This window comes from Amborella trichopoda, chromosome 4 (assembly GCF_054954075.1).
Source record: "Amborella trichopoda isolate Santa Cruz 75 chromosome 4, AtrichopodaSantaCruz75HAP2 v2.0, whole genome shotgun sequence".
In the NCBI taxonomy this organism is placed as follows: Eukaryota; Viridiplantae; Streptophyta; class Magnoliopsida; order Amborellales; family Amborellaceae; genus Amborella; species Amborella trichopoda.
The window spans coordinates 50,638,016-50,710,104 of record NC_142339.1 but is presented as its reverse complement, the minus strand read 5'-3'; the positions used below and the strand labels follow the sequence as shown (position 1 = coordinate 50,710,104).

Genomic DNA, 72,089 nt, shown 5'->3' with positions numbered 1-72,089 from the left:
CTTATAGAGTAAGTAAGTTCCCTCTAGAATTTCCTTACTCCCTTGTGCTTAAGAAAAAAAGTTCCATCTAAAATGATGGAAGTTAAAATAGGAACTTGGTTCCTCAAACCCTATTATGCCTCCCTCCTTATATTTCTATTGTTAATTTATATGTATTTGGATTATATTATATTAGCTTATACTATATTACATTATATTGAGTAATGATCCTCCCACACCCAGGTGTGTGGGACCCCAAAGGATCAGCATTAAATTTAACATATATCTCAATAAAAGTAAGTCCCACACCCATATGATAACTTTTCTAGAGATCTGCGCCAAATTAATGGTGAACTTTTGGGGCCCTACACAGATGGGTGTGGGAGGGTAACATAGGATCATTACTTTATTATATTATATTATATAATACAAAAAAATATTAAAAAATAATTTATTATATTATATACAATACAAACATATATTAATAAAAATATAAAATACACTATATTATATATTATATTATGCAATATATAATATATTAATGGAAATTAGTATTATACATTTGCATTATATATATATATATATATATATATATATATATATATATATACGAATATCAACAGTGATTTCGTCTACCCTCATCACCGTCCAAAGTTCATCTCACGGTCACAATTTTCTGGTAGTATTTTATTTTTCATTTTTTTTCTACAAATCGGAATCATCTAAAATTTAAAGTGTGTACTTAGAAAAAATAGGCGAATCTATGAAAAATATAAAAAAAATATTTTACATGAAATAAAGTAATCAAAATACCCCCGAAAAGTTTTAGAGGTATTTTGGTCATTGTATTTTTCATCAAATTATTATGTTTTATATTTTTATTAGGTGTGCCTCACTGAGATGTACACACTCTCCAAATTTCAAATCATTCCTATTTGTAAAAAAATATAAAAAAAAATAAAATACTACTGGACAATTGTGACAGTATAATAAATTTTAGACGGTGATGAGGGTAGGCGAAAAGTCTTCCCAACACCTATAGGCAAAAATGAACAGTGATTTCTCCTACCATCATCACTGTCCAAAATTCATCGCACTGTCACGATTGTCCGGTGGGATTTATTTTTCATTTTTTTTTGTACAAATCGGAATTGTCTGAAATTTGAATCGTGTGTACATCTTTGTGAGACACACCTAATAAAAATATAAAACAAATAATTCACAAAAAATAAGACCAAAATACCCTCAAAACTTTTCAGGGGTATTTTGGTTAGGTTTTTCATGTAAAATAATTTTTTGATATTTTTCTTAGATTCATCTATTTTTGATGAACACATGCTCCATATGTCAGGCCATTTTGATTTGTAGAAAAAAAATAAAAAATAAAACACTATCGAAAAATCGTTACCATATGATGAACTTTGGACGGTAATGAGGGTAGGCGAAATCACTGTTCATTTTCGCCTATAGGCATTTTGTAGTATTTTCATATATATATATATATATATATATATATACATATGAGCAATGATATCATGCAACCGTTGTATAGTAATATGATGCAACAACGTTAAAAAACCATCTTATGACCATTTGTTTGATCCAAATTTTGAAATATACACTCTTTTAATTCTAATGAAAAATCATAAAAAAAGAAAAAATTGAAAACACAATTTAAAAAGTATTTTTTTAGCCCAATTAACATAGACCATTCATTTTGGGGATATGCTTAGATCTAGGCCTTAGAAGGGTTATTTCATTTCCAATTTTTTTGGATGGCTTTAGTATCATTAGATGAATAATATTAAAAAATAAAAAAATGATTTTGAGTTTATAAAGGCTAAGATCTTAAAATTCAAAAAATGCATGGTCTAGATTCATTTTTGGATATGACTCATTTTGACTATATCTAGGGTTCAAATTGAACTTTGTTTTTTTGGAGATTGATTATTGAGATGAAGAGGGTGTGTGTGCAAAATTTGGGGTCATACAAATACTGCAAACATGGTTTTCTAGACGTGTCGTTGCATTATACTATGATACAGTCGTTACATTGGATCATTAATATATATATATATATATATATATATATATATATATATATATATATATATAAAAAATTTAAATAATAGATAATTATAATATTATATATAATAGAATAAATATAGAATAATTATTAATATAATTGTATTATAGTATATATATTTATGTAATATAATTTATTTTAAGGTGTGGTTTCTATAAGGTTGCAACCTTATACAATCCAATTAAGGTGTACCCCCAAAGTTTATCATAACATGTAATTTTGATGTAATAAACTTTTAGGATTAACTGAAAATCTATTTTTATATCTAATTATAAAAATTTAAACTCCAAAAATAGCTAAAACCAAACAGATCTATAAATATATGAAAGTCTTGAAAATAGACGGTCTAGAAAATGTTTTGCAAGATGCACTATTTTTGGGACTCAATCTTTTTTTCTTTTTTTTTTTTTTCATATTCATACATCTCGATATCGAGATGATCAATTAGAGAGTTTTTCAACATTAAAATAATATTTTTCGATGGAGTTTTGAGGTGCATCTATAATTCTACATTTTATGGTTGCATCCTCATATAAACTTTTTTCTTTATTTTATATATAATCATTTAAATACAAATAATATATATATATATATATATATTATTTGTATTTAAATGATTATATATAATATATATTATGTTATATATATAATATATAAGATGTATTTATATATATTGTATATTCATGTAATATAATATATATTATATAGTAAAATAAATATAAAATACACTATTTATATATTATATAATGATATATATATATATATATATTTATATATGCATGCATGCATGCATGCATGCATGCATGTATGTATGTATGTATATATGTATGTATGGAAAAGATGTTGTACGCCAAGATGCGTACTGCTACGGTAAACGCCCACTGCCCAGATTGAATCTGGGCCGATTTTTTTTTTCTACTTATGGAAAAGATGTATGCCCAGATGCGTATTGCTATGGTAAACGTCCACTACCCAGATTGAATCTGGGCCGATCTTTTTTTTCGACAAATCCAAATCACTTGAAAATTTAAGTATGTGTTCCTTTCATCAAGGTGCACCTAATAAAAATATATATAAAAAAATTCACAAAAAAATTGATCAAAATATCCTTCTATATATTTATTTGTTTATGTAATATAATATTTTATATTTTATTTATAAATAAAATAAATATAAAATACATAATGTTATATATTATAGTATGTTATAGATATCATATATTTATATTTAAATTATTACTTTATATTTGTTCTATATTATATATATATATATATATATATATATATATATATATATATATATATATATATATATATATATATATATATATTGTTATATAATACATTTTATATATGTAATAGATATTTACAATACAATATGTATTATATTTTTTGTCTAATATAAAAATAAAAATATTTAATATTTAAATAATATTTATATAAGGGTGCGGTTTGTATAGAGCTAAGGTTCTAGCCAATCAAAGTAAAGCGCACCTTCAAGTAGTATCGAGAAATATGATTTCAATACTGAAAATCTTTGTGATAGCTTTAAAATTTATTTCATCTTTAATTATAACATTTAAAGCTTAAAAATAGTGTAGATCAAGTAAATCTATGAAAACTTGAAAATTAACGGTTCAAAAATGCATTATAAGATGCACTATTTCTAATGTCCATGCATCTTGATGTCGAAAGCTTGTGATACCCAATTTGTTCTTACGTCCATGTATCTTGATATCGAGATGATCAATTTGAAGATATTTGGACATCTAAACAACCCTTTTTAATGAACTTTTTGAAGTGGGACTAATGTCATTGTTTTTAGCCTCAACTCTATATAAATTTTTCCTTGAAATAAACATGACTTTATATTCCAACATATCGTCAAACATAGGCATCTAGAATTTCTTTAACATTCTAGCAAGTTGTTAAACATATACACTCAGAATTTCCTTGAATAGCTTTTTTCTTCCTAACAAAGAAGAACTTATAATTTCTAAGGTACATTTATCTTCTCGCTATCAAACAGACATCAATGTGTAGTTTTGAGCTTATTAATTCTATTTCTCTCTAAAGAAAGGCCACTGCAGTATTAGAGATATCATTACACTTGCACAGTTTTACAAGCAAGATAAGTATTAAGCCTTTTGAATCTATTATCCCAAAGACAAATTTACCCAGAACTTAATTGTAGGCTAATTTAGCGAGGAGCAAATATTACGTTGAAAAAACATTTCTGCCTGCTTCGAAATAGAAAGATCCAGAAATCTTGAAAGTATTTATATAGTGTCTCTTGATTTGATTTCTTATTACCCCGTTTCACTTTCTAATTTCCAACAAATCAATTTTCAGGTAGTGAATCGATGACTAGAACGAGAGAATTCGATGCTCAAGTGAGGAATGGCGTTTTAAAATGAATGGAAGCATTAGTAAGGCAGAAAAATGTAAGAAATGGAGAGCGACAAGGTGAACTTTGATATGGCCAAATAAATTGAATCGGTCACCACATAAGCTGCTACAAAAAAGGGCTTCCATCTTGTTTGTTTTTTCTCTTCCCCTCACTTTCTCTTATATCCCTTTCTTTTTCCGGTTTTGTTGGTGTATTTCTATGAAGTATTTACTTAATGTACTCAACGTTTTGTTTTATACTTAGATATCTTTACTCTACTATGTAATAACTTTTTTGTCTTAGGGCATTTTAGCTAATTAATCAAAGATAGAATAGAAATCCTTAATAGAAAGAGAAGCATTTATTGAAGGGTGTGGTTTGTATAAGATTGCAACTTTAAACAATCCAATTAATGCGAACGTCTAAATTTTATCATAACTGTTAATTTGATATAAAAATTGTTAGGATGGCTTGAGAATCTATTCTCATCTTTAATTATGAAATTTTAAACTTTAAAAATGATTTAAATCAAGTAGATTTTTAAACACAAATAGATTGTCTAGATAATGTGTTGCATGATACACTATTTCGTCGAATCGAAATCTTTTATTTTTTTTATTTTCATACATCTTGATATCAAGATGATCAACTAAAGGTTTTCCAATATGTAAACAACTTTTTACGACGGATTTTTTAGGTACATCTTTATTTCTATATTTTAAGGTTGCAAACTTATATAAACTTTTTTTTTTATTAAATATAATTGATAATGATATGATCCACATGAAATATGACATTGCTCATAAAAAAACATTAATTGTGTTTAACTGCAAAAAGAATGCCTCTAGTTTTTATAGAAATATCTATTCAACCTCTTTTAATTACAAAAAATTATTTTATAAAAAAATTTAGTATTACAGAAGAAGGGTAATGAGTGTCAAAGAACATTGCGTACATTAAAAAATACTCCATGTATAGGAGTACCATAACAAAACTCTTTTCTAAAATGCTTTTGCATTATAAGTTGTAGGGAAATTTAAAAGTATATCTCACATAATATTGTAATTATAAATTTTTTCTCTTTTTGGTATATTACACATACCTCTGTTATCTGCTATTTTTTATTCCAAGTTTACGCTCGCTTTGAGCATTGAAGATCCAAAGTTGTCGTCACACCAATTGATGACTTCAAATTTTGAATATCGGTATTTATTCTTTTTTAATCGTTTTACTCTAAAAAATGGAAGCCACTATTGAGGTTGAAAATACGAAGTAACCCTTAGACTTTGAATTTCATGACCTAGAAATCTTCGATTTCATGCCACCTTGGATATTAAAAATCTAAAGTTATGAGTGACTTTGGATTTTTAAAATCTGAATTGAGCTGTTTTTTCTTCTTAAAAATGTATTCAATCTTTGTCGTGAGGGTACAACTGAAAGAAAAAAGAATAGAGAAAAAAAGGTATACACATAATATTAAAAAATTAGGGTATTTTTTTCATAAGTACAACATTTATATGGGATATACTCATAAATTTCTCTAAGTTTTAAAAACAACATAATTATTTAAAACATAAAATTAAATTAAGTGTTTTAACAACATCGATCTAGATATGAATTACCCAATTTAGATTGAAAATCAATTCAGATCGAAAATCAAGAAGAACTGACCTAGTTTCCTATTGAAATCGAGAACCGTGTTTGTTCCCATGGAATAAGTTCGTTCCTGTAAGAAACTCACTAATTTTGTCAACGAATCGGGCGATTTGAATCATTAGGTTTCCACAATTAATATTTTGTTATTTTTTTATTTTTATTTTTTTTATATATATATTTTTTATAGATTGTTTGAATCATTAGGTTTCCACAATTAATATTTTGTTATTTTTTTATTTTTATTTTTTATATATATATTTTTTTATAAATTGATTTTAACTAGGAGAGTGGATAGGAGCATCGATCCAAATCTACGACTATCCAAATTCATATTCGTTTCCCAGATAGCCAATTCACCCGTAAATCTAGGATTTAAAATCACTCCATAAAACAATTGTGTATGAATTTAACACTCAACAAAAGTAGAGTTGGCATGGGACCAGGCCAGCCATGGACCTAGCCCGATTATGTTCCCTGAGGGCCGCCGGAGCCCTTCCCGAACCTGGCCAAAGAGGCCGAGGCCGAGGCCCAGCCCTAGCCCTAGCCCTGGCTCTAGAAGGAATAAGGGGCAGGCCGAACGAGGTAAGTCCTATCTTGGCCTTGGTCCGGCCTTCGTGCTATGGATATAAAAAAGAATAATTTTTTAAAACTAGTCCATCTTAGAATACATGGAAATGTTTCTATGCTTCTTCTACAACACAGAAGTTCTATCCTCCTCTACTATCCAGCCGTCCAATTTTGATCAAGAGAGCCACTCACCGTTTCATCGTAGATTTGATGTGTCAAAGTATTTTATTTTTAGTTTTTTTTGTACAATTTGTATGAATATGAAATTTAGTGCGTACCATCTTCTCATTAGGGCGGTGCACCTATAAAAAATATTTAAAATAATTTTTTGAGAAATATAATAACCAAAATACCCCTTAAAACTTTTTAGGGGTATTTTGGTCATTTTATTTATTGAAAATATTTTTTTATATTTTTCGCTAGTGTGAGTTTAATAGAGGAATGAATGTGCAAAATTTCGTATCAAAATAGTTTATAGACAAAATATTAAAAATAAAATAGTGTAGAGACGTGACATTGTGATTGGAGCAATCTGAACTCTCCATTCAAAATGAACGGTTGGATAAGGGGAAGATAGAACTTTTATACTATAAGGAAACATAGAAATCTTGCCCATAAGAAACAATTGAGTTTTTTGAGGATATGAATTTCTTTATCTAGATTTCCGAGATGCTCTGAAGTCTTGGAAGTTTCACATTGCTGCACACTTCACTGCAAACAAGGGTTGCCATAATTCAGTTTTTTTTAGAAGCCTTTTTATATGGGATTTTGGTTTTTGAAAAACCAAAAGATATAGGTAGAATAAAGAAAATTTATAAATATTTTCGTAATAACGGTAAATATAATGGATATATATATAATTTTTCTAATTTTCTTGCAATATGAACGTAGTTAGCATTTTCATATGTGAATTTTTGTATTAGTTATTGCACTATTAACGTAGTATTTCATGTATTAGTATTTTCAGATGTGAATTTTTATATGATGAAAATTAATTTTTAAGTGATGAAGTAGAGATAGTTATGAAGCCTCATTCACTATGGAAAAGAACAAAGATGGATTTAACTTGTATGATAAAGAATATCAGAGAGAATATCGGCATTGTTATCGGGTGAATTTAAATATACTTACCATTGGTCTCCTCCAATGTTTCAATTTAAAGTTAAAATTAATAGTAAGCTCTGAATCCTTAACTATATTATAATTAACTCTCATCCAAGTTCAAATAGATCTTGAACTCTATTTTTTTTAGGATGATCTTCAACTTTAAATTTTGAAAATTGAAGTTAAAATGGTTTTTGGAATAAAACATTTACACAGGCATATTCACATTCTAAGCATGATCCTAATCACACAAGTAAGTAATAAAAAAGAAGTAATAAAAAAGACATCTTCTATAAAAAAAAATGCTAAATGTATGTTATTTTTTAATATTTATTTCAAAATATACAAATTTTATTACCATGCTTTCAAAAACTTAAAATCTTTAAAACTATAGGTCATATTAAATATAGTTATATATTAAAATTTACAATTAAAAAAAAATCAATAGACCAATTTAATTTGAGGATGTTTTTAGTAGTTATAACATATTACTAATAAAGTAATAGCAAAGTAAATATGTTTTGTTTTTCACGAATATCATAATTATATATTTCTAGTTATAAATATTCCAATATATGTTTATTTTTATTACAGTTTCATTGATATTATTATAGTAATTCATGTATTATGATAATAATATGTATAGTTTCATTAATTATAATTATGAAAATTATATAGAATTATTAAAATTAGGATCAAATATTATTAATATATTCAAATAATAAAATAAATTATATAATTTATTATAATCAATTTAAATTTAAGATAACAATTTAAATGATTATCGTTAATTGTTTTATAGTAATATTAGAATCAACATTAATAATGTGGTTGTAATATTACAATGAATATTAAAACAATTATATAAATATAGTTAGAATCATAAATAAATATTATGAATACATTTTACATGTAATGGACTTTCCCATTGGAAAATCGTGTAATTATCTAGGTGATCGCTCAACGATATATTATTCCATCACTATATGGTCGCAACCTTATACAATCCAATTAAAACACACCTCCAAATTTTATCATAACAAGTAATTTTAGTGTTAAAAAATTCATAGGATTATCTAAAAATCTATTTTTAGATCTAATTACAAATTTTTGAATTAAAAAAATAATTAAAATCAAGTAGATCTATAAATATATGAAAAACTTGAAAATGGACGATTTAGATAATGTGTTGTAAGATGCACTATTTATGTGACTCAACTTTCTTTTTTGTCATATCCATACATATTGATATGCAGATGATCAATTAGAGGATTTTTCAACATTAAAACAACCTTTTCTGATGGATTTTTGAGGCGCATATGTAATTCTACATTTTAAAGTTGCAACCTCATATAAACTTTAGGAAATTATTTACATAAATGCTTGACATATTTTATGTAATTATTTATGTGGACGCTTATTTCATTTCTAAGTGCAATACATATTATCCCACTAAGTATAATAAGGGTGCGGTTTCTATAAGGTTGCAACCTCAAACAATCCAATTTAGGCGCACCTCAAAAATTTATCATAGCAAGTAATTTTGTTGTAAAATTTTTTTAGGATTATCTTAAAATCTATTTTCATATCTAATTAGAAAATTTTAAACTCCAAAAATAGTTGAAATCAAGGAGATCTATAAACATATGAAAATCTTGAAAATAGACGGCCTAGATAATATGTTGCAAGAAGCTCTATTTCTGAGACTCAATTTTTTATTTATTTATATTCATACATCTCGATGTCGAGATGATCAAATAGAGGGTTTTTCAACATTAAAACAACCTTTCCGATATATTTTTGAGGTGCATATGTAATTCTAGATTTTAAGGTTGCGACCTTATATAAATTTTTTCTTTAGAAATAATATTATATCTATCTACTATATGTTAAGTGAAAAGATGACCTTACCAGTTTTTATTGCACCTTAAAATGTAGAATTACATATGCACCTCAAACATCCATCGGAAAAGGTTATTTTAATGTTGAAAGACCCTCTAATTGATCATCTCGACATCGAGATGTATGAATATTAAAAAAAAGAAAGATTTTGAGTCCCAAATATAGTGCATCTTGCAACACATTATCTAGACCGTCCATTTTAAATATGTTCACATGTTTATAGATCTACATGATTTTAGCTATTTTTGGAGTTTACAATTTTATAACTAGATATGAAATATATTTTGAAAAATCTTAAGAATTTTTTACACCAAAATTACATGCTATAATAAAATTTGGAGCTGCATCTTAATTGGATTGTTTAAGGTTGCAACCTTATTGAAACCACATCCAAATTTGAAAAAGGGTGTTCCTCCTTAAAACTCTCCCATCTCACATACGTCTCCCATCTCTTTTCTTATTTTATTTTTTTTTAGGACCTCCTTTATTTTTATGAGGTCGAGTCTCTCAAAAGGCGCCTTCCTCTTTAAAACTCTGCCCCCACATCCCTCTCCCATCTTTTCCTTCATTATTATTTCATCATTGGACGGTGGATGGAGGGTCTAACGTGATAGTTTTGGACGTATTTGAGAAAGCCTGAGATGACCATGCAAGTCATCTAGCCCCAGGCCAGTAAGTGAACAAGAAAAACTCAACTGTCCTATTCAAATTTTATTATTATTATTATTATTATTATTTATTTTTTATTTTTGGCAATGGGAATAATTTCAATGTTACCTAACAACCTAAGCCGTTGGCCACGTGGCTGAATCCGTATGCATAAACATCGTGAGTGCCTTCAATTCTTTCTAAAATCCGTGCGGTGCTGTGCCGGGTCTTGTGTCGCGCGGCCCAACAGACCCAAGCACGACCCGATAATGCACTAAAAACGTGTTTTAAATTGGATAAATTCAGAAAAATCTGAAAAATTATAAAAAAAAATAAAGAAATTACCCTAAATTAACCATAATTGAGCTAGAGATTAGTTCAACCTATAAATATCCCTCTCAAAACTCACAAAAACAATGCAGCTGAAAATAGCAAAAAATAAGAAAAAACTTCAAAATTTAAAAAAATACCCCAAAATATTAATAAAATACCCAAAGTTAGGGGAAAAAAAGAGCCTTAAGAAATTCTTAAAAAATTAAAAAAATTAAAAAAATCTAAAAAAGTCACCAAAAATCCAAAAATTCATATTTTACCTTAGGAGATCCCAAAAACTATGGAAAACTAAAGAAATATCCTCCAAACCCAAAAAATAGTATAGGTAGACCCTACCTAAAAATCCCAAGTTTTTTTCCGCTTTAGGAACCCTAGGTCTAGGCAAAAGAACCTCAAATCTACCAATTCCAACAAGCTAAGGCATCCAAAAAGGATATGATGATGCAAATAAGAAGAGCTGCCTAATCCAACCCCGAAACTACGATTTTCGGATCCAAAAAAGGTAAGTATTTCTTTATTTATTTAATTTAGTTTCTTTTCCATTAATTAGTTTACTATTTCTTGTAATTTTTTGTTATTTCTTAGTTAGTAAAATTTCAAAGTGTTTCTGAAGCAATTTAAACATATCTGAACTCCGACGCTGCTAGTGGACTCAAAAAAGAATCGCATTTGAATAGATCCATGCCATTTCTGAGCACATAATTTAAGTGACCCCACTTTCTCTACTCTTTCACATTTTAACTCAATTTTACAAAGATTTGAGTTGATCTCATCTTATAGATCGGTTCATATCAAAGTGTAAACACATGAGATAGAAGAAAACTGCATATAATTATTAGAAGAAACTAGCTCTCTTTGGATTGACAACTGATAAAACCCCTCGGTTATGATGGTTTTCCATTAGCTTTTTTCCTATACTTCTGGAATTTAGTTAAGCATGACCTCAAGAAGATATTTGACGAAGTTTACCTAGGGAGAGTCAATAAGGCAAATGAATTACTTCTTGGTTGCGCTGGAACCCGGAAAAAGAAAAAAAACATTGAAACATTGGATGACGCCTGTCTGATAAACTTTATGTTGAACTTGTACAAAATGGTGGCAAAGGTCCTACTCATATTAGTCTGGACAAAATAATCTCCCAGTTCCAATTGTACAAAATGGTGGCAAAGGTCCTACTCATATTAGTTTGGACAAAATAATCTCCCAGTCCCAATTATCATTGGTCAAAGATTGAAAGATACATATATTTTAGGCAGAAAATTAATCAACCAGACAATGTGTTAATTGGATCTTGAAAAGGCTTTTGACAGGGTTAATTAGTTATTCCTCATGAAAATAACATCGCTTATGGGTTTCAGGTTTTGGAGGTAGTGGATATTGAATTGCTATCCTCCACAAATTTCTCAATCCTTATGAATGGAAGTGTGAAATGCTTTTCTCAAAGCGTCCAGGGGCAAAAGACGATAGGCACCCTCTCTCCCTTCCTCTGTTCTGTCATAGCTGAGTAGATAAGCGTCCAGGGCCAAAAGACGATAGGCACCCTCTCTCCCTTCCTTTGGTCTGTCATAGCTGAGTAGTTTATCTAGTAGGTAAACTCTAAAAGATTGTTCAGAGGATTTAAAGCGGCCACAAGGGGACTAAGTTATTTCATTTGCAATATGCAAATGACACCCAATACTTAGAAAGACAAGTTCAAAATTTAAGTTACTCCTTCAATGCTTTGTGGTGATCGTAGTGTTGGATATCAATTTGGGGAATACAAAACTGACATGATAAATGACTGTGTATATGTAGGATGTAGTGATCGAGAGAATTAAACGAAACTTGTTGGAAGACCAAGTTGTTATCGCTCAAGGGTAGAATCACATTGATAAGATCCACATTGGCTAATCTTCATGTGTATTTCACCCCCTTGTGCGCTCAGAAAGAGAGAACTAGGCATTTGAAGGGTGGGGCAAATAAGTGAATCACTTTTGACATAATAGTAGTCATGTGTGATTCAATTGACATATCATTGGCAGGAGATTGTGACAAAGATATATGGGGAAGACTGAAATTGTCAATTGATAAGGAATGTGGGTTCCAATCAAGCATCTTAGCCATTTGGAGGGGTATTACTATATACACTTCCCGACCACTAATTTGTAGATCCAGCTGCAAGATCATACTTGAGTACATATCTAGGAGGACGAGTGGATATAGAATTAAGTCCTTGGTCTTGTCTGGTCGAACGACGCAACCATATGCTATGATAAAAAATGTGGTAGGACCATTGATTGAGACAAAAGGTGTTGAATGAAGCAAGAAATCAGGTCTATGCAGACCTCTTAAGTAGATTGCATCAACTGTACACTGTCTCCTCCAAAGGGGACCCGTCATCTAGAAATCTTGACCCATGAGTAAATTCACTCTATATTCATCCTATAAATCACTTTATAGTGACGAACCCCTGCAACCATTGATGATTTCTTTATTGACTCCACACAAAACCTAAACTTTTGGATTGTTAACCATACTCTTACAGTGGGTCATCTCAGACAAAACCAAGGGGCCTACCAATTCCAATATATGCTTCTTGTGTAAGTCAGAGGAAGAGTGAGTTAGCCAACTATTCCTTCGTTGCCCTTTTACTATGAAGATTTATACCGACTTTTAGCTACAACCATAAAATGGGTCAAATCACGAAATAATTCTCATAAATTAGCTCAATTGACCTACTACCTAGTAGCCTAGAAATGTATAAGGAAGAAGATTTATGATGTTGTGACTCCATTCACATGGAAGGAACCAGAACTAACACATCTGGGGAAAATTTAACCCTCATATTTCATATATTGAAATTAAAAGGGTTTTTAACATAGAATTACAGTTCTTGTGTAATTCCAGAAACTCTCAATTCTTGTTATAATTTATATCAATCCTCTATTCAGAATCAATACCCTTGATTTGGGCCTTGAAGCTAAAAAAAAAAATATATGGGGAAGATTGGTACCAAAAGACGTATAATGCCTATATACCTAGATAAATGCAAGAGTACTGGCCACATCCTGCTCCTCGAGTTTTGGGCTTCAAGTGAATGTAGGATCAACTTCTCTCTCTGTATGCCTTCACACGTAGCAGAAGAGAAGAGAGCACTATAGGGGCTTGTCTCTTGTCCTATGTACATAATAAAAATGGTGTGGTAAAAGAGTCTCGTCGCTCTCTCTTTATCATATAAAAATATGAGAACATATGGTACGTGAGAATTAAAAAAAAAAAAAAAAACAATCCCCTCCCCACTTTATTAGTATGGTTTAAATAGGCTTCCATGTGATAAGGGTAGGAACCCATAATGTTTATCCAAACTACCCTCTCTCATGAAGTGCTTTGATAAAATAAACATGTATTATAAATTTAATTCCAAAGCAACGCTAGTTTTGATGATAGACTCCAATCTCACATAAAATTGAAATGCTCTAATATTCAAGTTTAAATTTTAACCCACAGCCAACCATATGTGGCACGATATTTCATGAGAGAATTGAGGAAAGACGGCTCTCTGGACCTGTTGTCAGCAAAGCCTATGGACTATTCTGACACATGAATCTAATCAATGTGACTCTTTGATGACAATTCCTTTCGATCTAAATTTTGAATGACCCATAGTGTGCTGCCCTAACATGATTGGTAGGGTTTCAAGTGAGGGTTTCAATGGTCCAAGTCCTATGAAAAAATTCCTTATCAATTAAGAGAAATCTTAATTTGAGTGATTAGAGGTAATCCTAGTTATAGAATATGTATGCGAGGCACATGAAGGATATATGGGTATGGATTTGGAGTCAAATCATCTCTAGATGACCTAAAACTTTTAAGATAGGGTTATAATGCCTCACATATGATTTCCGAAAAGCTTTAAATTAGTTCTCTAAATATTGTGATCGAGCCGATGGTCAAGGTATGTTTTAGTGAGCAGTGGAATTGGATAATGACTAAAAAGATGAACAATTTGTATGATTCTTGGACCAAACGCACATAAGTACTCTTTAAAAATATATGCAAAGTTCCATCTCATTTTGATACAATTTGATGAGGTTTCACAGGGTCTGGTTGTGTCATAAATGATAGATTTGAAGACGTATCACACCGTATCCAATCTCTCCAATGTCATATAGAGAGACATTTAAGATCTATGAGAATATAAGTTCTAAACTTGATCTCAAATCGAGATGGCTTGATAGTCTTTTATAATAGTTTGGTCATGCATGTATATTGACCGGTTGTCATACTTTTAAGGCATGTTAGGGCCTTGTATACTAAGTTGCTTTGCTACACCCCGTTAGCATATCCTGCAAATATATTCCAACAATCATATTTATTGGTCTTGCATCACTACCCATCATCTTCCAAGCGCATATAAGCTCCATATCTACTTATGTTATGAGATTATCCCTTCTATTGGTACATGTATCTCTTGATCGGAATAAAAAAAATCAATTCAAGATGGTTGATCGGATATGGGGCCGGAAGTGGTTCAACCGGCTTAACTGATAAATTGGTTGGTTCAACCGATATAACTGGTTTTTTAATGCATTTGATGAGAATGGAAGTTTTGAAATTGTTAGTGGTTTTTTAATGCATTAGATGAGAATGGAAGCTTAGACCTTAGCTAAGGCGTAAGTAGTACTACCACCACGACCTCAACCCTTTTTTCTCAGTTCCCACCTAGCAATAAAAAAATGAACGACTGGGATCTACCACCAAGGCGCCTCCTTAATCTCAGTTCCCACCAAGCAATAAAAAAATGAACGACTGGGATCTACCACCAACGCGCCTCCTTAAGTTGAATTTTGGCAGCTGTTTTTTTCGGAAGCCTGGACCTGCTGAGTTGGTGGAGTGGTTAGAGATCATTCAGTAAGATACATCCTCACCTACACAGGCTCAAACTGTTCAGTGAGCAGTCCTAAAAGATCAACGATTGGTAACAGACGGATCAGTGGTACTGGAGGCACATATAATACTATATGGCTTATGGGTGGAACATAAAAAGCTTATGGAATCTCCTCCTACCGATTATTGATGAAATCAAAGACATTCCATGAGTTTATTAGTATATTTCAGTCATGCTTACATGGATAATAATAGGCATAGGACGCTTAGACAAGGAACCTTGGAGTTAGAAGGTTTTAAATTTTTTTAAAGCCTTCATGGACAATTTTGTATAGCCCATTGCACGTGTACTTCAATTTTGTTAGTTAATGAAGGGCAGACATCCAGATTAAAACAAAAAAAAAATCTTAGTTTTGTGGGAAGGTCCCATCTAATACTCCACTTGGGCTCTTTTAATATAATTCCTATGTAATAAAGAAACATATATTATAACATTTCCATGAAATTTCTCTATAAACGTCGGGTCCCCTAACTTCAGTTTCCAAAGGCGAACAGCCCCTCATTCTAAATCGTGGCTTCGCTCTTGCCTGCCTGTAAAACAGATAGGAACAAGGGCAATTACCAACATAGGTAGTTCATCAAGTGCTGAGAGTGCATTTTCTTTTCAATCGCACAAGGGGCTTTACTTGCGGCCAAGCATTTCCTGTCTAGGTTAGGGACAGAGTTTGATAATTTTGTTTTTAAACTTTGAATCTATACAATAACATACTCTCAACCACCAGATTTGAAATACGATGGACAAGAATAATTATGACCTATTTATATTAAAAATATATGATCTCTTTATATATTTTTTTATTAACATCTACCTAACCCCCATTACACAAGCAACCAGCCTTACAAAAAGCTTTTTCTACTTCTCCCAAATCCCCATCAATGGTCAAATTGTGATTGTATTCTTCTACAAATAAACACGTTTATCTCATTTCACTCAATGGTAGGAATATACACGGTTGGTTACCAAACACAAAAAAATAAAAATAAAAATTAAGCTTGCTAGTTCGAAGTCAACTACCCACCAAACAAAACCAAAACAATGGAGGAAAATCCAAAAGTAACAAGAATATAATTTCCATGCTTTTCCTCTCTACTTTACATTCCAATAATCAAATACTCAAGCAAACTTCACATCCTCTATTTTCTTTTCACTGACCCAAAAACAAGACTACAAATAAAACAACCCAAACTTTTACAACCACCCCCCTCAAAAATAAAAAAAGAAGAAGAAAAGGTTTGCATAATGGCTATGAGTTTATGAAGTTAGCCACATGTGATATAAGTTCGAGGGTTCGAATCCCAGCCATAGGTGAATTATGAAGCACTTGGAAAGCATGGCCGACTCCCCCATAAACCATAACTTGAACCTTCTTTCCCATTTTCCTCAGACCCTCACAGTAACCCAAATCTCTATCTTTCAATATATCATTCTCAGAAACACACACTAAAATAGCAGGGAGTTTAACCTCCTCTAACTTTAGAGGTGATTTGGAGGACAGCGGATTACACCAGAAGTGGTCACGGCTCGAGTCAGGTGGCAAAGCAAGCCGCCAATATGTGTCGGAAGTCGCTAAAGTTAGTGCCGAGTCTGGTGGCTGAACCAAGTGCTTCTCGGAGTCGGTTCGTGGCTCGCCCCCAAAAAAGGGTTGGATAAGAATGGTTCCTCTCAAGCTGAGCCGAGATCCTGGCTCAGAGCCATGTCGAGCCATCACGTGGTGTGCTATGTTTGCTCCTGCACTATCTCCTGCAATTTCATGGTTCAAACAACTGTCATAATGTGGAGGTTATACTATGACCGTAGTTATGTAACTGTGTGTTATGAAAAAGACGCAAGATCATCTTCGATATAAACTGAGAGTTATCCATATCTTTATATAAATTGGATTGTAAGTGGATAATGAGTAGAAGTTCCCAACACTGTGCTTATGTATTAAGGGGAGGATATTTTCCCAGGGATAGGATAGTATACTTTACGTGAGAGTTATGAACATTATTTGGATAAATAAATATAAGAGTGATTTACAGACAAATCATAAAATTTTTTCTAAAATACAAAATTTTCCATTTATTGGTGAAAATTACAAAGAATATCGGCCAACCCGTTTTTTTTCAATTTTTTCAAAATTGCCCCTTGGTCTGAAGACTTCTTACCAAATCTAATTATTTTTGTTGTTTTTTCTTCAGTAGGGTGCTACTAAAAACTCAAAAATAATAATTAAAATCGGATCGAGAACCAATATCCTATGCATTGGAAGGTATAGAATAGATCGTGCATGACAACCTATAAAGTACTAAAAGAACCTTAAGAAAATTAAAGCATCAATGGAACCCTAACCCTTATGACCCACACCCGATTTTGTTCCGGGTCACGTAGATCATACTGTGCCTTGAATGACATAATCAGGTCCACAAACAATGGCCAATACCGTTATATATAGGTGGGCACTGGCCTAAATGCTTTATCATAATAGGTTTCTAAAACTTACCTGCAAGGAAAACACGTGAAGAGTCGCAACGTGCGAGCCATCTGCTCGGGTCATCAGCTCCTGAGCCGGCTCCGACACGCCGAATCGCCCATGTTAAAGCCACAAATCCGTCGTCATAAGCTGCTGGTAGCGGGTGCTCTGGTGCCAACCGATAGTTCACTGACATTATAACACAGCCCGATTTCACGGCTAACTTGGAAAGAAACTCATGATAGCATTTCCAAGCCGCCGAGCCGACACAAAAGCCACCGCCATGAAAGTAGATTAATAGAGCGGGCTTATCTACCCGGTTTGGCACATAGAAGCGGGCCCACAAGCCACAATCTATTGAGAAATCTCGTGATGACACGCCAGTTTCAATCGTACATGGGGACTCTTGGACGACAGGATAGCGGTACACGTGGCCATCCTTGTAGACTCGGATGAGGCCCGGGATTTCGTCGATAACGGAGCCATGTCCACGGTCAATTGAGCCGATTTGGTGCTTGGAATCGCCGAGTGAGATGAGTCCCATCCTTCTCCTTCTCATGCGATGAATTGGCGACGAAATGTGTGGCTGCTTAGGGGTGTGGCGAGTAATTGGCGATGAATTGATTGGCCACCTGGGGTTTTGGCGAGTTGCTTAGGGGTTGGCGAGTAATTGGCGAGTTGAATTGATTGGTTGCTTAGGGTTTTGGCGAGGAAATGTATGGTTGCATAGGGGTTTGGCGAGTAATTGTCGATGAATTGACTGGTTGCTTGGGGAGGAAATGGCGATGAATTGATTGGTGGCCTAGGGTTTCGGGAGTTAGGGTTTTTTTGGGGAAAGTTTGATTTAGTGGGTTTAGTGGTTTGGTGTGAGGCATGGGCGTCGTCCTCCTTATAAAGCAAGGAAATTGGGAAATGAAATTTGAGAAAAAAAAACAAAAAAAATGTGGACAAAAAAAAGGAAGGGGATGGATAAAGAGTGTTGCCGAAAGTCAGATTGATGCAAATGTGTTTGTGCTGTTAACAGGATGACAAGTGGCCATGTGGAACGTCGCCACCTGTCCCCACCTAAGGTACTGGTGCGGTGGTATTTGGCATATGCATGGCCGACTATTATCTTATCTAATATTAAGTGAATAATAATCAAGATAATGAGAATAGCTACAAGTTATGATCAGCAGTACTAAGTTACGTTCATTAAGTTTTGTGGTGCCCTGGAGAGAGAGAGAGAGTAGGCTTGGGACTGGGCCGGTTGGCCCAGCCCAGTCAATTAAAACAAGTAGGGCTTGGCCCACAAGCAATGTCCCAAGGGTTAGTGCCAGCCCAGTTCGATTCGGCCTGTCTTTTTTGTTTCATCTTTTTAAGCCCAACCTAGCCCAGCCCAATCCTAGCCCATTTACATCCTTGAGAGACACATTGGATTAACAATAAATTTCTAGAAGAGTGAGAAACTAAGGAGATACAAATAATGAGAGAAAAACTTGGTCAAAATGCACGCTTCACCCTTTTAAAAAAAGAGCATACTTGCTTCTTAGTATTTGCATAACCATCTTCTATTCCACTAGCAAGCCTATTAGACTATTAAGTGGGGGAATGCATGAAAATTTGGTCAACCCTAATAGGAGACCCTAGAGGTGGGGCCCTAAATTAAATTATTGGGCCCAGCCGACCTTTTTCTTTCAATTATTTTCAAACACTTGACCTTTGATTCCGGGTAAGGGTCCCTTCCTCTGCACGTGAACTGAAAGGCATATGATCCGGATCAGATACGTACCTCATGACATCACTACGCTGATCTTGCTTCTTGGGTATCCTTTATATCAAAGAAATGCAATTTTCTTGAGACAGAGAGAGAGAGAGAGGGAGAGCTATGTTTTAAACTTGGAAAATTATTTGATACGGCAGGGACTGCATTTCTACATCTGCAGTCCCCTAATATAAAGCACCCGTCTTAAAAGATGGATGCAAATAGGTGGTCCATCTAAAAACAATTGAAATTAGCGGTCTAAATTTTTTTTTAATAGAATTATTATTTTTAATTTTCAAGATTTATTTATTTATTTGTATTCATGATATCCATGTCGGAGATTACATGTCCTTAAAATTAGGTCCACAAATCCATCTCAAAAAGAGATTTTTAAGAGATGACTCATTTCTACATGGGCTCATATAAACTGTGTCCTTTAAAACTTTTAAGGGAAAATTTTTCTACAACGGGAGATCGACAATCCAAAATAAAAGAAGAAAGTAAGTTTTCCTATTTTTCTATTTTTCACTTTAAGTTGAAATTGTGAGAATCCCTTAGATTTGAAATTGATTCTGAGTCTCCCATGTATGAAAATGACCGAGCAATATTTTTTTCCCTGGTACTGTGGTAGGCCAAGCAATGGGCCCAGCCCAATTTGGCTTTGCCCAAGCCCGAGTCAGTCAGTATACATTGCTTGCAGGAAGACACTCAAGGCTAGATAATTAAGATGGCAGGACGTCTAATATGATGTCTTGAATTTCATTCGTACGACTAACAAGGAATCCTTCTCTGCTAATCTAGCCAAATATGTATGTGCTAGTCTAGGCAGGGCAATTCATGTCTAGATTTGGGCCGAGAGTTCATGACCCAGCGTCTATATACATGTCAAAGAAAGCCCATCCCCATAATTCAAGTGTTTGTGATTTTGCTCAATCCAAATGGGATAGTTTTCTAGCCTCTTGGACTTCTCCTTTATCACAATACACATGAGGTTTACTTTGTGTTGCCTTTTTGTGCACTGTGGTGACAACCAGTGTTTTCCGAAGTACAAATGGGTTGCCATATTAAAATTATTCTTCTTACATTCCCCACTTTGTAGCTCCTCCTTTTGACCAGTTGAATGGAGTAAAGCAACAGTTATGTGCATGTACTTCTTCATCAAAGGGAATCCGCTTCTTATTTGAATCTTTTACCACCTTTTTAAAAATCTTTTACCAATCCTCCACCCCAAGCAGATGAAATTCTTTCGAGGAAAAGTAAGCTGCATAAGCACCTTTTCAATGGTTGAGATCCCACATGTTCATATCTAACCGTCAAAATTTAATTATATTTTATTTTAACAAATTTATCTAAATTTGTGGTGTAAATTTATTTATATATATATAATTCAATAAAAAAAATTAAAAATATGTTAAATAAAAAAATAAAATACCGCTAAATTTATTTTAATCAATGTTTTTATTCAAAATATTTTTTTTTATTTTTATTTGATTTACTTATTAAAATGAGGCTAAAACCCAAATTTCAGATCAATATCATAGTTAAATTAAAATAAAAAATAAAAATACAATTTATTTTTAGCCCTTGGATGAGGATTGTTCAATCCGAACCATTAAAGGTGCACAAGCACCTTTTGAGCATCCACAGTATGTAGATGCAATACCAACCCTTCTCAAGTATAATGACATCAAAAAGCATTTTCTTTTACAATGAAGAAAGAAACCTTTCGTAATCAACGATGCTTATGTGGAAAACTTAAGAAGAAAAAGAGAAGTCATGGGATAAAATAATATCCATTTTTTTTTATAGACATCGACCTTCCTTGATGCTAAATACTTCATCTTCCATTGCAATTGGTAAGTAGTTGTGGAGGAAATTTCTCATATTTTTCTTATGATTTTGCGAATATACGTTGAAAAGAATGGAGATGCACTTTGGATCATCTGCAAATATTTCCACAAAAGGTAATCCCTTTATAGATTGCAAAATCAAATCCCAAACTTGGATATTTGAAAGAATATAGGTTTCCTAGTAGTTTCTCCATATAAGATTTCAAAAATTCAAAGATGCCGTCAACCAAGTAATGCTCCATTTTCTTTGGCCGTTGTCGAATGGGACGCTTCATCCTATGATTAACAAAAAAGAATGAAATACATTAAGACCAATTAATTTTGGTATAAGCAGGTCAGAGTCATTATTGATCATTAGATGTGAAATTGGATAGTTAGAGACAAGTCATTAATTAGTATAAAGTCAAAAATAATATATCTCAAATATTGTGACAAGCATCAATATATCAAATTTCATATTCAATAACTAAGAGTGATTGTGAACTCCTTTTACCAAAAATGAACGGTCCTTATGGTACACAATTTCTTCTATAGGATATGTATGTAATAAGAATAATTAATTGGGAAAATTATAGAAAACCCCCAAGACCACCCTTTCTATGCAACTTACCCCAACTTAATTTGTTTTCTCACTTTTTTGCCCAAAACAAACTTTCTATATAAATACCCCCTAAGGAAAAAACTTCATTTTTTTTCGACAGAAATGCCCTTCCCGTACACAAAAATCATTTTTGCCAGATTTGACGTTGACTTTTAGACCCAGTAGCACATTGCCGGAGCACACCATCACATTGCCGAAGCACATAAATGCCGGACCATCCTAAAACAACTATCGGACCAAAACTGAGTATTGTCAGACTGCCCTTTACATGGTGCCGGAGCCTTGGAATCTAGTAACATCTATTGCTGGACCGCCCTTTGCTGAACCGCACTTTATACAGTTTCGAAGCCCTATTGCCGAATTGCATTTTACACAATGCCGAGGCCCTACTGCCAAACCATACTTTACATAGTGCTGGAGCCCTACTACCGGACTACGCTTTACATAGTGTCAGAGCCCTACTGCCGGGCCACATTTACATAGTGCCGGAGCCCCTATTTTGGTGGGATAGAGGAGAGAGAGGTGTAGGTAAGGCAAAAGTAAGGGAAGGTAGTTTAGATATTTTTTTTATTTTTTATTTGGTTTGGGGGGTATTTGCATAGAAATTGTATTTTGGAGAAAAAAGTGAGAAAGAAAGTTAGCATGGGGTAAGTTGCATAGAAAGTGTAGTCTTGGTTTTTTGTTTTTTTTTGTAATTTTTCCTGATTACTTTTGGTATAAGGAAGTTACAATCATTATTGATTGTTAAACATGAAATGAGGTAGTTGGGGATATATCATTCATTTGGCACAAACTCCAAAATAAAATTTCTCGAATGCTGAGGCAGACTTCAATCGGTCAGATTTTACAACTATCAGTCGGTCAGATTTTACAACTATAGCTAAGAATAGTTATGACCTCCTTGTGCTAAAAGTATATGATTTTACACCATTTTCCTATGGATGTTAATGGAAGTTGGTATATGCATGTGCATGTGTGAATGAGCATATTTATGTTTCTTTCAAACTTTTCATTGAGATATGTTGTATGTATGTTTGTATTTATCCACGCTTTTTATGTTTTAATGAGTGCTTATTCTTTAGAGCATGTATATTGTGTTCTTGTGGGAGCATATAATGTACGCTTACTCCCTCCAACAGGAGACTAACTTGGGAAGATTTTTTCTTATCCAAAATTTTGAGAACCGCCTAAAATCCACTAGATAATTACATTCGAAAGAAAAATAATTGGAGTTTTCTGACACTTAGATCTCACCCTTCAAAAATTAGATATTTAATCTTGAGAAAGACTAGAGAATAGAATTTCTAAGAATTTTTTATTGAGTATGATATATGGTTTGAAGAGGTAACATACCCAAAATGTCCTAAAGGTTCTCACTGCGGGAGTAAATGAATAGTACGCCTACTCAGGAGCATGAAATATTTTTGCTATTCTTTAGCTTATCTCAAAATGTGATTTTAATTTGCCCAACCAACAAACGGTCCTGCCTACATTAATTTAGGACTTCACTATCTCCTCAATGTATTTCGACAACTTGATCAATAGAGCCTAGAATTTGGTGTCTGGGCTCATGGCTGGAGTTGAAAACCTCAAAACAACATTAAAAATTGGAACCCCACCAATTCCCCAAATCGAGATGCCGAAATTCCAATAATTTTGATTACCAATGGGTCTAATTTGGCATGAGAGTATAAAATGCAAAAGTTTTAAACTTGATCATGATGGGTATAAGGGCTGTATATAACAAGATCATTTACCTATGGTACAAACAGGTCATAATTATTTGTAATTATCTAATGTAAAATTTAATAGCTTGAGTGGCTCACAAAGTTCGAGAAAAATTCTTTCGAATAGTGAGCTTGGTCAATAGAATAAATGCAACAACTCAATTTCACATCCAACGGTAAAGATTAACTGTAACCATTTTATGTAAAAGGTAAATGGTCTTATTGTATAATTTTCCATGGGTATATATATCACCATCCAAGCTTTAATTCTTCTCTTATAGGATACATGATAAGATGTGACAAATTTTTATGGTGTCTGCCCTTTTTATCTAGGCTTGGGATGGGTTAAAAAAAAGTTTAAAGTCCTCACCGATCAAAAGTGCATATATATAATTTAATTAATCCTAGTATAGGGAGCAGGTTTATAGATTGCATTTATGTTGGTGCTTAGTCTTTGAATTATTTTCCTCTCTCAATTCTCTCTCCCTGTTTTTTTTTTTTTTTCCAATCTTGGTCAGTATTATGCAGAATATGGATGTCGCTAAATATTGCTGGATTTCTTCGGTCCTTCAGCCTTTGAAAGTGTATGTGATGATTGATTTGCACATTTTTGTGATTTAAAATGGTAGTAGTTACTTTACATTGATTGGAGAGAATATGAACCCCTCAAATTCAGCATTACACATAAAACCACTTATTTTCTTTCGTTTCAAGCGGCATGATAAAGTTCGAAGCAGCCCGTAAAGACCCTCTTTTATACAACTCTCTTCCTCTCAAATTTTAACCTTTTCTTTCAAATGTTTTCCTTTTTTTTGGCACATAATTATACCTTCGCTGGCCCTAAGTAGGACATAATTATAGCTTGGCTGGCCTCGAGTAACAGAGGAGGGTTTGTGTTAGGTAGGTTGACCAATGTAAAACTTTATCAAATCTTGTCATGAATCCTAAATTTATGAATAAAATGGTAGAATCCGCGAATCATGTAGCTGATCACAAATAATTGGAGAAAGCTTACATGATATATATTATCACAAAGAAGCGTGGAGCGCTGGATACTTAAGTAGAAAAGTCTTGTGCTATGAACAAGATATTTGGTATTGTTGCTCTATTTACCTGATAATTTCTTTCATTTCAATGAATTTATTTACTTCACTTTGACAGTTCTAGCATGGCTAGTTTTTTCTTAGTCCAGTAAAATATTTTTCTCTTTTCGTTTTATGGCACACAAATCAATAATTAATGTATCTTCCACAAAATCATTAAACTTTTCATCACTTTTCCTTGATTTATAAGATAATAAAATGATGAATAAATAGAGACTTGGATTCTTTTAGCTTCATACATTTTCCTAGAGATTCAGAGAAAAGAGAAAGAAAGATAGGTATGGGCATATATAACCAAGTTGATCAAGGTAGTGGATCGTGAATTCACCATTAGCGCATTCAATCCCACGTTGTTCACCCAATGCCGCCGTTTACCTGACTTGTTTTATTGACAATGATAAAGAGTAGAACTATTACTATATTTATTCTTTTTCCTATTTCATCTACCAAACACAGGATAACCCCAAGGGATTATGGGTTTGTTTCTACCAATTAGGTCCCTCCCGTCACCACCCCATGAGGATGATCTATACGGTTCATGATTACTCTTACTAGAGGACGCTCATCGAACTAATATTTTTCTAGTAAATCCTAACATTGCCCACTTGTCCAACTAATGTTGAACAGGTTTTCAGTTTCAAATGAACCTTCACAAATGGACGGGGTAGAACATCCTCAAGGAATATAAAGTTTTCATGAGGCAAATTTGAGCCGCCATCAAGCGCAAATACCTTTGTTCCGAAGGAGAAACCGAGGAGGAGACAAAGGGCCTCCTAATCTCAATGTTCACATACCTATCAAAGAAATAAGATTCACCATCTAAGCGCGAATACCTTCATTTAAAAGGAGAAAGAACTAAAGTGGTTCCTATTAATAATGATAATACACCTATCAAAGAAATAAGATTCATTATAATAGGGTAGGGTTGTGAAAAGAGAGAAGATACAACTTTTTTTCTTTTTTTTGGGTAATGCAGTGGGGATGATGAGCACCTGCGCAGTTTTAAAATAATTAGTGGTGTTTGAATGTGTTAGGTAAGAATAGAAGCCCGGACTTTAGCTTGGGCATAATTGAAGCCCAAGCCCAAGCCCAACCCCATTATCGAAGCCAAGCTATAATAATGCAAGAAAAAAACATGGGCAACTTTGATAATTTTTTGTATTCCTCAAATCTAATTGTAAAATCCACTCTAGATGCCGTATAAATGTGTCATGCTTGAAATGCTTATGGGATTTATATTTCCATTTGTATCTTTGTAATACCTGTGCATTAAAGGAGAGGCGACAATGCTAAATAAAAGGAAACCCCAATTGAGAGAAAGAGATTCTACATGCCGTAGCAAAGATTTAGAGAGAGAGAGAGAGAGAGAGAGAGATTATACATGCGGTGCCAAACTTTTGTGAGTGGAAGGGGAAAGGCCTGAGCCATTGGTTCCTGAGTTTGATTTTTAACTTCACTCGATATATAGAGATAGAGTAGCCATGATCCATGCCCAGACTAGGCCTACTCTCACCCCAAGCCCGCTTTCTCTCTCTAATGGCCAGGGCTTGTGCCTCCCTCTCAGCCGTGCCGGAAGGCTGAGCCCTCCATTCCCACTGCATCAAGCTCGGTCTCCACCCCAACGACCCCTTTCTCCAAACCTCTGTCCTCCACTTTTATGCCAGATGCTTTCTCTCTCCAGAAGCCCAACAACTGTTCGACAAAATAACCCATCCAGACTTAAGCTCATGGAACACGCTCCTTTGTGCTTATACTCATTGCCCCAACAAAACTTTTCTCTCTATAAACCTCATGAGGCAATCAGGCATCAAACTAGATTCAACCACGTTCCTCACTGCCCTTTCAGCCATTCGGTCGAATCTCTCTCTACAACAAGGCAAGTGTCTTCATTGCCTGGCTGAGAAGAGTGGATGTCTATCTCATGTTTCCTCTGCAACTTCTCTCTTCACCATGTACACGAATGTAGGTGAATTGGGTTCTTCTTGGTTTCTCTTTAAAAGCCTTCCTTTCAAAGATTTGGTGGCTTGGAACTCAATGATTGCTGGTTTACGAAGGAATGGGTGTTATGAAGAGGCCTTGGATTTGTTCAGGCAAATGCAAATGGACAATGTGGGGATTGATTCCGCTGCTTTGGTAATTGTTATCCCTGCATTATCCCATTTGGGACTTATGACTTTGGGTATGTCCATTCCTGGGTTTAGTTTAAGGCACGGATTGGACTCCGGGTTTTCAGTGGAAAATGCTCTCATTGATTTGTATGCAAAGTGCAAGGATTTGAGGAGTGCAAAGACCATTTTTGAGAGATTGCATTTTAGAGAAACTGAAGCTTGGAATACGATGATTTGGGGGTGTTTGCATTGCCAAAAGCCTGAAAATTCCCTTGGGTATTTCAGAAAAATGGTGCTGTCCAATGCCATGCCAGATTCAATAACTCTATCGGTCATAATTCAGCCTGCCATGATTTAGGGAACCCAAACATTGGAAAGTCTATTCATTGTTGGGGATTCATAAGAGGGTTTGGAAATGCTCATATTTCTATGTGTAATTCGCTCATTTCATTTTACTCAAAAATCAATGATATTGAATATGCTTGTAAGGTCTTTGAAAGATTGGTTTCTAGGGACTTGGTCTCTTGGAATTCAATGATCAATGCTTTCATAGAGAATGAAAGAGTTTCAGAAGCTTTTGGCCTTTTGGAGGAGATGGAATCAGATGGTCTCAAGCCTGATTCAGTTATTGTGGTGACTCTAATTTCACATTGCTCAAAATCAAAACTGTTGGAGCATGGCCAGTTTATACATGGATTTGTGATTCGAAGAGAATTGGGTTTGGATTTGACTGTGATTAACAGTTTGATAGACATGTACACAAAATGCTCTGATATAAGTTCAGCAATGTTGCTTCTTGAAAAGATGGATGAGAGAGATTTGATCACATGGAACACCATGATTGCGGGATATTCAAATAATGGCTTTTCAAGAGATGTCGTGATTCTTTTTTGAGATTTTCTGAATTCTAGTCAGAGATGTAACCTAGCTACTTTAATAGGTGTTCTTTCCTCTTGTGACTGTTTAGAGTCACTTGCATTTGGGAGATTAATCCACTCTTGGAAAATCAAATTGGGTTTTTCACAAAATATAGCTGCCCAAAATGCCATTGTTTTCATGTATTAGAATCTAGGCTGTCAGTGTTCGAAGACATTTCTGTGCAAGATGTGGTTTCATGGAACACGGATGTGCACAAACTGGATTTTGCAGAGAAGCCTTGGAAACCTTTGCCCAAATGCTTCTTATACTTATAAATCCAGACCCTATTACCCTTGTGAGTGTTCCTAGTGCTTGTGGTGAGCTCAAACTTCTAAACCGAGGCATATGGGTTCATGGATATGTACTCAAAATTGGACTGGAATTCAATATCCATCTAATCAATGCATTACAATCTATGTACTGCAAATGCAAGGATATCAAAAGTGCAGAGCTTATATTTGGTAGTATCCCTAATCAAAGAAATCTATACTCATGGAATTCAATGATATCTGGTTATGCACAGAACAAACAACCCCATAAAGCCAGAGAACTCTTTTATCAAATGGATTTCGAGCCAAATGAGATGACCCTGGCTAGTGTTTTATCAGCATGTGCTCAACTAGGAGACTTCAAACTAGGGGAGCACATACATGATCGTATTACTCATAATGGGTTTGAACAAAATGCTTTCATATGCACTGCCCTCATAGATATGTACGCCAAATGTGGAAGGTTAGAAGAAGCAATTCAGATATTCAAAGATGTTAGAGAGAGAAGCATCGTGTGTTGGAATGCAATGATTGGGGCTTACGGGCTTCATGGTTAGGGAAGAGAAACACTCTCTCTCTTCTCAGAGATGCTTTCTTTAGGGATGAAGCCAAATGAAAGCACTTTCAGCAGTGTTCTCAGGGCTTGCAGCCATTCAGGCTTGGTAGATGAGGGCTTGGCTCATTTTGACTTAATGTTTAAGGGCTTCGGAGTGAGCCCAAGCACTGAGCATTACGTATGTATAGTGGACTCACTTAGTCGAGCCGGTAGGCTTAAAGAGGTTTGTGAGTTTATTAAGGCAATACCTTGGAAGCCTAAAGCAGGGGTTTGGGGCGCTTTGTTAAGTGGGTGCAAAGACAATGGTGATCTTGGATTGTGCATGACAATCTTATTGTACAACTAAATGATTCTTTTAATTAAAATTGTTTCAATACAGCCTTATGTACAAAGTGAGTTCTTCGGATTACTTTGATTCTTTTTTTGTCTCCTTAAGTTTATTCAAATGAGAACATACTGAAGGGACACGTGTGATCCAGCAGAACTATATAATATTTTTTTTTTTTTTTCAATTCTTTTCTTTTTCTCCATAGATCACTCATTAGAAGTCCTTTTACAATATAATAACCTCAAATAAATAAATAAATAAATAAATAAAAATGCAATAAGATCTCAAGAACTTGAAGCTATTCAAACCATACTTTTTATTAACAAAAAGAAAATACCCAATCTATGTCACTACCTTCCGATGGTGCGGGGTCTAATGGTCAACCTTCAATTTAAACCGAAAAAGCAAGTTTGGACAAACCACACCAATGGAACATGAACCCCTTTAAATATAAACTCAAACCATAGGTGAACTCCCTTAACAACCGACTCAAACCCTAGGTTAATTCCTTTAACAACCTAGTTCTAGAGAGAGATTGATGCTCTTTTTGCTACACCTTAAAACCCTTAGTCATAAATCCATAGTTGAGAGATGAGAGAGAAAAGAATTTCATAGCCTAAACTCTTAGCCATAAATCTGTAGTTGAGAGATGGGAGTGAGAAAACTCCATAGTCTAAACTTTTAACCATAAATCCATCGTTGAGATATGAGAAAATAAGAACTCCATAGCCTACAAGAGGTGGAGAGAGTGGGGCGTGCCCCTTTAGGCTTTCTTGAGAGGGAGAGATTTCCAAGATGAGAGAGAAAGCGTTCCCAAGTGGGGTGTGCCCCCAAGATGGATGAAAGAGAGCGATAAAAAGTTTTGGTGTAGAAAATGGGCAAGGGTCCTCTTATTATATTGCAAAAATAGGATTTAGAATTTCTTTGCCCTCTTCTTGTAGATCGAATATAAACTATTGATCATGGGTGACTTGTGAAGTGAAAGATTTGAGCCCCCATTCCATAGATGGGGATCAATATGGAAGTTGCTAGAATATTTATTTCTTCTTTCCTTTGACCATTATCCCATCATTATAAATCAAATAAAATAATATTAATCATAATGTTGTCTTTTATCCAAAAATATGCAAGGTCCTTATCATGCTTTCTAAAAGTTTCATTTAAATCTTTCATAAGATAAATCACCTTCTCAAATCTCATAATGACTTGGCCTCTAATCCAAAGTTATTACTCTTATCATCTTCAACCCGTATAAAATATGAAAGGCTCCTAAAAGTGGGACGTGCCACCGAAACGGTGGCTACGTGAGCCCCACAAATTTAGGGCATGGTGAGTCCATGTGCACAATGGGCCCCCAATACTCTTTTAATAGTTTTTAAAATTCAGTATCTCCGTTTTTATAAATTAAAATTTTATAAATAAAATATCCAGAGATTTAGAAAAATTCAAATAATATTTCTAAAATTATATTATCATAAAATAAATATAATTAAATTCATTAGATGGGATAAAAATCCATTTGGTCTAAGAATAAATATTTGGGGCACTCCACCCTCAACCGTGGACTACATTTCATACTTTTTATCAACCGACCCAGTGTTTTTTATAACCCACAGTTCATGCAGGGGCTCATTAGTGGGACACCAGAGCCTAGTTGATGAGCCAATGGGTAGTAATCTCAGTTTTGTGGATTTCAAGTTCTGTCATAGAGACGTGCTAAGGTCACCTAGACTTGATGCGACTACAGCTCCTATGGCGCATAAGAGTATCTCTCACATATGCATAAGCTTCACCGTAAAAGGTGGTTTGCTTTCTCGAAACAGTTATTATTATGCATATCGTGTGATGGTATATGGATGAGGCTTTGGCTCCGGTCTCTGAAGGCGACCATTACACAAAATGGCCGCATAGTCCCGTAACTCACTCTTCCGAATATACTCCGACCTCATCAAGGGATGACCTATTAGAACCCTTATCGGATAATTTTCTACACGTAGGTAACATCGTTTGTTTAGTATGGTTTACAAAAGTCTACAATCCTACTGAGTTCATGTTCCACTATATCATTTCATTTTATAAGTACTCATAAAGCCTTTAATGACCAAAATCACCCAACACATATAATGTGCAATGTTAAGATAAACCTTTGGAAATGTGTCAAACTCCTCTCAAACAGAAAAGAGTAGCTCCTTATTACTTGCCAGTTGAGTATGCAAACTTTCTGGTTCTATAGTGCATAAACCATGGTGCAATTTCCAAATTAATTTACTTAATAAAGTGTATTTGTTGTGATGATCTATTATTCATTTACAGGATTACAGCGGATCATTTTAATTTTCGGAGATAGATGGAGTTATGTAAGCCTGTAAAGCTTTATTCCAATTAAACTATGAAAATCATTAGATACTTAGTATGCACACTTTCAACTTAAGTCTTTCTTTTCACGCCAAATATCAATCACTACAGTTTGCTGGAAATGTTATAAACACTTAAACAATCATGCACAAGACATCAAAACCCCAAATTGAGTATGCATTTTGTGAACCATATCCAGGAGCTAATTAACCAAGCACAAATTTCCAACAAGTATATCAAGATTAGAGTTCCTTCTAAATCATATCGAACAAGTAGGAATGAAGCTATACGGTTCTCTCGTTGCTCATGGAACATTTTCCCAATTTCAAATAATATTTGCAATAAAAAAATTGAAACAAAATCATAGAAGAAACACACTGATTTTGTATAGGGTTGCATGCATGTTTTGTTGCTACTTAAATACCATGAATGGAGTGCGTGAGAAAAAAAGAACAATAGAAACATGGTATTGTGACTATCCTATGATCATTATAGGGCTTTTATAAATTTGAGAGGCACGTCCTTGTACTCAACTCACTAAGAAGCACAAGAGAGAAGCAATCGTTGTTAGAATACTTTGATGACATGATCGTGATGACTAACCAACTTGTCGAATATTGAAAACCCAACCACAAGCGTCATCAAATCATACAACTCATTATGAATGTTCCAAAAACAAAAAACTTGCGTTAGAATGATACTTTCAGACTTTCTCTCTAGGCAAGGAACAAAGCAAGGTTTGCATACTTTTAGAAAATCAATGAGTTTCTCATATGATTTTGTTCCCATTTTTATTTAAATTAGTACTTGAAATTTGGTAAAAGTTACATGAGTAAGGAGAAAACCTTAAGGCATCATCTGTATTTGTTCGATATGATTTAGATGGAGTTCAATCTAGGCATTGCTGGGAATTTACTTTGGCTTTATTAATGCTCTTGGATAAAGTTCACATCATACTCAATTTCAGGTTTTAATTTTTTGTGCATGATAATAATGTTGATCTTAATGCATGGTTTTTAAAATGATGATAAGACTTCTAGCAAACCATAATGATTTGATTTTAGCGCAAAATGAAGGATTTAAGATCGCGTTCCAAGTGTTTGATTTTTCTGGTTTAATTGAAATATCAATTTTTATGCTTATATGGCTCCATTTATTTTCAAAAACCAAAAAGATCTGACGTGATTGGGCCAACACTTTCTATAAGCTACCAAATTCATAGAAAGATATTGATAAAAACTAGCGCCACAATAGGTGTAAAGACAACCTTCCGGAATAGTGAGTTAGAAAATGATATTTTAATGAGACAACTTGAGGGATATGAGTCTTAGGGACAAGAAAACAAAATACGCAAATTAAAGAAGTCTATGGGCTTAAACAGTCCTCAAGGCCATGGTTTTCTTCAGAATTTGAGATGGACTTTGGAGAACTTAAAAAATAAATAACAAATAAAAAATCTTGGTATAAAAATTACAAGAAATAGCGAGATGAGACAGAGCAAGATTTATATATTAAAATTTTTTGAAAGAAACTTGGGATGAAAGAGAGTAACTAAGCCAAAGAGAAAAATGAAAGAGCTCAAAGAAAGCTGTTATAGCCGAGCAAAGGAAGTTTACAAAGTTTAATACTAACGAAAAATAAAAGACAAAAAAAGAAAAGAAGAGAGAGATGAAAGAAGAAAAGTCCTTTAAGAAATTACAAAGATGTTTTAATTGTAATAGAGTTTGTCACATTGAAGAATTTTGTATAGCCCCACCAAAGAACATGGATAGCCTTAGTGACTCAAAAGATCTTTAATAGTCCTAGAATCATTAGAAAACTTCCTTCATGCTTGTACTTCTTAGGCAAACTTCACCTTCTTCAATAATTTCATTCTTGAGATCTTGAGGCCATCTTGCCTTCACACATGTTCTAGGTGAATCTACACACCTGCCAGCACAACCGATGCTTGATCTCATATCATCGAGATCCCTTACGTAAGTCTCTCCCACGAGGCCTTCGTTATGTTCTTAACCTTGGCAATGCTTTCCCATACTTCTCAAATGTCCAAGTACCCATTTCACTTCATTATAACATTTTCTTCTTAGGCTAAACACAAGCCAATCAAGAAAAATAAAAATAAGAAAAATAATAAAATCTTATGAAAACCATGGCAATAATCAAAATGGCATCTGCATATAGAGTAATAATACTATGAGACCCTCTCACATCCATGTGAGTAGGACCTCAAAGGATCACCATTAAATATTTGACACAGATATTTAGAAAAGTTATCAATAAACCCATTCACTAAGAAGTCTCACACCCATGTGATAACTTTTCTAGAGATCTGTGTCAAAATTTAATAGTGATCTTTTGAGGTCGTACTCACATGGGTATGGGAGGATTGCATAGTATCATTACTCCTGCATATAATACTAAAATGAGATTACTATCTCTACTATGTCAAACGTATACACAGTAGTAAAAAATTATGTTAACAAAGCCATAATTTTTCAGTGATTCAACAATTTTTAAATACCACTACCTTGAGGACTATTTTAGCCCATAGGGGGAACTTATCTTACAATCTTCTCTTTTGGACTCAGATCCCTCTAGTTGCCTCACAAAAATATTTTCTTCCATCTCACCATTTAGGAATCTCACCATAAGGATTGATGTCAAAGTCAAGATAATTATTTCGTGTTAAGATTATTTTAATAGAGGACTTTCTAGTAACCTGGGAAAAATTTTCCTTATAAGCTTATTCCTTCAACCTAAGTAAAGCCCCTGTCTTAATGTAAACTTTTCTAAAGCTTCATTTTATGGTAAATTAAATATGCATGTTAAGCATGAATAATCATCAATAACCGATGTTTCTTTAATTTTCTATATCATACACTAAAGCTTTCTAGAATAAGAGGAATAAGTAATATAAGAGGAAGGTGGCACTTTTATTTCATTGATTTCAACGTTAGTATAAATTCCCACAAAGAGTGGCCTTTGCTGCAATCATCTCATCTTTATAAGAGTCATTTTACCCAATTTTACATTCATTTTAAAACCATCCATATCAACATTGGACAAGGAAATGAGATTACGCCTCACTCGAGGACATGAAAGACATCAATACAAATAAGAGTATCCTCATTAGGAAGAGGAAGTTTTGCAGTCGCCTCGAAATAATTTAACCTCTAATCACCCATCTTCTTTCTTTAAACTCTATGACATACTCCTTGCTTGTGGTGATAATACTTTATCGCCAAAATAAAAGATAAGATACAATAACATTTCATCCCATGTCTCACGATTTCTAATCCTCTATTTCAAATTGACAATATTTTTAGGATAAATATTCATAATTTAACACTCTAACATTATAATATATCAGGAATTGTAGAGTAATCCAATAATCTTAACATGATACAAACCAGATAAACATAAAATAAAAAAACTAAACCATTGTAAGTGAACAAATTAAATTAAACTTCTCCAATAAACAAGTTTGGCGCATTTCCTTAGCGAGGGCGGGCAATACGCTGGACAGGCCAAGCCCTACAAAACTAGGCCTGAGCCTAGCCCAAGTGCTGCACCTAGACCTGAGCCACAACAGGGTCAACCCAGTTCGGCTCAGCCCAACCTTTTTTTTCTTATTTTTTCCCTCTTGTATTTTTCTCTGATAGTATTTGGCCTCGCCTAGCCCAGTCAAGGCTAGGATAGAACCAGGGCCTCGGCACAGTTCAGTTCGGGCCAGACCTATAGGATCAGGGCCAAGCCCTGATGGTTGCCAGCCATACCATTAGACTGTTCTAGATCAAGCTTATCTTTAATGCTCATATAAACTACGAAGTCCCTCCGGGAGAAGGACAAAAAATAGAAAAGCCCAATCAAAGTTTTGTTTGTTTTTCGAAGTAAATAATCAAATCCGAACACTAAGCCCAACTAACACAAATGCTGCATGACCAGGACGAGATCAGGTTCACGCATTCCAAAATGCCTTTCATATGTAATATTTAGAAAACAAGCTTTCTCATCCATGTTCCATTTATTACTTTTCAATAAGAAGCAACATTCTTTAAACAAGAGAAGACACTTGCAACCACCCTGGATTACCCTCTGTTAGAGAGAGAGAGACTCAAGTATACAGCATTCTAAATATGGAAAAAGTGCCCACAAATTTCACAAGCATTTGGTCTCTGCCGTTCTAAAAAGAGAACAATATAGTAGAAAGATTTCAGACCTACCCATTCTAAATCACCCACAAAACTCTAATCATGGAAGAGGATCCAAGAAGATGGAGCTTTTCCCACCCACTAAACAAGAACCGCGCACACACTCAAGGCAAACCCCAACAATCTGCCCACTCTTCCAAGTTAGTTATCTTAAACTCGAGAAATCCAAACAAAATCATGACATGGTTACAAAAATTTACTTTCTTCAAGCTCGGGGACTAAGTTGGCTTCCGCATGTTACGGCCAGCACGAATAACTTCATCCACAAGAAGCAATTGCGAAGCAATCACAGGCCTGCATCAAATAGAATAGGCTAGTTTGTCCAGATGAAAAAGAACATAAACGGGATCCCAAAAAAGAAGTTATTGACTTTCTTACTTAAGAAAAAAAAAAAAACATTATCATACCCAGAGTTTATGATCTGCCGCTTCACAGAGTAGTTGTCAAAAATACCCTCCATTTGGGGGTCAATGGGTTCCCCAGTGTGATGGTTCAACCCCACAATGTTACCCTTATCATGCTCAGCCTAGATAAAACCAGAACACAATAAACAAAAGATACAAACCAAAATGTGACGCACCCCACACCCCCAAATCATTCCCCGGACCCCACCAAACACAGAGAGAGAGAGATGGCATCAATGTTTGAATGGACCTGAAGGCCAATGAGAGCGTCTTGTGTGTCGAGACCTGAGTTTTCTGCCAGTGTCTTGGGTACAACAAGAAGCGCATCCGCAAAGGCCTCAACCCCAAGCTGTGCTCGCTGTACCAAGAATTGAAAAAGATCAGAAACATATTTCTCACCTAAAACAACATTCTAGGCCAGTGGGTAATACGTCAAATGCCAAGATCATGGCCTGAGAAGACATTAGTTAACAAGTTTTATGAGGTTTGGATCCAAGTTCAAAAGTAGTTGTAAAGAGCGAGAAAATACCCCATGGACAGTCTTCTTTATATTGTTCACTAGGTGCTGCCTCGCTGCAACTTCAAAAGCACCTGCCCCCTGCCAAAGGATCATTCACCAGTATATAATGAAACATGTCTCAGCACCATTCACATTCATTTTATAGTAATTAACCAAAAGGAAATACAATCACTTCCGAATTAATGTGAATATCAAATTTGAAGTCTCGTAAAGCCAATAAAGAACTATAATCATAAAGGAAAATATCAAATTTATAAGCATTGACAGGTAAAACAATGACTAGCTTTCCAAGCTCTCTCTCTCTCTGCCCTCTGTGGCCAATTTCTCTCTCTATCAGGTCTCACCATCTCTCTAAGTAGATTAGGACTTTCATTATTATAATTTTTCATATGTTACACTGAAAATTATTATTATTTTTTTTAACAATAGATCATAAAGAAAATTAAGGTTTCCATTTGTTTTGAAAGTTAGGGTTTTGCCTTTTTTGTGATTTTCAATAGATTATACTGGAAATTATTTTCAGTAGGTTACGCTGCATTTTTTTAAGGGTGCCGTTTGTATAGAGCCTAGGCTCTAAACAATCAAATTAGAGCCTACCTTCAAATAGTGTCAAGAAATGTAGTTTCAATACTATAAATCTTTGTGACATCCTTAAAATATATTTTTATCTTTATTTATAAAGTTTAAAGCTTCAAAAATAGTGTAGAAAGACAAATCTATGAAAACTTGAAAATCTTGAAAATGGACAGTCCAAAAAAGCGTTATAAATACACTATTTCGAAAACTTGAAATCCATTTTTTTCACATGTCCATGCATCTTGATGTCAAGATCATTAATTTGAGAATATTTGGGCATCTTCTAGTGAAATTTTTGAGGTAGGTTGTTATTTGATTGTTTAGACCCACTGCTCTATATAAACTATATACCCTTTTTTTAAACAATATATTATACTGAAAATTAGGATTTCCAAGAGGGTTTTGATTTGAAAATTAGATTTTTGCATTTTTGTATTTTCAGTAGATTATGCTGAAAAGTAAGGTATCCAAAAGAGAGTTTTGATTTGAAATGGGATTTGAAAAATACTGAAAATTACCAAATGAGGGTTTTCATTTGAAATGAGAGTTTTGAATTGAAATCGTATTAGAAAATTTCAATTACAGTGATCGCACTAAAAAATTTATAATAGTATTAAAAATTTATAACTGATCATTCACTGATAATATAAACTGAAAATTGTCTATATTGAAATTGCTATAATGATTATACTGAAAATATATAGTGATCATATTAGATCTCTTAAAATTATAATGAAATTACTTATGGTGATTATACTGGAACAATTCATAGTGATTATACTAAAGAATTCTATACATATTGTATACTGAATTTTCAATAAGCTGAGAACTTTTAGTATAATGGTGTGATTATACACACTGAAAATTTTGATTATATTGAAAATTTTCGATATACTGATCATATAATCAGTCGCATTTTTTGGTTCATCAATGCTATTTATGCTTTGTTCTTGTTCTTCTACGTTTTTAATTCGTGAACTATAATGCTTTCGTGTATGAAATGCTTTGACAATGAATGCAAAAATCTTAACCCAAGCATGACATTGGCTAGCTCCTCATTTCCTCTAAGGATGCATAGTTTCAACATTTGAGATTATTATACTTCCATCATGCCCATTATTGTCCTCTGAGACCCAAGGTGTTGGGGTCTCAAGACTCAACATTTGTCCTAGGAGGCCCCCTAGTTGTTCGGCCTAAACTTCATTTGGCTGTATCTTTTGGCTCCATCTCCCTCTAGCTCTCAAGCATTTAAATGGATGATTTTGGAAGGGACTAACATTGCACATAATTTTGAGACCCAAATAAACCAGCCCACTTTGTTGAATGCTTATACCTAGACTCACCATATGGGGATTAGCAGTAATCACCTATGTTAATTAGTGATTCAAAAATGGACTACCCAGATCCTGGGCAGCCGCTTCGGCGGTCTAGAGGGCCTAGGAGCATCACCCAGGCACAGGCGCCAGAAAAGGCCGAAATCCTTAGGTGGCCACCTAGGCACTTAGGAACCCGCCTAGGCACCGCGCCTAGCGCCCAGCCCGGGGCAGCCGCCAAGGGCCTGTGCCCCACCTAGAGGCAGAAAACCCATTCGGTAGGGGCAGTTTTTGTCTTCTTTTTTTTATACTAAAGGGTTAAATTTGTGGGTTTTAGGTTTATTTGAAACCTAAAACCCATTTTAGACAGAGAAAAACCCCCAAAAAAACTAGTATTTGATGATTTAGGATCGAAGGATTTCTCAAAATTATAAGAAATTGATCAAAACATCACCTATTGATATTAGATTAAATTTTTAACTTTTAACTATGTCTATGTGTGGAATGTGGACCACACTTACTATCAATCAGACTATCGATAATTTCTAATTGGATATATGGACTTATGGTTATACTCAATTGTGCTCCTATGTGTTGTGTAGTATACTTTTGAATTTTGATGTGTGCCTTTAATCCCTAATTCTTATATTTTATACAATATACAGTTATACTTATACTGTTAGAGACTATAGAGTCATTTTTTTTCCTACTGGGCCGCCTAGACCATCCGCCTAGGCATTGGGCAGTCTGGACCCCCAAGCCACCTAAGACCCGCCTAGCACCTTATGAAACATTGATACTAATCTATGTGGTGATTGACAATGGCAATCAATTCTTTGTTTCTAAAGAATTTTTTTTTTTAATTGACCCAAAATTAGTGTTTGTGATTATAAGTTTTGGGGCACAAATGCATTAAGATGCTTCGAATTAACAACAAGAAGAAAATAAACTATCACGGAGGAGGGAGAGAAGGATCAATGGTCACTTTCCTATATATCGAACGCTAAACCTTGAAAAGGCACACTAATGTCTTCTAGATGACAAAAAGAAGTAAAATAAATTTCAACTGTCAAAAAACTTAAGAAGTCACTCTTGCAGGAATGTTGAAACTCAAGTTTTCTTAATTCATCAATCAGCAATACGTTTTCACCTCTATCTGTAGGGGTTTTCCCTTCTTTGCATCTCATTTTCATTTATATTTATCTATAAAGTGAGATCCACATAAAGTATATGATAGATAATCAACCCATCCTTGGATCTGATACTCCTAAGAATAAGTCTAACGAATAACAAAACACTACTTGCTACCGAGACCCCATAACACAAATAATAGCCTGGGTTGACATTTCCTTTTGTCATATTGGAATAATGTCTTTGATTCCCTCAAAAAGAAGCAAATAGGAGTTATACAGGAGACTCGAGAAAATCAACAAATGGGAGGGAGAGAGGGTGTGTGTTCACATGTTAAAGAGTAAGTTATTGATTAATTGAATGAAGAATTTTTCCTCGGAACTGTCCATTGTGTTACTAATGCTACGGATAGGTTATGACACAAAAACTTTCATCAAATGGACAAATATCATCCTCTAATCAACAAACTATGTAACAAACTTTTAAAACAGGCTAATTTTCATATCCATGGGTACCCAATTTCAAAGGTTTAACCAAACAAGGTAAATTGAAATCGCCAGGGAATCTAATAAAGTTACCAACAAGGGTTCCCAACATCCAGGGCTCCATTTCCAGGGCATCCATTCTCCTGGGCACCTAGCTTCCAGGGGAAACGGCGAACCCCAAGATCAACTCCTAAGGAAAAAAGGTCAAAATTCTCAAATTTTATCCTATTGAAATTTGCCACAAGACTATCCCATAACCCTAAATAGAGAATTGTAACTTTCACTTAATAACTTGTATTCTCCTTGCACATGATTTTTATTGCTTAAAAGAGGTTATAAATTAAAAATATTCTCTAATAATTGATATTTCAAAGGACTTACTTCAAAGCCAGTAGAATTCAGCGGTATTTAAACCACATTTTCAATAACAATTACAACAAGACAAGTTCTAACATATAGCCTTTCCTCACTTAAATTTACTGTTATTATAAGCGACGTGCATCTGTATTTGGATCACACTTAAAAGAGCACCTCAAGCTATTTCTCATGGACATCTTAAAAGCTAGTACTTTCTTTTTTTCCTTCTTATTTTGCTTTTCACAGATTGGAACAATTTAGAATTGTCACCATTAATTTTCACTTCTATTTCTCTTATGGCTACGTTTCTTATATAGTAGTATTCAAGAAAAGAAGAGGGGAAAAAAACACAAAGGAAAACGCTTAAAAAATTACATCCCCACGGCATTTTACAATTTTTACAATTTTGTTTTTTTTTTAATGTTAACTCATGAGACCTGATGAGAATGGAGCTCTAGATGTCATGTTATAGCACCCGCCACCATTACCAACTCCGCCTAGAGCCCATTCTCAATTTTTTAATGAATTCTTTTTCTAATATTATAAACTACAAACAATGGAGTGATCATCGTTCCTGCTACCTATCGTAAAATACTGCAGGTTACTAAATATTGGATTATCAGACCATAAATTATAAGAGAGTCTAGTGCAAAAAGCTGAAAGTTAAAAACTTGCTAACATAAAAGACAAAAGAAAATAAGTGATAGGGCTTTTCCCTTTGAACAATCTCCCCAACTACATTAGGGGATCACAATCTGGATTGAAATTAACATATGGTTGATTTCCTACGATGAAGAAGGATTTCCTTTACAAATATGTAGCATGAAATAAGACCCTTCTTTTGCATGTGATGTTAGAGATCTTCAACCCAAACTAGGAGCTATCACTCCTAGTTTTGATAATCAAACACAAAGAAGACAGCAAATTCTATTCGCTTTTAGAATATATCATATTAAGTGCATTGAGGTTGCGATGCTCACCAAAATTACCGCTTCATCTTCAATTGTATTTTTTACAGATCTCAGACCATCACGAACAGCATCCTTGATCTGAGCAATAGTGTGATCATTTGGCCCTGAAAACATCATAATTCACAATTTCAGTCATGCAGTATAAAGCTTTACAAGGAACATCAGTTTGGAGGATGATTCCTGGAATAATTGGCTCACTAATAGATGTGGAGACACAGTTCAACATCAAAGGAATAAAAGCCTGGTCTCCTGCATAAGAAGATAGTCACTTTTCAAAAAAATTTGAGGAGAAGATAGACATACCTTTGATTAAGATGGTACATGAGGAGGGATTCCTCACATTCTCTACAAACGTGTATTTCTCCTCACCAAGGACATGCTCATAAACAAGGCCAGCCCATCCAAGGCATTCTGGAGACAAGTCATCAACAGAATTGACTGCCTCTCCCCCACAGGCCAAAACAAGGCGCTCCATATTTCTCCTTTTTGCTCTCCTTAAAGCAATAATCTATAAAAAACAGAAACTCGGCAGTTGGCCCCATATAAAAATGAAAATTGATCTTCAGTTGAAGCAGTCGGGCAATAGTTGTTACGGGAAAGTTCAACAAGTAATTTGAGGGTCCACCTTTTTCCCCCAAAAACATAGGATACATTCAATTATTTTGTTTATCAACATTAGAATGTCTATAACTTGCCTATAAGGTAGAAGACAAACAGTCTAATGAAAACAACCATCTATAAGGCAGTAGATAATAAGGGCTTTCCAAAACTAATGACAGAATAATAATATGTAAATATGAACGCATCCATGTTTTCCCATTTACCATGTAATTATAAAAATAAATAAACCTTTCTCAGATGCCTTAAATAACACAGAAAAGAAATTAATCTTCCTTGTAAAACACGTACTCAATAGAAACAGCAATATGTCATAAACATACTTGAGTATATATTTGACTACACTAATTATCGTAATGAATGCCTTTGAGAAAATCACGAGTTTCACCAGCAAAGTTTTTCATTTTGTAACCTATTTTACCAAGATTGACATTATTTATCCATAAATTGAGAAATAGAAAGAATAGATATAATGGAGGGTTGAAGAAAAACAAATGGACTTACTCCAGCCTTCGCGAGAAGATCCAGCGATGGAGGATCTATACCCTTTTGATTGATCACAACAAAGTTATCATCAGTCACAGTACAAACCTGCAGTAGACCAAAATCAAGTAATGATTACGGTACCTATGAAAAATTAAGGAATTTTCCTTGTAAAAAGCAAGAGTTAAAAGAATGGACAGAAATAATTTCAAAGTAACCTTATTTTTCAGCTCAATGATTTTGTTAACTCTCTCATCAACTTGACGCCTCTCAGCTGCAACCATCTTTTCTCTTTGTTCCGCATTTGAGTAGAAAAAACCAGCATTTATTTCACTGGCACACGACACGGCATTCAAATGAAAGACAAGAAATGGTGTCAGAGCATAAACATGGATCTAAGGAAATTTAAACAAGGCACAGCTTGTGCCCTCAAAAAAAGACCAACTATGTCTTGATCATAAAAAGCAAACAAAAGAAAATTCTCGAAATTCGAGGACGTGTAGTAAATTAACAGAAGCCAGAACTCATGATTTCCATGAGAAAAATGTCCAGAAATTGTGGAGCACTTTTCTGGGTGAACAGAAACCCAAGCGCCAACAGCCCACTTATCTAATTAAGTGAGTAAAACAGTATGATATTTAGAGGTACTTGGACCAGCTAGGTAACAAGAAGGCTGCTTGCTAGGGATGAGTTGAGAACAATGGATGATTCACATGTAGAAATCAATCCTCACGGGATAAGGCTAGTGTTCAGCATTCCGAGCATGTTACAAATGGCATTGCTAACTTGCAAGACCCATCAAAAATGGCAATTCGAGTGCAATTCGGATCTTCTAACCAGAATACAAGCAATCAGTGAAGTTCAAAATATCGGGAAACCCCTTCCATAGTTACTTAATAATTGCAACTCACCTCTTGTACTCCTAACATGCTCATCAATAAAATGTATTGCATAAAGACATCTATGTGATTGAAATAAGAATAGCCACTAAATTGGAACAGAAAAGACCAATCTAGTACTAATGAGTCAAACCACTCGAAAGACTAGCACAAATAAGAAAAAAAGATACAAACAAAATGAAAATTAAAAATAATATAAAATTTTTAAATTTGTACTGAATCATTTTACTCTATTACTATGTTACTACCACAATAACAATATTTTAATTTTAGAGAATTGTAAACTAATGGAAGAAAGGAAAGAACTCAATAAGAGGGCATGGAGGTTACTCTCTCGCTTCTCACTCTTTCTAAGCTCACATGTGCTGGAAATGGGCTTGAGCAAGGGTTTATATAGAGTTGTAGTGGTGAGATATTTGTGAGTGAATGAATCTATGCCCATGATGCTATTCGTCAATGGCACATGGGAGGTCTATGATCCTAGCCACACATCCATGCCTCGCTATAAAGATCAAATGATGAGATTTGCGAACCATTATCACTCCACAAAACCCTAGATCAAATCATTTACCAAATTGTCCTTGTTGCATAAAAGTTTCATCATATGCTATTTACTCATTATATAATAATTCATAAGAATCTATGAAAATGTTAAAACACCACAAGGCTAGGGGCATGCTCTTATGACAATTTTGATAAAAATACTAACTAGGATAATATCCAATAGATAAGTCAATCACAATGTACCATTTCATGGAATTCACATACGCTTAGCAAATAGAATCAAGTCACCAACAAAAGGTGGACAATTTTCACTTAATACTTAGGGTTTATATTATAATTTCATGGCTAGCATCAACTCTAGACACATGTTTCCATCCCTCATGTATGAATAAACTCCATGGAATAAATAAAAGAACACATGTTATAAAACAAGATTTTATTAAAAACCATATAAATTAAATGAACAATTCACCAATTCCAACCAAGGACAAACCCCCTTGTTTTAATGTCATGCTGACATCAGCAGTAAGGTGGGTTGGTGGGGTGCCACGTGGACACCCTCATTTGTTGTCCTTTGGAATTTGCCCCAAACAATTTATAAAATATCATTTTTGTGCCCCAAAAAATCAAAAAAAATTTCTAAATGATTCTCCATCAAAAATACTCATTTCCTCGTCATGATAAAATCGGACAATTGGTAAATGAGATCTCTAGGCTGAAATCCAGGTACTGGAGTACTCCACTAGGCTAGTACGGAATGGTGATCCACTTATCTCAAAATGACCCAACACGCCTATGCTCCACAATCTATGGCAAGGACACATAATCTGGCTTTGCCGAAGTCATTCCATTGAAGCATTCCAACTCCCGATTCCCAATGGATTACAGATGCACCCATGGGAACATCGGAGTGCTCACATAGAGGGTTCCTCTCAAGGCACATGTGTACTAGCTCTTCTTCGTAGGATCATACATTAAAAGAGTGGCTTCCCGTTCAACTGTGAGTGCACGTCATAGGGTGCTCTTGTGTAACGGTACGGACTCATGTCCCTTGAGTCATGACCATCCTATACAGGACTATTACTCTAAAGATAATTGGGTTCTATATTCTCTTTTTGATATCTCTTAGCCCTTGCCAACACACCAACTATGAGGCATACTCTAGATATAGCCCTGACTCAGAGGTGACCCTCACACCTCTACAAGTATCTTTCTCTCATAGATGTCACTCATTGCCTCATGCACTCGGGGAATATGATTCTGGGCCTTAGTGTACTAAGCACTCAAAATCGCTCACTCCCACTCAGTGAGAATCTTAGCTTTAAGGCCTTGAAAGGCCATAAATCCAGCATTTTCCCACTTGACCTTTTGAGGTCTTATGCACTAAAACTCTCTTATCCTCATGCATACTCACACATACTCAAGCATACTCACACATACTCAAGCATACTCACATACTCGATATCGATATACTCATAACATACTCAAGAGAGTAAATACGCACGCTATGTTCCAAGAGAGTAAATACTCAAGCTATGTTAACCTCCTCGATCTCATACCATGTACAAGTTTCATTAATACATTAGTAGCCCAGCCTTTAGTTAAGGGATCCGTATGCATAGCCTCAATAAGAATATAAGCCACATCTACCTCACCTGCCTCAACTTCAACTCTCACATGATAATAATGTGCCCTTATGTGCCTTGACTTGTTATGGAACCTAGGCTCTTATGCCATTGTGCTGGATGTGATGGAGATGATTGAGAAATTTCTTTATCCATGTCTCCCTTGGATGCAGATCATAATTTCACGTACTCGACTCCTATAGTAGAGAGAGCCACTATGTCTTGCTTCTTGGTGCGCCAAGATATGGCACCACCCCCATATATGAAAACATAACCTAATGTTGAAGTCATCCAGATCTCCTTGGTAGTCGGAATCAAAGTAACCCAAAACACTTAACTCCCTCACATTCTCATAGGTCAAGGCACAATAAATGGTTCCTTTCAAGTATCTCATGATTTTGTTAACGATTTTCCAATGTTCAATTTTGGGGTCACTTTGAAAACACCCTATTAAGCTATGAGCAAAAGCTAGGTCAGGCCTTGTACCCATGGTTGCATACAGTAGTGAACCCACCGCACTCCTATATGGTGTACTCTTTCCAACTCACTTCTCTCATTGTCCTCTCTTACGCTCGTATTGATACTTAATTTATTCTTTTCTCAACGGGTGTATCAATAGGCTTGCACTCACTCATCCCGAATCTCTCAAGAATCATTTTACAATATGAGGATTAGGATAATTGAATAGTACGGGCTGGTTTGTCATGTATTATATGGATTCCCAACACATGAAACTTCTCCTATGTCCTTCACGTCAAAGTTGTTTCATAGCAATGCCTTTGTTTTCCTTATTAGGTCTAAGGTGCTACAAGCTACTAGAATAGCATCCACATATAAGGTTATCAATTCTAAAGCCAATGACCTTATTTATGGAGAGGGTATGCATAAAGCCAAAAGCTCTAGAATCATTGGAACTCAATATCAAAGCTTATGGCAGAACAAGACATCAAGCCAAGGGAATTCTCCCCCTCAGTCACCAGATAGGACTTGCAACCATCATTTGGTATTAGGTGTTTGGTTCATTAAGTTATAAGGTTTGTAATAAAAGTATGTTTTATAACATGTGATGTTTTAGTTATCCCAGGGAGTTTTGCCACACATGAGATGGAACAGATGTGCCTAGGTTGAGACTAGCTATGAAATTATGATCTAAACCCTAAGTATTAAAATGGAAGTCGTTCCTTGATCTGCCTTTGTAAGTGGCTTGATTCTATTGGCTAACCCCATGTGAATTCTATAAAATGGCAAATTGTGATTGGCTTGTCTATGACATATTATCCTAGTTGGAATATCTTTTCTAAATTATCATAAGGGCGCCCCTATCCTTGTGGCATTTTATATTTTCACAAAGTCCTATAGACAATTATGGAATGAGTAAATGGCATATGCAGAAATTTTTTATGGAACAAGGACAGTTTGGTAAAATGGCTTAATCAAGAGTTCTATGAAGTGCTAATGGTGTGCCAATCACATCCATTGATCTTGATGGCTCGGCATGAATGTGTGGTTAGGATCACATCCCTCACATGTGCCATAAATGAATAGCATCAAGGGCTTAGATTCATTCACTTACAAATATTTCACTGCTACAACTCTATACAAACCCTTGCTCACCCCCATTTTCAATACACTTGTGAACCATCTTAGAGAGAGAAAGAAGAGTGGAACCTTGTAACCTTCATGCCCCTCCTAGTGCGTTCTTTCCTTTCATCCATTAAGCTTCTTCCGCTTTCCCTTGGTGAAACCTCATGAACAAGGTGGTGCATGCTAAGCTCTAAGGTGTCTAGTCCTCATGATCTAAGGTAATCATCCCTACCGTTTCCTTCCTATTTTGAGCCTTTACCTTATAGTTTACATGTTGTAGTTCATCCGTTACAGCAACATCTTCATCTTATTCTCTTTCGTTTTTGGTTACCCTTTTATACTATGCATGTACGCTATATAGCGTGCATAGTCTAGTCCTTGGACCATTCTATAAGACATCAGCTTCTTTAAAGCTTTGGGCACCTGATTTTTTATGAGATTTTTTGCACTCTTTCATGAGAACCAGTGAGTATTTTGTGGCCATTTGAGAATCATTTACTTGAGTATTGGACAAAAGTGTTTAAGAAATTGTCCCATTATACATTGCTACATGGTCATATTCATGTGCTTCATATGAGTTATTTTCATTTGGTTCACCAAACTGTACTGTTTTGTGCTTTAAAGATTCACCAACCAAACTTGTGCTCTGCAACCAAACCTGGGTAACCCCTTCAATTAACCAACTTTTTATCTCCCCATCATTCATTCGGAAGGCTGTCATTTTCCTTTGGAGACGTTTGCTAATGGTGATATTATGAACATTATGCGGCGACCATAATTTGAGGATCTTCAGAGGGAAATTCACAGTGCATTCGCAATCTTACTATTTTTGGGCCGCCAATTTTAAGCCCCTAAAACATCTCTACTGTCTAAGACAGACTTTTTCTCTCACTAGGAAAGTATCATTAGCTTGAGAACTCCTAGACCTCTTGCTCTTCCTAATGGCTCCACCAATCAAGAGGTCCATTAAACTGAACTTTGATAACTCCCTCAAAAACCCCGGCCATGGTGGTTTCACAATTTTATTCCAACATCAATGGCCAAACTCTTTTTCTTTCTCTGGTTACCTTGGCTTAGGTGATTCTACCAAGGCCAAAGCCAATGCACTTATGGAAGGTCTCAGGTTGTGGAGAATCTCTGCTAGTGGAAGGTGATAACACAAACATCATCCAAGGGTCAAAAGATTGAATATGAGTCCATTGAGATTAGACCCCATTTTTTACCGCATCTTTTACCTGTGTAAGCATCTTCACGTTGGATTCCATCATATTTGGTGGGAAGCTAACACAAAGGGGGATGCGTTATTCAGAGTTGACGCTGCCAGCTTGGGGCACCCTCCAAGGTCCTAGTGTTTTCTTTTCGTGGACTTTTACTTTATGTATATTTCTTGGTCTAAGAAGGGTGAGGATCTTAAACTTTCCCTTAACTTGTCCCAAGCCTGATAAAGGATGTGGGTTGTGTAAGGTAGGCAGCCAACATACAACTTTGCCAAATCTATCCATGAATTTTGAATCTCTAGGATTCGTGTAGCCGACCCCAAATAGTTGGGAAAAAGCTCTGCAGATGATGACGATTCCATTGTCTCTGGTTTACTGCGCTAAATAGAAATTAAGTATTTAATATATATAACAAGCTCCATTCAAGAAACATTGTTTTTCCAACTGCTCATTGATGGACAAAGATAATTTATGAGAACAAAAACTACAATTTTTATTCTAGATGGAGTTTATAAATTGAAAATGATTTCAGATAATAGTACCAAAAGAAAACAAATTTAATTTAACGCAAGCATGGCATGCCCAAACCATCCTTCTAAAAACTTATACATGCTCTACATTTCCAGAGCAAAAAAAAACATTGCATGCTCTTCTACCAAAAACTTGCACACACTATCAAGTCTATACTGACCTCTTCTCATACTCCAATGAGACATTACAAGTCAAAATATGGCAATTCTCAGCACGCCTCTTCATATCTGGATGTCTGGATCCGTGATCAAGGACGAGACCTTCCACCTAGCAAAATAACAATGGCCAAAAAGTGGAAAGAGTAAGTCTAGTGAATTCAAACAAATTTCATATAAAGGCAAAAAGTCTATCCATAATAGTGAAGGCCAAAAATTCAACAACTTCACAAAAATAACAAAAATGAGTAACATAGCGAAAACAAAGGTTACTTCAAATAAATCAAATCCTCATTGGGCAAATAATGGAAGGAATCATGATAAATATTAACCTTTAGTCAATAGCAAATGATGGTGTGGAATTGAATCCTAAGCCCTCATGGATGCAAAGGGAGAACTAAAATTATTTAGAGAAGAAAACAATTATCAATATTTGAGAGAAATGGACAATCTAAACCGTAAGCACCAGGATGGATCTTTTTTACATAAGCAAGTAATACTCCAAAACCCATCAAGCAATACATTAGTTTAAACAAAAATTTACATTTCCAAATTGAGAGATTCTCAAGAAGCTTCTGCACAACAAATATATTCATGCCTAGTGAATTTGATCAACAGTGAGGGGTATAGCATGGCAAGGAGGTCACATTTGAGTGGGGACTAAAATATGGTTCTAAGGCAATTATGACTAGCAGCAGTGCAGAAACTACGAAAGGGGTTGGATCACGGATCTCCAAGGCTGAAGTTATGGCATACCACAAGATACCCTTCAGTTCAGGCCCAAAGTTTTATGCACAATTGTCGCAAGTATAGGTAAATGATTCCATCTTGCATACCGGCTAATGCTCTCAAATTCCATGCTTCTAATTTTGCTATACGCACCAAACATATCCACAACACTAGACAACATGCATGCACTTCCCTAAAAATCGAAGCAACCAAAACTCAACACCCTGATACTAAATATACTTCAGTAAATTTTCATGGGGCTTCATAAGGTTTCTTCACATGAAAATTAGAATAAGAAAAAAAAAATCCAGGTTTAGACACATCCGATCTCCTTTACACTCCACACTACCTAAGTGCTACATGAGAGAGCAAGTTTCTAGTAGAGAATAAAAACTCGTCTTGTGTCGGAAAACTCCCCTAAGTTAATTCCGCTCGTCCAATGAGAATTCTATGAATGAAAAACTCGGTATGAGCTAATTTTTCCTTGCATGTAATTTCTACATGTATTTGATACATGATTCTCTTGAATTGTAATTTTCTACATGCATTTGATACATGATTTTCTTGAATGTTGCAGCATTGTTAACGTCGTAGGAGACAAGCTGGGTTCGATTTCCATTACAGACAGCTTTATTTGCTTCAAGTGAACAATTGGAAAATCCATCAAGTTTTTTTGAGTTAACTATTTGACTTGAAGAGTCAAATTAGTTTTTGCAAGGACTGAGTCCTTAATCAAGTTTATGTTTTTGAACACCGGTTTTTAGCCATTTCACCAGAAACTAAACAACCAATAATTGAGTTCCCTTTCTTCATAAAACAATTGTAAACATGATTACTGACTGCCACAATCAACTACTCGAAGGTTTAATGGAATGACTCTTAAAATAGTGGAAGTCCAATAGGTAATCGCTTTTCTCCAATAAAATGTTGCAGACAATCAACTAATCCTTCTTGGGTGAAGAATAAATGTGTACGTCTCCCTTACCCTTACTTCATTTCAGATCACCTAGATCAACAGTTGTACAACACTACTGACGTGGGAAACAAGCAATCATTCGTCACCCTTCCAAACCCTCTAAATGCCAAAATAAGGGAAGTCATTTTCAAAGATTGAACAACTCTTGAGCATGCTCAAACAACTCACAGCATTTTCAAAGATCAAAGCATGAAAAAAGAAAGCCGCCATCACCTGTTGACTAATAATGTAAATGTAGAGCATCTAAAGCTTGAGACATGTGCACCAACAAATGACAGCAAATTAAAAGTAACATACCAGGCGTGTGTCTACATCAAATTTGTGGCGCATATGCATAATCTCAACCATGAACAAATCAATGGGTTCATCGGGCTTGCGAATACAAAGCACCTATTGAGATCCAAAATAATAGTTAAAGGATGCAAATAAGACCAAAGTTAATAGAAAGGAGTTGTAGCTCACTATAAACCATATGATACAATACATGTATAAAGAATGGAGTCAAACTTCTTAGAATTAAAAATTCAGCAACTTTGCAAGGAACATAATGTTATAGCAACATTGATACTCCATTGCAGAAGCACATTGGGATCAAAGGCACTAGCATATGAGATGGAGTGACCGAGCAAGAGACCAGAGACCTCAAAATACAAATAATAATTAAATGCCTGAGGTGAAGAGATATAACTACATCCATAGAAAATTCATTATAACGGTGACAATATAATATGCAACATCATGTGGAAAACAAGATTTTTAATCATGGGCAAAAAAGAACATTTAATATCTTCTTCCAATGCACAATCACAACAATGCAACTTGACAGTAAATTATCACGAAAACTAAACAAAAATTTTAATTCTTCTCATATAAAATTTTTTAATCAATTAAAAATTACAATCAGAAACCTTCCATAAATTTAACTGACTACTTCAACAATTTTTTACGAAATCTAACTTTGAGTCTGCCACAATATTAGGTAAACTTTCCAAAAAAACTTATAGCCCCCAAAAACTCCCATGACTAACTTTTCACTTTATTGTGTTTTTTTAATTATTTTACCTCGTCTCAACCATTGTCATCGAACTCTTTTCAGTTTTGTTGGGATTCACCATCCAAAATTTCAATTTCAATATTTTAACCTCTCACTAACACATCCTTCAGATCACATAATTTACTTTTTGTTCATGTTGTCCGCTCCCTTCCCCCCAATCCCTTTCTTTTTGCATGTGTGTGCAAATTAAATTAGTCCTTATTCATCAACACTTTGCCATCACTGCACATCTCAGTGTGATGTAGATACATGTGTCTCTGGCAAGGTTTAAATGCTCAGCTTGGGCTCAAGACTAAGCCCCTGCCCAAGCCAAGTAACCCAAGCATATCCAAGTTGTCTCATCCGAGTAGGGTACAGTCCTTAAAATGCCTCAAAAAAAGCAAAAAATAAAATAAAAATCCCAAAAATTCAATAAAGGATCAGAAAAAGGGGAAAGAGATTTGGGGAAAGAGTGAGAGGACATTTGGGAAAAGAGAGGGAGACACTCTGCTACATAGAGAAAGAGAGAAATGAACACTGGGGGTGGATTTCTGCCCCGATTCTGAGAGAGAGCGATGAAAAAGGGGGGGGGATTCTGCCCCCTTACAGAGAGAGAAGAAAAATGAAAATTGGGGGCATATTTCCATCCTTTTAGATAGAAAGATGGAGAGAGAAAGAGAGATGAAATCGGAGGGCACATTTCCACCCCCCTTAGAAAGAGAGAGAGAGAGGGGTGAGAGAGAGATGAAAATAGGTGGGCGCATTTATGCCTCCCTTTTAGAGAGAGAGAGAGAGAGATGAAAAATGGAGGCCAAAATCCGGCCCCCTTTTTGCTTTCCTTTATCAATAGACAAGAACATATATTACCCACCCTAGTTCTAAACGGTTTCCAACTTTCCATGTACCCCAGAAGGTACATGGGAACTCCCCCTAGCTACCACCCAAGGCCAAGTAACTATGCCAAATCCAAGTTGACTCGGCTGAGTTTTCAAACCTGGTTCTTAAAGCTGCATCATACACGAAGAGATCTCTTTGAAAGTTCCATACATCACTTCATGTGTTATTACTTCTTCTTACAAAAGGTGACTTCATTGTAATATATGAAATTTATGCTTACAAAAACAGTACTTTTGTGTCTGTAAATTGTGCTCAAGGGGTTGCTGTTCTATATAGGCTGTACATCACGATTATTTTTGCTAAGTGAGTGAGAAAAAATTAGGTGAAGAGAAAGTGAGAGAACAAGAGGAACCCAGAATATGGGTGGTGATATATCAGATTGGTCAGCAAGGACGATCACCATTACAACAAACAAGATTTAATGGGAAAAACGGGTGGGTGATGTGAGAGACAAGGACACCGAAGGGATGTGAAAAGATAGAGGAGACATGGGTTGAGAAGGGGCAAAAAACATCATGCTAAACATGTTTACTAGCATGATAATAAACATGTTTAGCATTTGGACAGGGAGCTAGGTGGGCCAGGCACCCTGTTTTACCAACCCATCAGCTTTCCTGTTCGCTTCCCTCTATATGTGCTTGAAAGTCATTTAAAACTAATCTTGATTTCCTCATATTGTTCAAAGAACAGAAGCAGTCATGGCACGAAATCCGGATAGGATGCCCATGAAATAACATTTTGGCAATCCCTTTCCAATACAAGGGTGGAACCCCATCTGTTGTCAAACTTTCTGAGGACCTTTAGAGGGACTCACTACAGCAGTGGCTGAGTCGCAACTCCAATAGGACCCAAATAAGAAAGCACTATCTTGGATAATACCCCCAATAGCTGCTTGCTAAGGGTTGCCAAGGGAGCATCCATTGAAATTTAGCTCGATGCTTGCTTGCCCCGGATGTAACCAGTGGCCAGTCCGACTCTTGTTCTCAGGCCTGAGACATACGATTTGTTTCCAGTTGCAGAAGTTCAAAATAATCGCTACCAGCTGATTGTCCAGTTTCTCTATGTAAGCCTCTCAGTTGTTAAAAATTCTGCTATTCCGCTTAAAAATTCTGTCTATGTATGATCACTTAAATCATGCACAATAGGTAGATAAATACAGGTAACAACAAGCAGACATTTTTTTTGCGCTGTAGCACACATGTACATGTCAGATTAAAAAGGGCAGAAACAAATCCACTAAATTTGAAAACCCAAAGGAAACAAGAAGCCACACAAATTTTTACTTTTGAGGCAATCAGCCACACAAAATTGCAACATCCATACAGCAAATACAGTGATTATATGAAAGGACACCCATAGAAAAGTAAAAGGCTCTATTCAAACCATGATTTCTTTTCTCCTTTCTTTTTGTGATTGTAGAGATGAATGGGGGAGCACACTAGGTGACACTTCAAGACTCAACAAGATAGAATTTTCCAACTGAAAGAATGCTTCAGTTGCTAGTAAACTATTTTGCACCATCACAAAGAGAATGACACAGCAGTATTTCAAATAACTTTAATAGCCACTCACTGCATTGACGACTATGTCAGTCAGCTGATCAGCCAGAGCTTCATATAGCTGTAGGAGTGAGAACGAAGAAAACCAATACAAGGATGTCAGCAAAGAATATTTATGCTGCCCATATTGCAAGTGGGATCATATAAATAACACAGCTGAATAAATCCAACTACCTTTGTCCTGAGTGTTGTCCTTGCAACCATCTTAAGAATCTCTTTATCAGGTTCATCGCCCATCACAACAGGGGTTTGGAACTTTTCAAGAAACTCCAGTGTGGCTCGCTTGGCAATTTCAAAACCATCCACCAAAACACGCGGATGCATGCCTGAGAAAATAGAATGAAAAAGTGAAAACCAGAACAGAAATACCCATCCAAATAATAATAATAATAATAACAACAACAACAACAACAACAAGAACTAACAGAACACTAATTAATAACAAAAGAAGCTACACCAATGCATCAGCTCTCCAAATGAGTGAGTAACAAGTTACACCACAAAGAAGAACTTAGGCACCAATAGCATGAGATTTAGTAATACATAGTTTTCCTGCATTACTTCTATTGGTTCTTCACACTCCTTTTTACTCAGAAATGAGGAAATACGAGGAGATATGATGCTTTTGCTTCATGATTCCCCAGTTTGACACACTTTGGTAAGACAGAAAAAAATTGATAACGTATTCATTAAGTAAGATATGGTATCATGGATCCCCTTAAATGAGTTGAAACTTCTAAGACATTATTTAATTGAAGCATGCACATGTTTTTCCATGCACACAAGCATCAGAGTACACCTATGCTCCAAATAGAAAAACTCAAGTGTCTATAATATACACACAAGGTACATTCACAGATACCTATGCATAAATACATGTCACATGAGAAAGTCCCCTCATATATATAGCTATAACTTAATACACTACTATCGAGAGTCAATCCAAGCAAAGAAATGCATACCATATTATTCACCCAAGAACATGGGATAGGTGAGGGAAAAAGAAGAGCATGTCAACCAACATGTGCTACAGCGTGATGCAACACAGAAATTGGTGAAAATAACTAACCTTCGTCAATATAGCGTTCTGATTGCTTCATAAGCTCACCAATAAAGAGCACAGTGGATGTTGTACCATCTCCACTTACATCATCTTGGGCAACAGCTGTTCTTGCAATCATTATTGCTGTAGGATTCTGAATTTGCTGCAAAAAAAACAAAAAACAATAATAAAACTAATCAAAGCCAAATAACAAAGCCCAAGTACTACCATTCCCAAGCTTGAATAGCATTTCAATGATTTACAAAAGAAGACAGAACAGCTGATTTACAATAGCATCAACATCTATATCAACAGATCATAATGTCAATGACTGATCAAGAAACAGAAAATAAGAGCTTAATATCAATCACACACAAGAAGTCTCCCCTTGGTAAGTGAGGATGTCAAAAATTAGAGCAGAGATGACAAGTGCAAAGATGTGTTAACACTTAAAGAATGAACTCCAAGCCCTCACAAATAACAGTTGATTACTACAAAGCCAACATATTATGTCCAAGAACAGTTGATTGCTAACATGGAACGGCCCTTGTCATGTCAATAAATGGTCTTTTACTCAGCTTCTGTTCTGCCTTCCCCAAAAAGCAACGAAACTCTCAGACAAGTCAAAATCATAAGTCGATCAATGCATCGTAGTTGGGCCCACAAATCACAGAAATAGTATGTCAATTAAAGAAGCAGCACTTCAAGGCCTCTCCGATGAAATATCATGATCAAAAAATTCACAGAAGAGGGAACAAAAAGGCAAGAATATATTGATTCTCCCAAAGTATATGATACATGGGCAGTCAATAGATAAAACCATCTTGTAAAGTTTTCGTTTCAGGTATTTGTCTTTGTTGAGTAGAGCATTTTCCTGGATTTGATAATCAAAGAAAACGGTTTGTCAAATCAAATCCAGAGATAGAAACTAGCAAAGAGTATCCATAAACATCATAAATGCAAACTTTAAACTTCACCTAAACCCACTCAAGTTTCGGAATTATGCAACAATTTCAGAGAGACATATTATATAATTCATTACATGTTATCTAGATCACAACCAACTCGAAAGATTACTTTGAGAATGCATCATTTGACAAATTTGCAATCGAATAGCAGAGATCTCTGTAACATGTAACAGAAACCCTAGAAAAATGACAGAAGACAGTTACCTTGAATGATTACCAACAAGACAACAAACCAAATCTATGCATTTGTATAGAAAAGTAGAGCCAATAAACTAAACCCTAAAATCAATGCAAATTTCATTTCTTTTTTAAACTGAACTGACCATTTCCTTCAAGAGTGTGTTTCCATCTTTCGTGAGCTTGATATCTCCAGCTCCTCCAACAAGCCTGAAACAGAAACCAGAACAATAGTATTGGTGATGACAAAGACGATGATCATGGGGACGTAGCATGATGACGACGATACATACATCTTAATGGTGCCCTTAGGGCCAAGGTTGGTCTTGAGAACATCCTGTAAACCCTTAGCCGCGTTGATGTTCATATGGAGAGCAGCAGATTTGTTGAGGACCTCGGCATTAGGGTTTAGCACTCTCAGAGACATCTTCGCTTACTTACAAAGACCACTGGTTTCTTGTTTCTCCCTCTAAACAGGGTCTTTCTCTTTCTAACCAGACCCCTCTCTCTGAACCAGATTTTCGTCCCTCTAATCAGGGTCTTTCTCTCGCTAGCCGTCCCAAATTATTTGGAAAAATACTATGATGGTGATTATTTAAAAATTTAAATCACCATAAAAACTATAAAAAACACCGTTCCATAAAAATTTTTCTTTTTTTGTTTTTGTTGGATTGCCGATTATACCAAATCCAAATCAACTGATTGTGCTAATCCACAATGGTGCAATTGATGGCCAAACTTCCTGGTCGACTCGGGTTTTAAAGTAAATGTTGTAAACCTTCATCTAAGAAATAAAGGATGATACACTTCTCTCTCACATACAAGACCAGTGTTAGGACTAGGCTTAAGGCTAGGTGGTTAAGGTGGAAGGGCGCGGCGCAGATATCTGAAAGTTCTATTCTTGGCATAGGCAGCAGACCCATTTCCTTTAATGTTCACTTAAAAATAATGAATATAATTATTTAAGTGGTCTCTCCTAACTAGGCTTTGGCCTTTGCAATTGGTATCAAGTTAAACAAGTGGATCAAGAACTCTACCAATTTTTGCGCACATATGTTTTGGGTGTCAGACAGAGAATGTGAGCAAGAGAAATAGTAAGAGGACATCTAAAACAGTCTTTCTTTTTGGAAATAGTTAGGCCTAGTTTTTAACAGGACCAGTCATGACAAAGATATAGCCCTACTTGCAATTTTATGGCAACCTCAGAAAAATTCAGGGAAATTTATCAAAATATACCCAAAATATTAACTATTTAACATTGTCCCATAACTTTCGATTTAATTTCAAAATACTCATCAAAATATGATGACTATTAGGTGTTGAATTGTTGAAAACTTAGGTGTATTTTGATAAAATTTTCAAAAAAGTACTCTTAAGTAGTCCTAATCAACTTAGAAAAAAATATATATACAAAGATACTATTTACTTTAAGTACAAGGAAATCATAATTACTAACAAAAGAAAAATATATTTTTTCTAGTCTTGTGAGAGTTTTCGTAGCCTGATTATGTTCCCTTAGGGCCGCCTGGGGCCCTTCCCGAACCTGGCCAAAGAGGCCGAGGCCCAGCCCTAGCCCTGGCCCTGGCTCTAGAAGGGTCGGGCCAGGACTGGCTGGGCAATAGTAATAAATTAAAAAATAAAAATAAATAGATAAAGGAATAAGAGGCAGGCTGAACCAGGTGGGTCCTATCTTGGCCCTGGTCCAGCCGTCATGCTATGGATATAAAAAAAGATTAAATTTTTAAAACTAGTATATCTTATAATACATGGAAAGGTTTATATGCTTCTCCTGCAGCACAGAACTTCTATCCTCCCCTACCATCTAGCCGTCCAATTTTGATCAAGATAGCCACTCACCGTTTGATCTTAGATCTGATGTCTCAAAGTATTTTATTTTTAGTTTTTTTTGTACAAATTGTATGAATATGAAATTTGGTACGTACCATCTTCTCATTAGGGCGGCGCACCTATAAAAAATATTTAAAATAATTTTTTGAGAAAATATAATGACCAAAATACCCTTTAAAACTTTTTAGGGGTATTTTGGTCATTTTATTTATTGCAAATATTTTTTTATATTTTTCGCTAGTGTGAGTTTAATAGAGGAATGAATGTGAAGAATTTGGTGTCAAAATAGTTTATAAACAAAAGATTAAAAATAAAATAGTGTAGAGACGTGACATTGTGATTGGAGCAATCTTAACTCTCCATTCAAAATGAACGATTGGATAAAGGGAAGATAGAACTTTTATGTTGTATCGAAGCATAGAAAGCTTGTTGATAATATATTGTTTAAACCATCAAAATTCAAGATTAGAATATTTTTATAGATCCGCTCAAATAGGTTTGGGTGGCTCACAGATCCTTATAAGAAACAATTGAGTTTCTTGCGGGTGGCTTATAAGAAACAACTGAGTTTCTTGCGGATGTGAATTTCTTTATGTAGATTTCCAAGATACTCTCAAGTCTTGGAAGTTTCACACTGCTTCACACCTCACTGCAAACAGGGGTTGCCATAATTCAGTATTTGTTGGAAACTTTTTAAATGGGATTTTGGTTTTTGAAAAACCAAAAGATATAGGTAAAATAAAGAAAATTTATAAGTATTTTCGTAGTAACGGTAAATATAATGGATATATCTATATAATTTTTCTAATTTTATTGCAATATGAACGTAGTATTTCATGTATTAGCATTTTCATATGTGAATTTTTATATTAATTATTGCAATATTAACGTAGGATTTCATGTATTAGCATTTTCAGATGTGACTTTTTATATTATGAAAATTAATTTTCAAGTGGTGAAGTAGAGATAGTTATGAAGCCTCATTCACCATGAAAAAGAACAAAGATGGATTTAACTTATATGAGAAAGAATATCAGAGAGAATATCGGCATTGTTACCGGGTGAATTTAAATATACTTACCATTGGTCTCCTCCAATGTTTCAATTTAAAGTTAAAATTAATAGTAAGCGTTGAATCCTTAACTATATTATAATTAACTCTCATCCAAGTTCAAATAGATCTTGAACTCTATTTTTCTTAGGATGATCTTGAACTCTAAATTTTGAAAATTGAAATTAAAATGGTTTTTGGAATAAAACATTTACACAGGCCTATTCACATTCTAAGCTTGATCCTAATCACACAAGTATGTAATAAAAAGGCATCTTCTATAAAAGAAAATGCTACATGCATGTTATTTTTTAATATTTATTTCAAAATATACAAATTTTATTACCATGCTTTCAAAAACTCAAAATCTTTAAAACTATAGGTCATATTAAATATAGTTATATATTAAAATTTACAATTAAAAAATAATTAATAGACCAATTTAATTTGAGGATGTTTTTAGTAGTTATAACATATTACTAATAAAGTAATAGCAAAGTAAATATGTTTTGTTTGTCACGAATATTATAATTATATATTTCTAATTATAAATATTCCAATATATGTTTATTTTTATTATAGTTTCATTGATATTATTGTAGTAATTCATGTATTATGATAATGATATGTATAGTTTCATTAATTATAATTATGAAAATTATAGAGAACTATTAAAATTAGGATCAAATATTATTAATATATTCAAATAATAAAATAAAGTATATAAATTTATTATAATCAATTTAAATTTACGATAACAATTTAAATGATTGTCGTTAATTGTTTTTATAGTAATATTAGAATCAGCATTAATAATGTGGTTGTAATATTACAGTGAATATTAAAACAATTATATAAATATAGTTAGAATCATAAATAAATATTAAGAATATGTTTTACATGTAATGGACTTTCCCATTGGAAAATCATGTAATTATCTAGGTGATCGCTCAACACATATTGATATATTATTTCATCACTACAAGGTCGCAACCTTAAACAATCCAATTAAAGCGCACCTCCAAATTTTATCATAACATGTAATTTTAGTGTAAAAAATTCTTAAGATTATCTGAAAATCTATTTTTAGATCTAATTACAAATTTTTGAATTAAAAAAATAATTAAAATCAAGTAGATCTATAAATATATGAAATCTTGAAAATGGACGATCTAGATAAAGTGTTGCACGATGCACTATTTCTGTGACTCAACTTTTTTTGTTGTCATATTCATAGATATTGATGTGAAGATGACCAATTAGAGGATTTTTCAACATTAAAACAGCCTTTTCTGATGGATTTCTGAGGCACGTATGTAATTCTACATTTTAAAGTTACAACCTTATATAAACTTTAGGAAATTATTTACATAAATGCTTGACATATTTTATGTAATTATTTATGTGGATGCTTATTTCATTTCTAAGTGCAATACATATTATCCCACTAAGTATAATAAGGGTGCGGTTTCTATAAGGTTGCAACCTTAAACAATCCAATTAAGGCGCACCTCAAAATTTTATCATAACAAGTAATTTTGTTGTAAAAAATTCTTAGGATTATCCTAAATTCTATTTTCATATCTAATTATAAAATTTTAAACTCCAAAAATAGTTAAAATCAAGGAGATCTATAAACATATGAAATTCTTGAAAATAGACGGCCTAGATAATATGTTGCAAGATGCACTATTTTTGAGACTCAATTTTTTTTTTTATATTCATACATCTCGATGTCGAGATAATCAAATAGAGGGTTTTTCAACATTAAAACAACTTTTCCGATAGATTTTTAAGGTGCATCTGTAATTCTACATTTTACGGTTGCAACCTTATATAAATTTTTCCTTTATAAATAATATTATATCTATCTACTATATGTTAAGTGAAAATATGACCTTACTTGTTTTTATTACACCTTAAAATGTAGAATTACAGATGCACCTCAAACATCCATCGAAAAAGGTTGTTTTAATGTTGAAAGAACCTCTAATTGATCATCTCGACATCAAGATGTATGAATGTTAAAAAAAAAAAAGATTTTGAATCCCAAATATAGTTCATCTTGTAACACATTATCTAGACCGTCTATTTTCAATATTTTCACATGTTTATATATCTACGTGATTTTAACCATTATTGGAGTTTAAAATTTTATAATTAGATATGAAAATACATTTTTAAAAAATCTTAAGAACTTTTTACACCAAAATTACATGCTATAATAAAATTTGGAGCTGCATCTTAATTGGATTGTTTAAGATTGCAACCTTATTGAAACACATCCAAATTTGAAAAAGGGTGTTCCTCCTTAAAACTCTCCCATCTCACATACCTCTCCCATCTCTTTCCTTATTTTATTTTTTTTAGGACCTCCTTTAGTTTTATGAGGTCGAGTCTCTCAAAAGGCGCCTTCCTCTGTAAAACTCTTCCCCCACATTCCTCTCCCATCTTTTCCGTCATTATTATTTCATCATTGGACGGTGGATGGAGGGTCTAAAGTGATAGATTTGGACTTATTTGAGAAAGCCTAAGATGACCATGCAAAGTCATCTAGCCCTAGGCCAGTAAATGAACAAGAAAAACTCAACTGTCTTATTCATTTATTATAATTATTATTATTTTATTTATTTATTTATTTTGGCAATGGGGAATAATTTCAATGTTGCCTAACAACCTAAGTCATTGGCCACGTGGCTGAATCCGTATGCATAAACATTGTGAGTGCCTACACTTCTTTCTAAAATCCGCGCGGTGCTGTGCCGGGTCTTGTGTCGCGCGACCAACAGACCCAAGCACGACCCGATAATGCGCTAAAAACGTGTTTTAAATTGGATAAATTCAGAAAAATCTGAAAAATTAAAAAAAAAAAAAGAAATTACCCTAAATTAACTATAATTGAGCTAGGAAACTAGTTCAACGTACTCAAAACTCACGAAAACAATGCAGCAGAAAATAGCTAAAAATAGAATAATATTTCAAAATTAAGAAAAAAACCCAAAGTTAGGGGAAAAAAATAGACTTATGAAATTCTTAGAAAATTAAAAAAATCTAAAAAAGTCACCAAAAATCCAAACAATCATATTTTACGTTAGGAGATCCCAAAAACTATGGAAAATTAAAGAAATATCCTTCAGACCCAAAAAATAGTACAGGTTGACCCTACCTAAAAATCCCAAGTTTTTTCCCGCTTTAGGAACCTTAGGTTTAGGCAAAAGAACCTCAGATCTACCAATTCTAGCAAGCAAAGGCATCCAAAAAAGAGATGCTGATGCAAATAAGAAGAGCAGCCTAATCCAAGCTCGAAACTACGATTTTTGGGTCCCAAAAAGGTAAGTATTTATTTATTTAATTTAGTTTCTTTTCCATTAATTAGTTTACTATTCTTGTAATTTTTCGTATTTCTTAGTTAGTAAAATTTCAAAGTGTTTCTTAAGCAATTTACACATATCTGAACTCCGACGCTGCTAGTGGACTAAGAAAAGAAGCGCATTTGAATAGATCCATGCCGTTTCTAAGCACATAATTCAAGTGACCCCACTTTCTCTACTCTTTCACATTTGAACTCAATTTTGCAAAGATTTTAGTTGATATCATCTTATATATCGGTTCAGATCGAAGCGTAAACACATGAGATAGAAGAAAACTACATATATTTAGTAGAAGAAACTAGCTCTCTTTGGATTGACAACTGATAAAACCCTCGGTTCTGATGGTTTTCCATTAGTTTTTTTTCAGTACTTCGAGAATTTAGTTAAGCATGACCTCAATAAGATATTTGAAGAAGTTTACCTGTGACGGAGAGTTAATAAAGCAATGAATTATTTATTGATTGCGCTGGTACCTGGAAAAAAGAAAAAAAACCATTGAAACATTGGATGACGTATGTCTGATAAACTTTATACTGAACTTGTACAAAATGGTGGCAAAGGTCCTACTCATATTAGTCTGGACATAATAATCACCCAGTCCCAATTATCATTGGTCAAAGATTGAAAGATACATATATTCTAGCCCACAGATACATATATTTTAGGAAGAAAATTAATCAACCAGACAATGTGTTAATTGGATCTTGAAAAGGCTTTTGACAAGGTTAATTGGTTATACCTCATGAAAATAACATCGCACATGGCTTTCAGGTTGTGGAGGTAGTGGATATTGAGTTGCTATCCTCCACAAATTTCTCAATCCTTATCAATGGAAGTGTGAAATGCTTTTCTCAAAGCGTCCAGGGGCAAAAGATGATATGCACCCTCTTTCCCTTCCTCTTGTCAGTCATAGCTGAGTAGTTTATCTAGTAGGTAAACTCTAAAGGAGTGTTCAGAGGATTTAAAGCGGCCACAAGGGGACTAAGTTATTTCATTTGCAATATGCAAATGACACCCAATACTTAGAAAGACAAGCTCTGAATTTAAGCTACTCCTTCAATGCTTTGTGGTGATCTTAGTGTTGAATATCAATATGGGGAATACAAAACTGACATGGATCTCTCGCTCAGAAGAACAAATTCTCAAACTATCTGGTACAAGGTGGATCATTTTTCATACAAATATCGGGGGTTGTTAGTGTCTATTGCTAAAAGACTGTGTATACGTAGGATGTAGTGATCGAGAGAATTAAACGAAACTTGTTGGAAGACCAAGTTGTTATCTCTTAGGGGTAGAATCACATTGATAGGATCCACATTGGCTAATCTTCATGTGCATTTCACCCCCTTGTGCCCTCGGAAAGAAAGAACTAGGCATTTGAAGGGTGGGGCAGATGAGTGAATCACTTTTGACATAATAGTAATCATGTGTGATTCAATTGACATATCAGTGGCACGAGATTGTGACAAAGATATATGGGGAACACTGAAATCTTCAATTGATAAGGAATGTGGGGTCCAATCAAGCATCTTAGCCATTTGGAGGGGTATTACTATATACAATTCCCGACCACTAATTTGTAGATCCAGCTGCAAGATCATACCTCAGTACATTTCCAGGAGGACGAGTGGATATAGAATTAAGTCATTGGTCTTCACTATTGGGATTGTCTGGTCGAACGACGCAACCATATGCTATGATAAAAAATGTGGTACGACCACTGATTGAGACAAAAGGGGTTGAATGAAGCAAGAATTCAGGTCGATGCAGACCACTTAAGTAGATTGCATCAACCGTACACTGTCTCCTCCAAAGGGCACCCCTCATCTAGAAATCTTGACCCATGGGTAAATTCACCCTATATTCATCCTATAAATCGCTTTATAGTGACGAACCCCTGCAACCACTGATGATTGCTTTATTGATGATTGCTTTATTGACTCCACACAACCTAAACTTTTGGACTGTTAACCATACTCTTACAGTGGGTCATCTCAGACAAAACCAAGGGGCCTACCAATTCCAATATATGCTTCTTGTGTAAGTCAGAGGAAGAGTGAGTTAGCCACCTATTCCTTCGTTGCCATTTTACTATTAAGATTTATACCGACTTTTAGCTACAACCATAAAATGGGTCAAATCACGAAAAGAATTCTCATAAATTAGCTCAATTGACCTACTACCTCGTTGCCTAGAAATGTATCAGGAAGAAGATTTACAATGTTGTGACTCCATTCACGTGGAAAGAACCAAAACTAACACATCTAGGGAAAAGTTAACCCTCATATTTCATATATTGAAATTAAAAGGGTTTTTAACATATAATTACGGTTCGTGTGTAATTCCAGAAACTCTCAATTCTTGTTATAATTTATATCAATCCTCTATTCAGAATCAAGACCCTGGATTTGGGCCTTGAAGCTAAAAAAGAAAATATACAAAAACAATGGGGAAGATTGGTACTAAAAGGCGTATAGTGCCTATATACCTAGATAAATGCAAGAGTACTGGCCACGTCTTGCTCCTCGAGTTTCGGGCTTCAAGCGAATGTAGGATCAAGTTCTCTTTCTGTATGCCTTCACACGTAGCAGAAGAGAAAAGAGCACTATAGGGGCTTGTCTATTGTCCTATGTATGTAATAAAAATGGTGTGGTAAAAGGGTCTCGTCACTCTCTCTTTATCATATAGAAATATGAGAATATATGGTACGTGAGAATTAAAAAAAAAAAAAAAAAGCCAATCCCCTCCCCACTGTATAAGTATGGTTTAAATAGGCTTCCATGTGATAAGGATAGGAACCCATAATGTTTATCCAAACTACCCTCTCTCATGAAGTGCTTTGATAAAATAAACATGTATTATAAATTTAATTCCAAAGCAACGCTAGTTTTGATGATAGACTCCAATCTCACATAAAATTGAAATGCTCTAATATTCAAGTTTAAATTTGAACCCATAGCCAACCATATGTGGCATGATATTTCATGAGAGAATCGAGGAAAGATGGCTCTCTGGATTTGTTGCCAGCAAAGCCTTTGAACTATTCTGACACATGAATCTAATCAATGTGACTCTTTGATGACAATTCCTTTCGATCTAAATTTTGAATGACCCATAGTGTGCTACCCTAACATGATTGGTAGGGTTTCAAGTGAGGGTTTCAATGGTCCAAGTCCTATGAAAAAATTCCTTATCAATTAAGAAAAATCTTAAATTGAGTGATTAGAGGTAATCCTAGTTATAGAATATGTATGCGAGGCACATGATGGATATATGGGTATAGATTTGGAGTCAAATCATCTCTAGATGACCTAAAACTTTAGGGATAGGGTTATAATGCCTCACATATGATATCTTAAAAGCTTTAAATTAGTTCTCTAAATATCGTGATGGGGCTGGTGGTCAAGGCATGTTTTAGTGAGCAGTGGATTTGGATAATGACTAAAAAGAAGAACAATTTGAATGATTCTTGGACCAAACGCACATAACTACTTTTTAAAAATATATGCAAACTTCCATCTCATTTTGATACAATTTCATGAGGTTTCACAGGGTCTGGTTGTGTCATAAATGATAGATTTGAAGACGTATCATACCGTATCCAATCTCTCCAATGTCATATAGAGAGACATTTAAGATCTATTAGAATATAAGTTCCAAAATTGATCTCAAATCGAGATGGCTTGATAGTCTTTTATAATAGTTTGGTCATGCATGTATATTGACCGGTTGTCATGCTTCTAAGGCATGTTAGGGCCTTGCTAAGTTATGGCTTTGCTACGCCCCGTTAGCATGTCCTGCAAATATATTTCAGCAGTCATATTTATTGGTCTTGCATCACTACCCATCATCTTCCAAGCGCATATAAGCTCCACATCTACTTATGTTATGAGATTATCCCTTCTACTGGTACTCCACAAATGGACGGGGTAGAACGTCCTCAAGGAATATAAAGTTTTCATGAGGCAGATTTGGGCCACTATCAAGTTCAAATACCTTTGTTCTGAAGGAGAAACCGAGGGGTATACAAAGTGCCTCCTAATCTCAATGTTCACACACCATTCAAAGAAATAAGATTCACCATCTAAGCGCGAATACCTTCATATAAGAGGAGAAAGAACCAAAGTGGTTCCTATTAATAATGATAATACACCTATCAAAGAAATAAGATTCATTATAATAGGGTAGGGCTGTGAAAAGAGAGAAGATACAGCTTTTTTTCTTTTTTTTGGGTAATGCAGTGGGGATGATGAGCACATGCGCACTTTTTAAATAATTAGTGGTGTTTGAATGTGTTAGGTAAGAATAGAAGCCCGAACTTTAGCACGGGCATAATTGAAGCCCAACCCCAACCCCATTATTGAAGCCAAGCTAGAATAATGCAAGAAAAAAACATGGGCAACTTTGATAATTTTTTGTATTCCTCAAATCTAATTGTAAAATCCACTCTGGATGCCGTATAAATGTGTCATGCTTGAAATGCTTATGGGATTTATATTTCCATTTGTATCTTTGTAATACCTGTGCTTAGAGAGAGAGAGAGAGAGAGAGAGAGAGAGAGAGAGAGAGAGAGAGAGAGAGAGAGAGAGAGAGAGAGAGAGAGAGAGAGAGAGAGAGAGAGAGAGAGAGAGAGAGAGAGAGAGAGAGAGAGGGGAAGAGATTGTACATGCCGTGCCAAACTTTTGTGAGTGGAAGGGGAAAGGCCGGAGCCATTGGTTTTTGAGTTTGATTTTTAACTTCACTCGATATATAGAGATAGAGTAGCCATGATCCATGCCCAGACTAGGCCTACTCTCACCCCAAGCCCGCTTTCTCTCTCTAATGGCCAGGGCCTGCGCCTCCCTCTTAGCCGTGCCGGAAGGCTGAGCCCTCCATTCCCACTGCATCAAGCTCGTTCTCCACCCCAACGACCCCTTTCTCCAAACCTCTGTCCTCCACTTCTATGCCAGATGCTTTCTCTCTCCAGAAGCCCAACAACTGTTCGACGAAATAACCCATCCAGACTTAAGCTCATGGAACGTGCTCCTTTGTGCTTATACTCGTTGCCCCAACAAAACTTTTCTCTCTATAAACCTCATGAGGCAATCGGGCATCAAACCAGATTCAACCACGTTCCTCATTGCCCTTTCAGCCATTCGGTCGAATCTCTCTCTACAACAAGGCAAGTGTCTTCATTGCCTGGCTGAGAAGAGTGGATGTCTATCTCATGTTTCCTCTGCAACTTCTCTCTTCACCATGTACACGAATGTAGGTGAATTGGGTTCTTCTTGGTTTCTCTTTAAAAGCCTTCCTTTCAAAGATTTGGTGGCTTGGAACTCAATGGTTGCTGGTTTACGAAGGAATGCGTGTTATGAAGAGGCCTTGGATTTGTTCAGGCAAATGCAAATGGACAATGTGGGGATTGATTCCGTTGCTTTGGTAATTGTTCTCCCTGCATTATCCCATTTGGGACTTATGACTTTGGGTATGTTCATTCCTAGGTTTAGTTTAAGGCATGGATCAGACTCCGAGTTTTCAGTGGAAAATGCCCTCATTGATTTGTATGCAAAGTGCAGGGATTTGAGGAGTGCAAAGACTATTTTTGAGAGATTGCATTTCAGAGAAACTGAAGCTTGGAATACGATGATTTGGGGGTGTTTGCATTGCCAAAAGCCTGAAAATTCCCTTGGGTATTTCAGAAAAATAGTGTTATCCAATGCCCTGCCAGATTCAATAACTCTATCGGTCATAATTTCAGCCTGCCATGATTTAGGGAACCCAAACATTGGAAAGTCTATTCATTGTTGGGGATTCAAAAGAGGGTTTGGGAATGCTCATATTTCTATGTGTAATTCGCTCATTTCATTTTACTCAAAAATCAATGATATTGAATTTGCTTGTAAGGTCTTTGAAAGATTGGTTTCTAGGGACTTGGTCTCTTGGAATTCAATGATCAATGCTTTCATAGAGAATGACAGAGTTTCAGAAGCTTTTGGCCTTTTGGAGGAGATGGAATCAGATGGAATCAGATGGTCTCAAGCCTGATTCGGTTACTGTGGTGACTCTAATTTCACATTGCTCAAAATCAAAATTGTTGGAGGATGGCCAGTTTATACATGGATTTGTGATTCGAAGAGAATTGGGTTTGGATTTGACTGTGATTAACAGTTTGATAGACATGTACACAAAATGCTTTGATATAAGTTCTGCAATGTTGCTTCTTGAAAAGATGGATGCGAGAGATTTGATCACATGGAACACCATGATTGGGGGATATTCAGATAATGGCTTTTCAAGAGATTCCGTGATTCTTTTTCGAGATTTGCTGAATTCTAGTCAGAGATGTAACCTAGCTACTTTAATAGGTGTTCTTTCCTGTTGTGACTGTTTAGAGTCACTTGCATTTGGGAGATTAATCCACTCTTGGGAAATCAAATCGGGTTTTTCAAAAAATGTAGCTGCCCAAAATGCCACCATCTTCATGTACATAAACTGTGGAGATTTAGAATCTAGGCTGTCAGTGTTCGAGGACATTTCTGTGCAAGATGTGGTTTCATGGAACACAGTTATAGTTGGATGTGCACAAATTGGATTTTGCCGAAAAGCCTTGGAAACCTTTGACCAAATGCTTCTTGTACCTATAAATCCAGACCCTATTACCCTTGTGAGTGTTTCTAGTTCTTGTGGTGAGCTCAAACTTCTAAACCGAGGCATATGGGTTCATGGATATGTACTAAAAATTGAACTGGAATTCAATCTCCATCTAATCAATGCATTACTATCTATGTACTGCAAATGCAAGGATATCAAAAGTGCAGAGCTTATATTTTGTAGTATCCCTAATCAAAGAAATCTATGCTCATGGAATTCAATGATATCTGGTTATGCACAGAACAAACAACCCCATAAAGCCAGAGAACTCTTTTATCAAATGGATTTCGAGCCAAATGAGATGACCCTGGCTAGTGTTTTATCAGCATGTGCTCAACTAGGAGACTTCAAACTAGGGGAGCACATACATGATCATATTACTCAAAATGGGTTTGAACAAAATGCTTTCATATGCACTGCCCTCATAGATATGTACGCCAAATGTGGAAGGTTAGAAGAAGCAATTCAGATATTCAAAGATGTTAGAGAGAGAAGCATCGTGTGTTTGAATGCAATGATTGGGGCTTACGGGCTTCATGGTTATGGAAAAGAAGCATTCTCTCTATTCTCAGAGATGCTTTCTTTAGGGGTGAAGCCAAATGAAAGCACTTTCATCAGTGTTCTCAGGGCTTGCAGCCATTCAGGCTTGGTAGATGAGGGCTTGGCTCATTTTGATTTAATGTTTAAGGGCTTCGGAGTGAGCCCAAGTACTGAGCATTACGTGTGTATAGTGGACTCACTTAGTCGGGCCGGTAGGCTTAAAGAGGCTTGTGAGTTATTAAGGCAATACCTAGGGAGCCTAAAGCAGGGGTTTGGGGTGCTTTGTTAAGTGGGTGCAAAGACAATGGTGATCTTGAGATTGGAAGGTTTGCTGCCGAGGGGGTATTTGGCTTGGAGCCTGAAAATGTTGGCTATTACATATCGCTTTCGAATATATATGCAGCTGAGAGAAGATCGGGAGATGTAGTAGAGATTAGGTCGAGGATCAAGGAGAAAGGGTTGAGAAAGATTGCAGGCTTTAGTGTTGTCGATGCTTGGTAGCACTCACTATCTCTCTCTCTTCCCCCCCGTGTGTTCGGATTTGGTACGGCATGTACAATCAACCAGAGGTGTAATGATCAGACTGTATTCTATCGTTAAAAGGTTGCCTTCTTACTGGATTGTGCATGACAATCTTATTGTACAACTAAATGATTCTTTTAATTAAAATTGTTTCAATACAGCCTTATGTACAAAATGAGTTCTTCGGATTAATTTGATTATTTTTTTGTCTACTTAAGTTTATTCAAATGAGAACATACTGGAAGGACACGTGTGAACTAGCAGGAGTATCATATATATATATATATATATATATATATATATATATATATATATATATATATATATATATATATATATATATATATATATATATATATATATATATTTATTTATTTTTTATATATATTTTTCAATTCTTTTCTTTTTCTCCATAGATCACTCATTAGAAGTTCTTTTCCAATTTAATAACCTCAAATAAAAAAGAAAAAAAAAGAAAAAAATACAATAAGATCTCACAAACTTGAAGCTATTCAAACCATACTTTCATGAACAAAAGAAAACACCCAATCTATGCTTGGGAATTAAAGATATAATAAACTGAGTCACTACCTTCCGCTGCTGCGGGGTCTAATGGTCAACTTTCAATTTAAACCGGAAAAGCAAGTTTGGACAAGCCACAACAATGAAACGTGAATCCCTTTGAACACAAACTCAAACCCTAGGTGAATTCCCTTAACAACCTACTCAAACCCTAGGTTAATTCTTTTAATAATCTAGAGATATATTCTCTTTTTGCTACATCCTAAAACCCATTGTCATAAATCCATAGTTGAGAAATGAGAGAAAAGAATTTTATATTCTAAACTCTTAGCCATAAATCCGTAGTTGAGAGATGGGAGTGATAAAAACTCTGTAGTCCAGACCCTTGGCCATAAATCCATTGTTGAGATATGGGAAAACAAGAACTCCTTAGCCTACATGAGGGAAAGAGAGTGGGGCATGCCCCTTTAGGCCTTCTTGAGAGAGAGAGAGATTTCCAAGATGAGAGAGAAAGACTTTCTCAAGTGGGGTGTGCCCCCTAGTTGGATGAAAGAGACCGATAGAAAGCTTTGGTGTAGAGAATTATGGGCACGGGTCCTCCTTTTATATTGCAAAAATAGGATTTAGAATTTCTTTGGCCGCTTCTTGTAGATCGAATATAAACCATTGATCAAGGGTGACTTGTGGTGTGAAAGATTTGAGCTTCCATTCCATAGATGGGGATCAATATGGAAGTTGCTAGAACATTTATCTCTTCTTTTTTTTTGACCATTATCCTAGCAATATAAATCAAATAAAATAATATTAATCATAATGTTGTCCTTTATCCAACAATATACACAAGCCTTATCATGCTTTCTAAAAGTTTCATTCAAATCTTTCATAAGATAAATCACCTTCTCAAATCTCATAATGACTTGGCCTCTAATCCAAAGTTATTACTCTTATCATCTTCAACTCGTATAAAATATGAAAGACTCCTAAAAGTGGGATGTGCCACCGAAGCGGTGGCTACGTGAGTCCCACAAGCTTTGGGCAT

At 35.0% G+C, this 72,089-nt stretch overlaps 5 protein-coding genes, 1 non-coding gene and 1 pseudogene across 6 annotated transcripts; 4 read left to right on the top strand and 3 right to left on the bottom strand.

Moving 5' to 3' along the window:
- Positions 1-16,491: 16,491 nt before the first annotated feature.
- On the bottom strand, positions 16,492-18,905 carry LOC18421947 (putative carboxylesterase 17). The gene is made up of 2 exons (XM_006826730.3): positions 18,073-18,905; positions 16,492-17,330 (listed from the first exon to the last, which is right to left on the bottom strand). Exons 1-2 carry the CDS (start codon positions 18,599-18,601, stop codon positions 16,834-16,836), a joined length of 1,026 nt encoding a protein of 341 aa, XP_006826793.2. The 5' UTR covers positions 18,602-18,905; the 3' UTR covers positions 16,492-16,833.
- Positions 18,906-26,858: 7,953 nt separating this feature from the next.
- LOC105420497 (pentatricopeptide repeat-containing protein At1g11290, chloroplastic-like) lies at positions 26,859-28,069 on the top strand. Its single transcript, XM_088864660.1, has 2 exons — positions 26,859-27,506; positions 27,665-28,069. The coding sequence occupies exons 1-2, from the start codon at positions 26,859-26,861 to the stop codon at positions 28,067-28,069; spliced, it is 1,053 nt and encodes a 350-aa protein (XP_088720786.1).
- A 220-nt stretch (positions 28,070-28,289) lies between these two features.
- LOC148782560 (pentatricopeptide repeat-containing protein At2g03380, mitochondrial-like) lies at positions 28,290-28,919 on the top strand. Its single transcript, XM_088864659.1, has one exon. The coding sequence runs from the start codon at positions 28,290-28,292 to the stop codon at positions 28,917-28,919; it is 630 nt and encodes a 209-aa protein (XP_088720785.1).
- Positions 28,920-35,592: 6,673 nt separating this feature from the next.
- LOC18421946 (T-complex protein 1 subunit zeta 1) lies at positions 35,593-57,132 on the bottom strand. The gene is made up of 15 exons (XM_006826729.4): positions 56,860-57,132; positions 56,713-56,776; positions 55,449-55,584; positions 54,554-54,705; positions 54,393-54,440; positions 51,188-51,280; positions 49,191-49,297; positions 42,889-43,003; positions 42,692-42,778; positions 41,873-42,077; positions 41,579-41,673; positions 36,746-36,814; positions 36,467-36,574; positions 36,220-36,338; positions 35,593-36,106 (listed from the first exon to the last, which is right to left on the bottom strand). The coding sequence occupies exons 1-15, from the start codon at positions 56,991-56,993 to the stop codon at positions 36,031-36,033; spliced, it is 1,608 nt and encodes a 535-aa protein (XP_006826792.1). The 5' UTR covers positions 56,994-57,132; the 3' UTR covers positions 35,593-36,030.
- Positions 53,173-53,237, bottom strand: LOC148782559 (small nucleolar RNA Z43). Its single transcript, XR_016055195.1, has one exon. It is a non-coding gene; the product is annotated as a small nucleolar RNA Z43 (small nucleolar RNA).
- Positions 57,133-67,912: 10,780 nt separating the features above from the next.
- Positions 67,913-68,860, top strand: LOC105420492 (pentatricopeptide repeat-containing protein At4g19220, mitochondrial-like). The gene has a single exon (XM_011624309.1). The coding sequence runs from the start codon at positions 67,913-67,915 to the stop codon at positions 68,858-68,860; it is 948 nt and encodes a 315-aa protein (XP_011622611.1).
- Positions 68,861-68,993: 133 nt separating this feature from the next.
- On the top strand, positions 68,994-70,507 carry LOC105420489 (pentatricopeptide repeat-containing protein At4g19220, mitochondrial pseudogene; annotated as a pseudogene).
- Positions 70,508-72,089: the final 1,582 nt, after the last annotated feature.

Coding starts and splice junctions, on each gene's coding strand:
- LOC18421947 (XM_006826730.3), bottom strand. CDS start 18,601: ATGAGAAGGAGAAGGATGGGACTCATCTCACTCGGCGATTCCAAGCAC. Junction 17,331..18,072: donor TTCACGTGTTTTCCTTGCAG/GTAAGTTTTAGA, acceptor ATGAAATTGCAG/GAGATAGTGCAGGAGCAAAC.
- LOC105420497 (XM_088864660.1), top strand. CDS start 26,859: ATGAGGCAATCAGGCATCAAACTAGATTCAACCACGTTCCTCACTGCC. Junction 27,507..27,664: donor CAGATTCAATAACTCTATCG/GTCATAATTCAG, acceptor TATGCTTGTAAG/GTCTTTGAAAGATTGGTTTC.
- LOC148782560 (XM_088864659.1), top strand. CDS start 28,290: ATGGAACACGGATGTGCACAAACTGGATTTTGCAGAGAAGCCTTGGAA.
- LOC18421946 (XM_006826729.4), bottom strand. CDS start 56,993: ATGTCTCTGAGAGTGCTAAACCCTAATGCCGAGGTCCTCAACAAATCT. Junction 36,575..36,745: donor TAAAGAAGACTGTCCATGGG/GTATTTTCTCGC, acceptor TTCTTGGTACAG/CGAGCACAGCTTGGGGTTGA. Junction 36,107..36,219: donor CGGCAGATCATAAACTCTGG/GTATGATAATGT, acceptor TATTTGATGCAG/GCCTGTGATTGCTTCGCAAT.
- LOC105420492 (XM_011624309.1), top strand. CDS start 67,913: ATGAGGCAATCGGGCATCAAACCAGATTCAACCACGTTCCTCATTGCC.